Genomic DNA, 72,089 nt, shown 5'->3' with positions numbered 1-72,089 from the left:
TTTTCGGAATCTTGGTATAGCGTGTCTCCAGGTGGATTTTCTGCAGTTAGCAAGCCCATAGTAGAAGACGTTGAGATGAGAAGTGGGCGTGCTGCAGGAGGTGTAGGGTGGTGTGGTCCGTGTTGATGGTGGACCAAGCACTTTGCAGGTGTGGAGTGAAGTGCTGGAGCTTCAGGATGATGAAGAGTAGCTCCTTGCCAATTGTTCCGTAGTTCCTTGTAGCAGTAGTCGCTGACAGGTGTATTCTTCTCGCCTCGTTGCTGCATCACGACACCACCAACGTCGGTACCACTGGCGTCGACAGGGAGGATGAAGGGCTTATCTGACGAGGTGAGAGTGGAATTAGAATATGGCAAAGGAGCACTATTATTATCCTGAAAGTATTTGGGAAGATCATTAAGGATTTCGGATTTAGAAAGCGCTGACTCCTTGTCAGTGCTTTCGGGAGGAGAAGCTGGGAAGGTCTCACTGTGGATGTAGGGTTCTGTGAAGGTAGAACAGTTAATCAGGACAGTGGGAGGAGTACCATTATATTGCTTCAGGAGGTTGACGTGGCACAGCTGGGTCTTCCGCCGCCTATCTGGAGTCTCTATGACGTAGTTGTTGTTATTTCTGCACTCTTTGACGCGGTAGGGTCCTGAAAACCTGTTTTGTAAAGGTGAACCTGGGATAGGGAAGTATGCTAGAATGAAGTCTCCTGGCTTAAATTTTCTTACTTTGCTGGTCTGGTCGTAATGAGTCTTCATCCTCTCCTGGGCTTTCAATAGATTATCATGGGCAAAACGGTGGACTCTCCCTAGAATGTGTTGAAGGTTTTGAAGAAACTGGGGCACATTCTGATGCTCACTGAAGGTGGCATCTCGGAGAGAGTCTTTGAAAGCCTTAAGGGGAGTACGGCACTTACGGCCGTAGAGCATCTCATAAGAAGATACTCCTAGGGACTCATTGGGGAGACTTCTGTAAATACACATTATAAGGTCGATTTGCTTATCCCAATCCTTAGAGGTTTCACTACAAAACTTTTTCAAGAGTGCTTTGATAGTCTGATGACTACGTTCAAGAGAACCCTGTGAAGCAGGATGATAGGGGCTGGACAATACCTGTTTGATGTTGAACTCCTCCAGTGCCCTTTTGAAGAGATCACTGGTGAAGTTGGTACCACAGTCGCTCTGAATCTCCCTGGGAAATCCGTATTGAGTGAAGATCTTCAATAGATGTTTTACAACCGTAGCAGCCGTGATGTTCTTCACTGGAACTGCTATGGGAAATCTGGTGGTAGGACACAGGATGGTTATGATGTAGGCGTTACCTGAACTGGTCCGAGGTAAAGGACAAATACACAGTCTATTATGAGTCTGTGGAAAGGTTCCGCAGGCACCTGTATGGGAATCAGTGGCGCTCTGGGAATGGAGATGTTCGGTTTGCCTGCCATCTGACATGTATGACACTGTTTTACGTACTGTTTGACGCTATTTACCATACCTGGCCAATAGTAGTCTTGACGAATTCCATGGTAAGTCTTGTTGAAGCCGTAGTGGGAGAGTGCTCCGTGGGCCAGGTGTAGAATAGTGGGCCGCAGGCTGGTAGGAATCACAAGTTGTTCGATGTTGGCCCAATCGTCCTCCTCCTTCAGTTTACTGGGTCTATATCTGCGGTAGAGCAAGTCGTTCTCTAGGAAGAACCCAGGAATACTGTCGGGTTGAGTCTCAGCCTGGAAAAACAATGGTGTTAAAGTAAGATCTTCCCTCTGCAACTTACGGAACTCCAACTTGGTCAGATGCGGGGGTAGTTTCTGAGGGTCTTGAGGGACAGTGGTAGCAGTAGAGTCAGCTGGCTGTGGACGTGCGGCTTGTGCACGGGTGGTCACGAGAACCGGAGGAGAAACTTCATCACTCTCTTGAACCTCTGCTGGAACATACGCTAGAATAGGGTTTATTGGCACAGAGTTACACACCTGGGGTTTGTCCATGACGATCAGGTTGGTCGGTTGCAGGTCTTCTGCCAAGTCGTTGCCTAGGAGAAGTTGCACTCCAGGCATGGGAAAAGGCTTTTCCCTGACGGCGACTTGGACTTCTCCGTTCACGTAGGGACAATCCAGGTGGACTCTGGCGAGAGGGTATGGAGTGGTAGCAGTGAGGTCAGTGATGAAGACAGTTTCTCCGGTGCAGACGATGTTGGGCACAGCCGACTTCAAGATGATCGATTGAAGAGCCGCTGTGTCCCTCAAGATCTTCAATTTGAAACGTCCCTCCGGATTTGAACTGTTGGCAGAGACAGTTCCAGTATACAGGTGGTTACTGAAAAGAGAAAGATCATTAACATTAACACCAACATTCATCACAGGCTTACCGGACTTAGGAGGAGTTGGTTTGGGTTTCGGGTCAGTGGTTCCCTTGTATTGAGACTTACCACACTTGTCTATGGTATGTCCATAGAGTCTACAATACTTGCAGTACAATTGCGAGCCAGCTTGATCGGTGCTCACTTTCTCGTAACTGGACCACGACTTCTTACTGGAGGATGGTTCGGGTGTCAGCCGGTGGATGAGGCTGTAAGTGTCAGCCGACTTAGCACACTTCAGGTAGTCGGTTTCTTCTTTATCTGCTAAGTAGAGACGGACAGGAGGCGGCACACGCCTCAAGAATTCTTCAACTAACATCAGGTTGACGAGTTCTGTAAAAGTAGAGACATGTGCTGCTTCCAGCCATTTCATGAAATATCTCCGTTTTGTGTTAGCAAACTCGAGGAAGGTAGTGGTACTTGCCTTCAGGTGGTCACGGAATTTCCTTCTATAACTTTCAGTAGAGAGGAGGTAGGCGTCCAACACTGCTTGTTTCAGAGTCTGGTAGTCATTCTCAGACGCCAAAGTACTGAGTGTGACTGCAGCTCTACCTGTAAGATGGACTCTGAGAAGTGTGGCCCATTGGTCGACAGGCCAACTGAGTTGATTAGCAAGGGTTTCAAAGGTGGTAAAAAACACATCAACTTCTGCTTCTACAAAGGATGGCATTAACTTACTTGCATGTGATATATTAAAACTGACGGGAAGATTGGCAGTAGCTTGCTGGCGTTGAGCGAGGTGTGAAGTTTCCAACGTGTATTCTCGTTGACGACACTCTAGAGCCAGAGTTGCTTGTTGCTTGTCATGTTCGCGTTGCATCTCCAACTCGCGTTGTTTGGTTTCAAGCTGTACTCTTTCCCGCTCACGGAGCATTGCAAACTCACGTTCTTTGAGGGCGATTTCTTCCCTTCTTAAGGCAGCCTCACGTTCTTGTTCTTCCCTTCGTATGGCAGCTGCTTCCCTTTGCTGTTCGCGGGCTTCCCTTTGCTGCTCACGTTCAATCTTGGCCAGCTCCAATTTGAGTTTCATCGTTGCCAAATCAGTTTTATCTGCAATATAGTAAGTTTCATGAGTTTCAGAGTCTATCTTACCTTGCTCTAAATAGTAATCCAGCAACAGGTTGTGTATTTCACTCTTGTTGGCTTGGTAGGGAACTTCTAGTTGGTACTCATGTGCAAGAGTTTGTAATTCAGTCCTCTTGGCACGACTTAAAGTCCCTATTTCACCTGCTGGATTTGCACGGAGAGCTTGGAGATGAAACATGGTGAAATTGGCAAATAAATGTAACACGAATATTCAGTTATAGTGAATGTCAGAAACAGGACAACGTGGCAACTGGTACCTATCCTGTGGGATCTTTAACAATTAAAGTTAAGTACAAGGTGTTAAATGATTAATTTAAATCAAAGGCGCAGGAAATCTTGTACCCGGTACTCATGTAAGAGGATAAGGGCAAGAAAATCCTACTAACAAATGAAACAGAGTTTCGAAAACAAATGAAACAGTTAATTGCCTCAAAAGTAAAATTGGTAGTCCAAGGATGTAGGCATACCTTGCCAAGTCTCTATAGGACATAAAGCAAGTTTTTCCTACTGAATTTAATATGATACTTACAGAATTAGCGAACTTTTGTGCTCTGAAAAAGTAAGCTAATTCCCTACCGTTGTATGTATCATCATCTCTGACTGACGTGTAGGGGTGCGAGGTGTCAACTGGTGACGAGAACTGCTGCTGAGGTCCCAATTCAGCAACTAAAGTTCGAGCTAGAGGAACTATGGCCCTCTTTGTCCTCCTACAGTCAGATTGCAGAAGATTGGGTACTCTTGACCCGGGGCAGACCACAGTACCAGGGTACCAATATGATGATCTGTCAAAAATGAGAAATATCCAAGGGACAAAGATGGTAAACACGAGTAATAACACGGAGGGAGAGATGACCAATTAAGAGTATGACTGAGGCCTACAGTCACCACGTAATCCAAAGTTGTCTCACCTTCACCATATGTTACTCTCGTAATGCACAATACACCGCACCATATAAAAATGAAATTGAATATGAAAAATAGTAAAAGCTACGTTAACAAAGTTATATACGCTTACCATTAATTACCACTTGGCACCAGTACCTGAGTGAAGCTCCTAGGACAGGCCCCCATATAATATGTGACGGTAACGCGTTGGTGTTCGGCTGTTCAAAGCTAGGGGTATGGCCTCGTCACATAGAATAAAAAAAAATAGAAAATCTGGAACTTCGTCTGTGGTAAGGTAAGGAGAAGACACACAAAACACAAGTAAATTTTAACAATGGAATTTTAATTACGTTAGATAAACAAAACATGAATAAAATGGACATACAAATTCGTATAATAAAATCAATCAATCAAAATAATAAGAATAATTAAATGACAAAATGAAAAGTTACGTTAAGACAAGTGAGTAATAACAAGCTGTGCAATATACAATAAAATGAGAGGTGCAGGAATATTGGCTTTAAGCTATCACCTCTCTTAGTACACGTAAGCCAAAGCTTAGTCTACCAGGAAGACGTGTTAACCGTATGAAAGCACTGAATATTCTGAAGACTGAGGTCGTGGCGGCCCCAGACATCAAGTAGTATGGTGGGTGGAGTGTAGTTGCAGCTAGACCGGCGGCCAATCAGCGAGGAGCCGGCAATAAGACAGGTAGTTTGGCGGTTTGAGGTGAAGCAGGTGTTCCTGGCTGCATACGTTTTGCGCTCTGGCAAACCTTGGAGATGTTGTTGTCGTTGTTGGACATTTCTTCCATAGTAGTTTTATATATTTGTAACGACGTATTTTTGGAGGGAAGAGCAGGCTCAATCTCTTGAAGGAGATTATCGTCACAATATATATATATATATATATATATATATATATATATATATATATATATATATATATATATATATATATATATATATATTTTATTATATATGACCGAAAAAGTAAGATTAATAATTCTAACACAAATTTTCTCAATCTTTCGTACATTTCTTTTCACTGTTGGTGGTAATTCAAAAATCAATTCTCCAAAATTCATTTTTATTTCTAGTCTGACGCGACACTCGAGCGCGTTTCGTAAAACTTATTACATTTTCAAAGACTTTAGTTTACACATACACAACTGAATAGAACTTACTCATCTCCGATTTGTTTATATCTACATTTGAGTGAAGTGGATGGGGTGAGGTGGCATTAATACGGTATTAATTTCATCAACACAAGACAGAACACGAAACAATGGGTATTGAATGGAAGTGATTGTAGAAAGCCTATTGGTCCATATTTCTTGATGCTTCTATATTGGAGCGGAATCTTGAGGTGGGTAGAATATAGTTGTGCATTAATTGGCTGTTGATTGCTGGTGTTGACTTTTTAATGTGTAGTGCCTCGCAAACGTCAAGCCGCCTGCTATCGCTGTATCTATCGATGATTTCTGTGTTGTTTACTAGGATTTCTCTGGCGATGGTTTGGTTGTGGGAAGAGATTATATGTTCCTTAATGGAGCCCTGTTGCTTATGCATCGTTAAACGCCTAGAAAGAGATGTTGTTGTCTTGCCTATATACTGGGTTTTTTGGAGCTTACAGTCCCCAAGAGGGCATTTGAAGGCATAGATGACGTTGGTCTCTTTTAAAGCGTTCTGCTTTGTGTCTGGAGAGTTTCTCATGAGTAGGCTGGCCGTTTTTCTGGTTTTATAGTAAATCGTCAGTTGTATCCTCTGATTTTTGACTGTAGGGATAACGTTTCTATTAACAATATCTTTCAGGACCCTTTCCTCCGTTTTATGAGCTGTGGAAAAGAAGTTCCTGTAAAATAGTCTGATAGGGGGTATAGGTGTTGTGTTAGTTGTCTCTTCAGAGGTTGCATTGCATTTCACTTTCCTTCTTATGATGTCTTCGACAAAACAAATTGGAGAACCCGTTGTTGACTAGGACCTGCCTTACCCTACAGAGTTCTTCGTCGACTTGCTTCCATTCTGAGCTGTGGCTGAGAGCACGTGGCTGAGGCGTGCTACTACATCTACAAGTTGAAGCCCCATCAAACGAACTACAGCACTATAGAAAAGGAACTCCTCTCCATCGTCCTGATTCTGCAACATTTCGAACCTTACCTACAGGGAAATCGGTCTATCACCATCTACTTGGGCCACAATCCCCTAAGGTTCCTACAACAGGCCCAATTCAGCAATGAACGTCTTCTACGTTGGGCTCTGTACTTGCAGAATTTTAATCTGGCAATCTTCTACATCAAAGGTTCGGACAACATCATAACCGACGCCCTCTCCAGAGTCTACGAGGTAGAGACAAGTACTCCTACCTCTACACCAGCCACTGAAGAAACTTAACCCGTAAGAGGAGGCTTCAGGGGAGAGCTGTTACGATAATCTCCTTTAAGAGAGATTTAGCCTGTTCTTTCCTATCACGTTACTTCAGTACATCTACAACATCTCGATACTACAAGCAAGTGTAATAGGTATTGAGTCAGATACGTTTTGCCAGGCCATAACGTTTCATCGCACTTGCTCTCCACCTCCCCCTTCGTCGAACACCAAACCACCACTTCCAGCCAGCCCGCTTCTGATTGGTGAATCGACATCTGCACCTCTGCACTTCAGCGCCATCTACATAGCCGATGACAGAGCATGCACCAGCCATTGGATTCAGAATATCCTTGTGCTCTAAAGCTGACACAACTATTTGATAAATGCTCTGTTTATTGATGGATGTTTTCAGCCAGCACTTTATTCTCAGCACCTGTTAATTCATTTTTGTCTTTATCTATTTTAGAGTAACGTCACCAATATTTTATTTTATGTTAATTTTTGACAAATTTAATCTTGTTTGTTTGCACTGTACATAGCAAAGGAATTGTCTAATTCATATTTGTTTTGAATTTAATTAAGTTTTCATTGTTCATACTATTTGTTTTGTTTGTTTTGCCTTACTCTGCCACAGGACACAACAGCTATGCAGTCATCTTTTTTTTTTTTAAATGAGATAGGCATTGACACCAGCCATTGGGAGGACTGCCGAACACCTTCACTTCTTTTTTCCATCACAATATATTTATAGCCCCCCATATAAAATAGATATTAATTTACTTACATCTTAGGCTAGACTGGGATGGAGAGTGGAAGTTTTCAACACTAACTGTATAATACAACGAAGGAGGGGGTGTGTGGCATCCTTATATTTGATGATCAAGTGGGAGGCGGCGTTGCCACATGCAACACCTCACAGCCCCCCCTCCCTTCATGTGAAAGAGAAGGGTTAGGGTTGCTATGGGGAACTTTTTTCTCGTCTGGATGTCATCTCTAAGGGGAGTTCTACAAAAAAAAACCAGGTAGGCTGTCTATGGTCTTAGGAGGGTGGCGCTCCTTTTGAGAGTGAATACACAATACATGCAACATCTCACAGCTCTTGTATGAAAGAGAAGGATTAGAGTTGCTTTAGAGAACTTTTTTTTCTCTCGTCTGGAGGTCATCTCAAGGGGAGCCCCCAAAAAACCAGGTACGGCTGTCTTTGTCCTGAGGAGGGTGGCGCTCCTTGGGGAGTGAATACATGCTCACACACACACACACACACTCACTCACACACACACACACACACACACACACACACACACACACACACACACACACACACACACACACACACACACACACACACACACACACACACACACACTCACACTCACTCACTCACACACACTCACACTCTCACACACACACACACATATATATATATATATATATATATATATATATATATATATATATATATATATATATATATATATATATATATATATATATACATATATATATATATATACATATATATATATATATATATATATATATATATATATATATATATATATATATATATATATATATATATATATGACTGTCCATAGGTAATTGGACCATTTATGAGGAAAATATGGAGGAGTGTACTTCTGCCACAGTCGACTAACTTAATATTTTTCATCAACCAGCAAGAATATTTGTAGCTGGATTTAGCAATTATGGGAAAACTAGTCTGGTGGTAAATTTATGTGTTAAATACCACAGGAAATTCTCAAAAATTATAGTGTCAACTGCAAATAATACTGAACATCCTCTTTCAAACAACCCCATTTTGTGAAACAAGGTTACACTCTCCCAAGGACTGAGTAACCCTTTAGAGTATAAGAATCCTTTTTCAAATGAGTCAGTTTTGTATACAATTGATGACTTATACCTGGAAGCCATACAGAGTCCAATTATAGCCAATATCTTCACCCGAGGGAGACACGATAATATTTCAGTAATTCTAATTAGTCAAAATCTGTTTCCCTAGGGGAAATATGCTAGGACAATAACTCTGAATTGTACCCATTATATATTAATGAAGCAGAGAGACATAACCCAACTTGAAATTTTAAGCGGTTAGTTATATGGGCGAAAAACTATTAATAATTTTGTTGAAATATATCGTCGAGCAATATCCCAGAGCGAGTATGGCTATTTACTGGTCGATCTGACAGTTCCTGAGACATAACAACTACGAATGAGCATTGTCAATGAAGACCAGTGTGAAATTGTTTATCAAATGTGAACAAAAAAATGCCTTTAACGACGCAGAAACGGTCAATTCTTACCACCATCTATAATGACATTTCTAGCTTGGGAGGTTTCACAAGATGAATTAAAAAATTGTATAAGGCTGCCAGACTCAAAGGCACCAGCATCAGTATTGCAGATGTGAGGGAATTTCTTCGTGGGGAGCGATCTTATACCTTACATAGAAGAAATTTAGTTATGTTTCCTCGACAGAAAATATTTGCTCCTAAGCCCCGCACCATAATTGCCTGTGATTTGGGAGACTTTTGTAGTTTACAAAAATGCAATAGTGGCGTTAAATGTATTTTGATTTGTGTCGATGTTTATTCTCGCCTAATGCAGACTCAAACTTTAAAAACAAAAAATTCAACGGATGTGGTAGCTGCTCTAAGGAAGATTTTAGAGGAAACCTCTCAGTTTCACGGGGTAAGACGAATATTCACTGACCGAGGTGGAGAATTTTACAACAGGACAGTTCAAAATTATTTGAATAAGAAAAATATTAAATTATATAGTGTATTTTCGGAAATGAAATCTAGTATAGTGGAGCGAGCCATCAAAATTTTAAAACATAAACTGTATCATTATATGACCCAAGCTAATTCATTAAAATACATTCACATCCTCCCAAAAGTTGTGGACGTTTACAACCACACTTTACACAGAATACTAAAAAATTCCCCACATGCCATTCATAAGTTGCAAAATATTGAAGATGTACGAAGACAGTTTAAGGTCATGTATTTAAACAATGACTAACCCATAACCCACATCAGTCCACAACTGCAGGTTGGGCAGTATGTATGACTGGCAAAGCGGAGGAATATATTTCACAAGGGCTTTGGGCCTCCAAAATACAGAAGAAATATTTCAAATGTCACATATCGACAGAACACAACCAGTCCCATCCTATAAAATCAAAGATTTAACCAACGAGCCGATCAGTGGTATGTTTTATGAGCAAGAATTGATTCCAACATCCCTTCCAGACTATTTTCCCATAACGATATTACAGACTAGGAAGACATCGAAAGGACACAGAGAATATTTTGTCAAGTGGTGAGGGCACTTAAAGCTCAAGACATCGTCAAATTTTAAAAAAAATGACAGTTCATCAGGACTCTCTCGTAGAGAAACACCATCAACTTTTATTTTTATTAAACAATTTATCGCCCAAGAAGCGGAGTAAACTAATCAAGGCTTTAAAACGACAGGAAATTGAATCAATTTGTGAAATTTTTGCCAATTTTCTGAAACGAAACATCCCAGTTCAACCTTAGATAATTAATGGACTACAGAGGTATCAGAATGACATTCGCTCTGTAGCACGTAAGAAAACTCCATTGTACAAAAAGAAGAATATTCTATCTTCTAGGCGAGGAGGAGCTATATTGGCAGCTCTGTTACCTTTGGCTGTATCGTTAATTTCCTCTCTAATTAAGTAATTACGTAAGAAGAGAAAAAAAATGGTGAAAGAATATTGCCTAGTACCACGACTCGTTGCTGAAAAATATTTATTTAATAAAAACGAGAGTACTCCATCGCCACTTAATGAGGTGGCTCCACCCTCTTCCACCAGTGGTAGAGGAGGAAATAAGTCCTTCTCTTCAAAAAACGAAAGCAAATGGGACAATTCGGCTAATAATGTTGGTGGTAGCTGTAAGCATCATCACCACTGGCTGTGACTCTGCCAGTGGTGATGATGGAAAGGGGGGAGTGGACACTCCCCCTACACCCTCGGCAACAGCAACTACTTGTGGGCGGTGTTGCCACGGTAGCTCCTTTGAACGTTATAGCCCTACCAGACGGGGGGGACTGGTCAGACAACCTTTAAAAGACATTGGCCACCCCCTGCTGCGCCCGCCGTCGCCGTGCAGGTGCCCGCCGCCGCAGGGTTCTTTCAACAAAAAACGTAGCCCAGGTGCGACCATCGCCCTTTAAAAAAACAAATAAAAAAAAAGGATACATTCCATTCTACCGCCGGAGATGCGGCTAGCTGTTGCTGGGCCCACTCACCACAAAGCCACCACCACCACACCCCAAAACCCAAGTCTGGACAACTTAATAAACGTGAATTTTAAAATAGAGGAAATTCCACACGTCAAAACATTATTGAACATGTTTGAACAAAACAGCCAACAGGTGATATGGGATAGTCTCGGGAATTTATTAAAGCCTGTGCAAAATTTAAATATTTTAGATATAATTAAAACTTTAGCTTTTACTAAAGGACAATTTAGGACAGCTGAGAAGGCAGATGTAAGGATTTTACTTAAGGTGGCCGGCATAGACCCATCCTTTATACGTAATTCTCGCGCCAGATCACATTTAAAAGGGGGGAGGGGTATCCATAGGAGACCCCATTGGGAACCGTATTGAAAAACCTATATGAACCACATCTTAAACGTCATTATAATCAGTTGTGTATCCACCATGGAGCGAGCTTCTTCATCCCCTCCAGCGGTAGAGGAGGAAGAAAAATTTCCCCTATTGAAGCGTTTGGTTGCTACTCATCGTTACTACAAGTTTGTCGAACACAAAAGTAGATTGATATATGTCTTATGGGATTGTTATGACCGTCTTGTGTTTAGTGCTCCCCCAGAACGGTTTTTTAAGTCATTTCGTGAAACGGCGAAAAGTTATGAAGAGTATTCATCTCAGGAGATCCAGACAGAGATTTGGCGAATGGAAAAATTAACCTTCCATCATCGGGACATGATTACAGCCTTTGAGTCTGGCCGGAGTGTCTATGGGCTCATAAGGTGACCTCTACCCCACACCCCTTCATCCCTCTCCCCTCCCCAGGTGGGTCACAGGTGTATTTAAAGGTCCCCCACCGCCGCTCCTGGAACACTATACTACAGTTGTCGACACGCTCCTCACAGCCGCCCTCTCGCCATGTCGCTGGCGAGTATTAAGACCATTGGTGACGATATCACTGACTCCCAGACCTTTGGGGTAGGCGACGTCATCGTCTATGAGTTACTAGCTGCCGTTGTGCGTCCCTATGGGCTAGCCTCTGTCATCTGGAAAACCTACCCCTACGCCCGTGTGGAACGTGTTGGGCTGGGAAAAGTCAATAGGGCAATAATTTGTTGTCGGGCTACCACAGGGGACAATGATATGAAGATAGCCACACTCCCCTCTGAAGGACAAGATCTCATAGAGGAGCCCGTCCTTTACTTCAGGCCGACATTTGTGGCCCTGATTTCAGCATTCGGGGCAGGAGCCCCCTTCGAGTCAAATCCAATAGCCCAGGCACAAGTGCAGACTTCCGCCGACACTCACTACGTCTCTAACGTCACCCTGGATACATCCAAAAACCGGTGATATTTGATCAGGGTGGCCCTAACAAAGGTGGGCAATCTAATGGTGAGAACCCCAACCATGTCTCAGCTAGTGGTACCCCACGGCTTAGGGGCTTCCCACGATGGTATGGACAACTGGCACAAGGACATTGAACCCATGCTGCTCTCTTCATCAAGAACTGACCAAACTCAACAAAGAGTTAGTCATCCTCAAACGACCCGCTGCTGTTACCCCATCAGTGGTGCCCCTCCTGTTCGACAACCCCAGTGGTGATAGTTTTACTATCACCCTCGGCACCGTGGTGGGAGAGGGTGGTACCACCCTAAGAACCTCTTCTCGTTCTACACCTCCAGCACCACCACCCACACCCAGGAAGAAGAGACAGCTACAAGTATACACTTCCACCTCCACCACCACCACCGCCACCCCTCCACCACCTCCCACAGCATCAACTTTAGTCAAACGACGGATTGAACCCCTCCTCGACTTCAAAACGGAGGCGAATCGTCGTATCGACTCCATACTCGATGGTGAGTCACAGGAAATATTCCTGTTATTCTCCCCCCCCCCGAAAAAACAACGAAAGCTGTAACCACCACCCCAGGAAAGAAGTTGTGGTAGTGGCAACAGCAGCAGCAGCGACGGTAGCTCCGGCGGAAGCAGCAGTGGCGGTAGCAGCAGCGGCAGCAGTAGCCAGCACCAGTAGTAGTAGTAGTAGCAGGGGGTGTGGTTAATCACTATTCTTTAAAAACAAAAAAGGTGATTTGATGAGGGAATCTTCACATGTTATAGTTTTTTAAGTAGTTTAATAAAATAAAATATAAGTAATGTTGTTTATTTTCCCCTTCTTACAAAAACCCCTCCCCTGTATATTGCCCAATCAGTACATAACGGGATACATCTTACCAGTCTCACTCAAGGAGATATATACAACAACACGAGTTCAGCATTTACAAACACCATCCTCACACTATATTTAAACCCTTCCATAAAACATGAAGTGGCTTTAGTCAACATACTCCTACCCAGGCGAATTAATGTCATCATCAAAAATGAGGAGGAGTTTGGCATAGATATCTATGCCACTTTTAAACGTGGAACTCTTTCTAAGAGTCCAGAACACTTAATATATACCTTCCAGCCAAAAACCAACATTTTATCAAGAAACATCAAATTCATTACAGACGTGCTTAGTCGGCAAATAACCACCGACATGAAGCTTAGTTTTAGGGATGATTTCAAAATATACTTCTCAGATAAAGAACCAATCTTCACCTATGACCAATCTTTAGAGAGGGTATTACTAGCTTCAACTCTTAACAGTGGAAGTACTGGCTCGTTAAATTCTCTCAGCTTTCAATTTAAACACAGAATAGCTAATGTACTTGGTTTTGACCGCAGTCGCAAATACACCATTTATCGAGCAAAAACAGATGACATTACAACAGCCTCCAAGGTCGTGGTCTCATTCCCCCCATACAATGACGGAGGTTGTGACTATTTACTCATTTATAGTGACGTCATCGAGCCTGAACGATATGGGGGGCAGATTGTAAATATCTTAGATGCAATCAATTATCATGACTCATATTCTAGAGGGGCTCACCCTCTAGTGTACAAAACATTGAACACTAACACGTTGGAGAAAGTAAGTATTAAAATAACTGATCAGTTTGGGCGAATGGCTAGTTTTGAAGATGGAAGATCAGTTACGGCAGTCTTACATATCCGCCCTAAAGTATAGCAATATATAATATATATAAAGAAGTGTTTACCCACGACTTAGGTTATTATAGGAAGAGACCTCAGAATGCGTATACCATTCCATCCGCCTTCTCAAAAGGAATTCAGGGAGATATTCGCTCCTCCCCCTTGGAGACACAGGATGAGAGGGGAAGCGATGAATGACATACGCACATTCCAAGCACCTTATCTCAGATCTGGTGGTGGTTTCTCTGGGACCTTGGCTGGTATTGCTCGACGAGCCATACCATTTTTCATGAAAGCTGTAACACTGAGTGCTATCGATTTTGGGAAAAATGTGCTTGGTGATTTAACCAGTAGTAAACAGGATGTGAAGAGTGCTCTGAGAACTCACGGTATTGATGCTCTTAAGACTGTGGGGAAGAAATTGATAACAGGGGGGGGGGAATTAAAAGACTCTCTAGGCGAATAAATAAAAATATAAAATGTAAACGAGGTCTCGGGTATAAAAATGATGTGTTTTCGCTAACGTAAGCAGTCATACTTCAACTTTCGGGGGGAGGGGGGGGGGATCATGGCAGCAACTAGCGGGGCTTGGGTGTAAATACCACTAGAATATTATAGGTCTAGTATTATTTATTGACCAATTTCCAAGAAGTAACAGAATACGTAATGTGGAGAGTTCAATTGCCTCTACGCATCAAATAGACATTCTACCTGTCAACCTCCCCATTAATCAACGTTTGCGGGATAATTACTTAGAATTCCGCATCCCCGGAACCCAGGGCGCCTTCTTAGATCTAGCTAATATTGTTATAGATTTAAGGTATCTTTAACGAAAGATGACGATACCACAAAATTGGAAGAGGATGACTATGTGGAATTTGTGAATGGGTTGTCAAATACCATGTTTAAAGGTGTTCAGGTGTTTTTAGGAGAGCAGGTAGTTGAAACAAATACTAATTTTAATTATTGGTCGTTTATTAAATTAATTACCTCCATGCCTCCATCAAAAATGTCTTCCTTGGGGAGAATTGGAGGCTTTCGTAGGGACTGGAGAGATGACGATGGTATAATCACTAACGAACTTACTAATAATTATTTTACTGGAGCAACCACCAAGGATAAAAAATTTATGGTTGATTTAAAAAGTAAAGGTTTGTCGATGTGTTTCCCCCTCCTATTGGATATATCATCTTTAGACCAATACATATTAGATAATATAGATGTGCGACTATGATTGGAGCTCTCTCCTCACGCTTGGGTCCTAAATACAAGCGTGGACGATGGCTCTAAGTATCGCTTGCATATGGATTATGATAAGTTATGGGTAACGTGAGTGTTCCCCTACCCAAGTGCTTACCTAGCCTTAAACAGCTCACTGTTAGCATCCCCCCGACCCTATAAGCTATACATTCAATAGAACCATTTCTAAAACATATGTCCTAGCAGGGAATCAAACTAGTGTCTTAATTGATCAACCATGGGCGCAAGTAATTCCACACAAGATATACATGATAATCGTTCCAATGAATTATTTCGCTGGTCTTCACCAAGGTAATGGATTATATTTTGATAATGCAAAGCTGAAAAGTATTGCTATTTATTTGAACAATAATGTAATTTTCCGAATTGGCCGTGATTTCGATAACCTTTATTCCCGTCTTTATTATGAAACTTTGAAGACATTAGGGTAAGAGCGGGATTCACTACTGACCTATGACTCTTTTAATAAGGGAAGATCAATATTCGCCTTTGACTTAACCTCCATTCAAACGAAGGATTCCCTCCCTGTGGAGAAATCTGGCAACTTGCGTATGGAGCTTGAATTTGGTGGTGGTGTTACATATAACAGACTGGTTTTACTGTTTGGGGAAACGACTGGGGTACTATCCATCGACGGGCAGAGAACTGTTCTATGCGACGTACGAGCGTAAACAAAACATAATGAATTGTTATGATATAAATATTAATTTAAAAAATAATCTAGGGGATCGAGCACTCTACCTAGGTTGTTATAATGCTGATGAGATAGAACATTTAAATCTCTCTTCAAGAATACCTATTGTTTTCATAACTAATATTTTACCATCACACAGCAGAATCACTATGGGACATTGGGTAGGAATTTATGTTGATAAAGTTAATCATCGGAAGTTTTTTTTTTATAGTTATGCAATATCACCGGTTACTTACGGACGTCATTTTCAAGGATTTATTAAAACTAAAAAAAATAAGAAAGGTGTTTGGAATGCGCTACTGACTCCAGAGTGATTTTACTCTTGCCTGCGGTCTCTATTGCATCATATTTGTTCATAGACTAAGCCACCTGGGGTTGCCTTCAACAGTACATTACTTACATAATGTATTTTCAAGCATTACTTTAAAATTAAATGATAAACGAGCCCTTGCTTATGCGAGACGATATTTTCCTATGAAACATCACTGTGTTAGGACATTTTGTAGAGGTATAGGAGTTGGTTGTTATAGGTGGTGTAGAGAATATTTTTGTTAGCTAGGCAACCTACCTAACAAGGGGTGTAGCCTCCTATAAAAAACCCTCTCCCCCACCCATCCCCCTCAGAAGACTGTCTTCCTCCTACGAAATGGAAGGTGTCTCTTAAAAAACACCTTCTGGGAAGATTGAAGTCCTTGAAGGACTTGGTTAGTATTACCCTCACTTTCTGCTAATAGATTTATTTTATGTTTATTTCCCTCAATAAAAAAGTTTGTATATCCTCTATTTCACCTCTTATGTTTTTCTCCAGTGCAGTTCTTGGGACTCGTCCACATTTGTAGAGTAGTAATTCTACGTGGGGGGTCTGCCTCAAACAAGATGCTGTTACGTAGTCTAATTGACGATGCCTGCTGTAGAAGACACAAGGCCGCTCCTGCAGGGGGAAAGGTATGTACTAGTTGTTCTTAGAGAAAAATAAAAAAATTTTCAAATAAAATATATAATCCTATAAAAAACCTTTAATTACTATTAATTATTTCCCCCATCTCTTTCCAGAACACTCCCGATGAGAGAGAGAGGAGGAAACTCAGCCAAAAGGTGTCCATCCAACTCACCCCCCCCCTCAAAAAAAGAGGGGGGGGGGATGGGGCTCAAGACCTTCCCCCACTCTTCACTGACGAAGAGACGTCAGAATTCTACTCAGACGAGGATGGGGGGGGGGGGTGGAGGGGGACGCGGGATAGGGGGAGGGGGTAGAGCTGTAGTAAGTGAAATATGGCAGGAGCTCACTGTAAACTACAATTATTAACTAACATAATTACATATACATTTTGTGGTTTTTACCTAATAAAGCATTTAATAGATTATTTGATTTTTTTTAACCTTTGGGAGGGGGGATTTATAATTTAATACTCCTTAAATACTCCTATATAAGAGAGGGGCCATTCAGACTTGTTCGAATATATATATCCTTAATTAGTCCTATATACCCAGCAAACACAAATCATCTACACAACGTTCGCCTATCTCTTCCCATAGGTGTGGGAATGATTTGAATGAAGAATGGTGCAGGAGAGCCTTTGAGAAACTTTTACTCAAAAAATCCAAACACAAAGGTTTTATTTTAAATTGTTTTTCTACAATTATTTTGTTCCAAATGTAAAACAAATAGTTTTACATGTTTAAATATAAAATTTATGGTGTTTTTTTGTAAAATTCATAAATAAATTGTGAATGATATATATTGGCTGAGTGAAACCTTTAAAATCCATTTAGTTATAATATGAACAGAAAAAAGTAGTTTTCCAAATTTTCTAAAAATCGCTCTTTTTAACACAATTTGACTCCTTATGCATTCCACTAAACACTATATTATGCTTAAATATATAATTTATGTATTATTCCCTAAAATAATTTATATAAATTATAAAAGTTGCTGGAAAGTGGTGTGAAAGAATCTGAAAACTTTTTGTTGTCTTATATTGTCGGGTTCTTATTAACTATGTCTCAAGTTCACAGTTTATCAAACAAGAAGATTAACATTCTTCAACTCTTAAAATCTTATATGTTATCTTGCTGGTGCAAAATGGGTGAATCTTTAGGAACAGCTAGTATCTATATATGACAAATGGTGTTTTCCCTAACTCAAACAATGTAGGGTTTATTATTCTACACATATTTCTAATGACTCTTAGATGTTTACATTCTCTGAAGTATAATTGTGAAGGCTGTGTCCATCACTCTCAACACAGATTCTTAAACTCCTCTCTGCAGGTTCAACTATATAATTAGTTTCCATTTTGAATCTCCATGGACATTTGTATCCAAAATGAAACCAATGTGGTTTCCTTCAGCGCCTTCAGCCAGCACATTTGCTCATTCATTTCCACAGATTCCAACATGGTAGGGGATTTACAGAAATTTGTATATTCATATTGTTATATATTAAAAATATGAATGAAGTTCAATATGATAAGACAAATACATGAGTTTATGATAAATTCGTTTTCTGTGATATACCATTGATATGCTCTTTTTTTCTTTAAACGGCAGACTAAACTAAAGTGCTCACATCAACAGAGTTGATGTATAAATGGTCAACGCTCAACAGAGTTAGTATAAATCTTACTTGTCTCATTGTTAATTCACATTCAATGTCAACTTGTGGTTTTGATGTGGCACGTTTGGCCAAGTCATCCGTCACCTCGTTGAGCACTATTCCAACATGAGATGGAACAGTTCAATATGAGTTAGTTAGTTTAGTTCATTTATTATGCACCCCATACCCATCTTGTGGGCGGTAGTGGAAAGGGTTACAGAGGCACATAATGGGCTCAGGGACTGAACCCCACAATTCATTTAGCTAAGCAAGTTACAATCTTGATGAGCTAGTTACAAAATTCAATATAAGTCATCACATCAACAATGGGTTCGAGATCGACCTCAAGTACAGGTTCTAAATTAAGCAACTGACATATGTGGAGAGCTAGTATCAAAATTTATATGTTTGTCCTGCACACCGCCCCCCATCCAGTGGGCAGCGGTGGATAGGTTACAATCACTTAGTTGTTATCTACAGTTAGCAAACTGGGGATATTTGGCTAAAATTTCTGGTAGCAGATCATTTTGAATGAAATATTGACACATCGCTGGAACATTGGTTATAGAATTGTCTCTAAATTCATGTATCTTTTCGCACTCCATCACATAGTGACGGAGGGTGTGCGAATAATTTTGTTGACACAGTTTACATTTGATCAGGTCTACATCAGCAGATAATGAGAATTCCCAGAGATACTTGTAACCGAGTCTAAGCCGAGCAGTAGTAACATCTAGAAGTCTGCTGATTTTATTGGATGATCTATAGATGTGTGGCTCCTCTTGCATGATAGTATGATGATAGATGGAATTACTGGTGTCAATTTCACTTTGCCTCAGATCTACAAGATCTTGTTGAAGTTCTCGGTGTACTGCTGCTCTCAGATTGGTCATTGACAATCCAAGGTTACACTCAACGGCTCCTTTAAAGGCAGATTCTTTGACTAACTTATCAGCTCTATCATGCATTCGGAGCCCAACATGAGATGGAGACCACATGAAATGGACTCTGTTACCATCCTTAATAATTTTGTTGTATTTGTGTCTAGCTTCCGACACAAGCATGTTACAGTTATGTCTTAAAGAGTTGAGAGCATTTAAGGATGATTAGGAGTCACTTACAATTAATGTATCAAGTTTTGAGACTTGTACACATTTCAGTGCAAGGATCAAGGCAAATAGTTCAGTCTGAAGGGTAGAGGCCCAGTTGTTTATACGGACTCCCCACTCAAAGTATAGGCCATTGCCCATTGTCAGGACAACTGCACTTCCAGCTGCACCCGTGGTGCGGTGTAGGGAACCATCAGTGTATATAATTTGAGAGAGAGAATGCTCTGTGGACAGAGCATCAATATGGCTTAAGGCGTTGATCTTTGCCTCAAGACGAAGCTAGGGCTTATCTCTAATTTGCTTCTTGGGTGGAAAGGGAGGGATTAAAACTGGAAAGGGTGTAACCTCCTACGGTGCAGGAAAGTGCCGTTGTTGTTTCTCTTGGTACAAATCATGAACCCCATATATTCTGAGTTGAGTTCCAGTTTTTGTTATCCATTTGGAACAATGCTGATCTTCAATAAAGAAATTCTGGAGGGCTTCTGTGCAAGGATTAGGATGAGTTAGCCTAAGCATTTTTATACCAATTTGACAGTTAATTTCAGTAACACGATCAAAAACGCTCAGAATAGTAAGTTCCTTTCTCATATTAAGTATCTTTGTGGTACGAGGGCACCCAAGGATTATCCTCAAGGCTTCGTTCTGCAATTTTTCAAGCCCTCCAAGCTTTCTTTCAGGCATCAAAGCAGAGGTGCAGCATAATCCACTAAAGATCTGATGTATGCAAAGTACATCATTTTGACAATTCTGACAGTGGCACCATAGCCTGTAAGACAAATACATGAGTTTATGATAAATTCGTTTTCTGTGATATAACATTGATATGCTATATATATGAGGTATAAAAGAGCAACAAAGCGTAAGATAGAATAGCACCATATATAAAACAACGCTGAAACATATCAGTGAGCGTCAAACACACACTAAATGTTTTTACTGTTGTTATGTTTGTTATGTTATCTGTTATAGATAGGAGCTGGCTGGTATGGGCCAATAGGCCTTCTGCAGTTACCTTTGTTCTTATGTTTTTGCCCTGTAACGCCCAAAATTCAGTATAAGTCGTCACATTTTCAATGGGTTCGAGATCAACCACAATTTCCTGAATGGATATAACAAAGGGGATATTAATAGGGTATTAAAATTGTCAACACAAGATAGAACACGAAACAATGGGTATAAATTGGATAAGTTTAGATTTAGGAAAGACTTGGGTAAATACTGGGTCAGTAACAGGGTTGTTGATTTGTGGAATTTTTCTTAACTTATAAAATTATCTTTATTTATCTTAAACTGGTTGGGAGAGGTACAGTTTTTAACATAATTGGGAAGGTCATTCCACATTCGAGGTCCCTTGATTTGTAAAGCATTTCTAGTTTGACTAAGTCGTACTCTTGGAATATCAAATAGGTATTTGTTTCTGGTGTGGTGCTCATGCAACCTGTCCTCTTAAAAAGAACGTCAACATTTGCCGTTTGCCTCTACGGCTGTTTTTGGACGTTATTTTGTGTAAAACTACGTCTATTATCGCTTCCATGGACTATCTCTTGTTATACAATGAAATACCACACTCTTATTATTCTATAACTCACTGACTATGCTCTGATATTTGTTCTTCAAGTAAAAATATATATATTTTTGCCTTAATTAGGCCATAATCCAGAAAATTCCAGCCTATCGATCTTTATATTTAGGAAAACATCTAATAAATTTGGAAATTAATTTTTCGTTCGCCGACAGTTGCCTGTTACTATTTAACCCTCCATGCTTTAATGTCGCTGGTCACTGTGACTTTCCCTGGATTTATATAGGTTTTGTAGTAGCATTTAGTCAGACTACAGTAATTTAACTAATGGGAAACCTCTATAGTTGTCGTAAATTAATAATAATCATTTATCAAATAATAAATTAGCAAACATATGCAACATTTTATGTTACGACTTTTCGGGTAGGCCGTTCTGTTTGTTTACAACCCCAATGGTTCAAAATACACAATACTTTTAATATATAAGTGACTAAGTATGCTCTAATATATGGTCCTCAATGAAAATTATCGTTTTTTTTTTTTGTTAATTTGGCCATAATGAATAAGAATCCTTTCTGTTGATCTTTATATTAAGAAAAACATCTAAACAAATTGGTATTGTGTTTTCGTTCAGCTAAAGTTTCCAGATACTATTTCCTAGTTATCAATTAATGTAGGTGGTTATTTTAATTCGCGGCTACCAGGGGCTTTCTCCCATTATACAATATAAATGTACTCACTAACTATTCTCTGGTATCTGTTCTTCAAGTAAAATTACCTATTTTTTTGTTTAATTAGTCCATAATTCATAAAATTCCTTCAGGTCGATCTTTATATATAGAAAAACATCTAATCAATTTGGAATTTAATTTTTCGTTCACCTACAGTTACCAGCTACTATTTCATTGTTATATTTTATGTCGCTGGTCATTACAATTTTCCAAGAATTTAAACAGCTAAACAGCAAGTAGCATCTTGTTAGAGTACAGGAATTTACCTATGGAGAACCTCGATAGCTGCCAAAAATTATTAATGATTATATATGGAATTTAAAATAATGAATTATATACCATTTCTTATGTTACGTCTTTGGCGGGTAGGCGGTTCTGCGGGTTTACAACCGAATTGTTTAAAAATCACACTATTTTAAATGTATGAGTCACTAGTATGCTCTGATATATGTTCTGCAATGAAAATAAAGATTGTTTTGTTGTTAATTACTCCATAAATGTGTAATGTGTTAATTCAGTCTAAAATCTTTTTGCAACGTTTATATGCGATATACGTAGCTGGAAACTACCTAATATTTAAAAATAATAGTTACAACATTCTATTAATATATAATGTTGAAATAAATATCACACAAAGTCTGTGTATCTGTTTTTAGATGTCTTATAAATTTTCATTTAAAATAGTATTAATGATTTTTATGAATCTTGAGTAAAAATTATGTTAATTATTATTAATCTAATTGTTATTATTTTAAGTAAAAGAATTGCAAGTATTCGAATAACCACGGGGTCTCTGTTTGTGTATGAATGCACGGATTTGTTTTTGTTATGAGATGGACGCCTTAGAAAGCATGGTGTAGGCCACCTGTGGCTCGCATCCGATCCCACGATCGTCGTCGCCCCTAAATCAACACAACAGGTATTTAGTATTTACGATTATAATAAGTAATATTTATTTTATAATAATATTGCAGCAGGTGGTGTAGTGGTAGGACACTCGCCTGGCGTTCCGCGAGCGCTGTCATGGGTTCGTATCCTGGCCGGGGAGGATTTACTGGGCACAATTCCTTAACTGTAGCCTCTGTTTAACGCAACAGTAAAATGTGTACTTGGTTGTAACAACGATTCTTCGCGGCGGGGATCGTATTCCAGGGACCTGCCCGAAACGCTATGCGTACTAGTGGCTGTACAAGAATGTAACAACTCTTGTATATATCTCAGGTTAGGGGCTAGGCATTTACACTCTTAGGTCAGCAAACTAGCTAGAAGGTTAGACCATTAGACTCCACTGGTCAATCGGGGCCCTGCATGACTCAGCTTATCCTAACCTAGCCCAGCTTAAACTATCTTAGCATAATTCATTCTAGCTGTGCATAGTGCTTGCACAGCCTTGCTTATCCAAGTTTACCTCTTCCTAGCCTACCGTAGCCAAGCCTATCCCAGTATACCCTTACCTAGTCTTGCCTAGCCTAACCCTGCCTTGCTTTTAAACATGACCAGTCCTTCCTACCCTAGCCAAGCCCTGACCAGCTTAGCCAAGCCAATCCCTGCCTAGATTTAGCATAGCCTTGCCTTTTTATTAATATATAGAGGGTACCACCTCTGGTTGAGTTTGTAGGAACCCTCCACTTATAGGGTTGAGGGTTCCATATATATATATATATATATATATATATATATATATATATATATATATATATATATATATATATATATAATATATAATAATATATATTATATAATATAATATATATTATTATATAAATATTTTATTATATGTCTGGAGAGTTTCTCATGAGTAGGCTGGCCGTTTTTCTGGTTTTATAGTAAATCGTCAGTTGTATCCTCTGATTTTTGTCTGGGTTCTCCCTAGGTGTCCTGTTTGCAAACTTCTACATGGGTACCATCGAGCAAAAAGTCTTAGTCGACATGAACTTGAAACCGGCCATATACTGCAGGTATGTTGACGACATTTTTACACAGGTACCTGATGTCAGACATCTGCAGGAGCTGAAGGAGGCATTTGAGCAGAGTTCCGTGCTGCGTTTCACTTACGAGACGGAAAAGGATGGGAAGCTGCCTTTTCTAGATGTAACAGTCATGGAAAAGGGCGGAGGTTTCCACACTGCAGTCTACACTAAGAAAACAAACATAGGAATGTGCCTAAATGCCAACAGCGACTGCCCTGACAGGTACAAGAGGAGTGTTGTTAACGCATACGTCGACCGTGCTCTCAGCCACAGCTCAGAATGGAAGCAAGTCGACGAAGAACTCTGTAGGGTCCTAGTCAATAACGGCTTCTCCAATGGTTTCATCGAAGACATCATAAGAAGGAAAGTGAAAAGCCATGCAACCTCTGAAGAGACAACTAACACAACACCTATACCCCCTATTAGACTATTTTACAGGAACTTCTTTTCCACAGCTCATAAAACGGAGGAAAGTGTCCTGAAAGATATTGTTAATAGAAACGTTATCCCTACAGACAAAAATCAGAGGATACAACTGACGATTTACTATAAAACCAGAAAAACGGCCAGCCTACTCATGAGAAACTCTCCAGACACAAAACAGAACGCTTTAAAAGAGACTAACGTCGTCTATGCCTTCAAATGCCCACTTGGGGACTGTAAGCTCCAAAAAACCCAGTTTATAGGCAAGACAACATCTCTTTCTAGGCGTTTAACGATGCATAAGCAACAGGGCTCCATTAAGGAACATATAATCTCTTCCTATAACCAAACCATCGCCAAAGAAATCCTAGTAAACAACACAGAAATCATCGATAGCAGGCGGCTTGACGTTTGCGAGGCACTACACATCAAGAAGTCAACACCAGCAATCAACAGCCAATTATTGCACAACTATATTCTACCCACCTCAAGACTCTGCTCCAATATAGAAGCATCAAGAAATATGGACCAATAGGCTTTCTACAAACACTTCTATTCAATACCCATTGTTTCTGTTCTGTCTTGTGTTGATACTTTTAATACCCTATTAATATCCCCTCTTGTTCTGTCTTGTGTTAATGCCACATCACCCCTCCCACCTCACTCAAATGTAGATATAAAATCAGAGATACGTAAGTTCTAATCAGTTGTGTATTTGTGAAGTCTTTGAAAATGTAATAAGTTTTACGAAACGCGCCCGTGTCGCGTCAGACTAGAAATAAAAATGAATTTTGGAGAAGTGATTTTTGATTTACCTCCAACAGTGAAGCGTAATGTACGAAAGATTGAGAAAATTCGTGTTAGAATTATTAATCTTACTTTTTCGGTCATATTTAATAATATATGTCTACAGGAAAGACTGCTACCAAAATATACTAATATATATATATATATATATATATATATATATATATATATATATATATATATATATATATATATATATATATATATATATATATGTATGTTTCATTGAATATGACCACATATTCTGTATTTATTATTTTCTGGTTTAGGGCTTCTATCCCTCTAACTATTTTCTTAGCATCAGGGCTTAATTGAAATAGGAGTTCTCCAAAACTCATTTTCGTACTTTGAAGGTGAAGAAAAGAAGTGATTTACTATAGAGTGTATTACACTTATTTGTATAATTTGCACGACGTTTCGAACCTCCATGGTTCATTCTCAAGTGAACAGATCTTACAATACTAGTTGATTTTATACCCGCATTAGGTCAGGTGATAATACAATGAAGGTGAAAACATGGGGGGATACATAAGGGATAAACATAGGGGCTGCAGAAGGCTTATTGGCCCATACGAGGCATCTCCTATCTAAACACAAAGATCAATCCAGTGTAATTGGCCTGTTATGTTGGACATTGTCTTCTGTGTTGGCATCGATATGTTCTTGTCTTGTCCTTACTCTCATGGTGGGTAGAGTACTCTACCCACTATATATATATATATATATATATATATATATATATATATATATATATATATATATATATATATATATATATATGCGAACAAGCCTGAATGGTCCCCAGGACATATGCAACTGAAAACTCACACCCCAGAAGTGACTCGAACCCATACTCCCAGAAGCAACGCAACTGGTATGTACAAGACGCCTTAATCCACTTGACCATCACGACCGGACATAATGAGGTGATAGCCGAGGCTATATGAACCACCCCACCGCCGGCACTCGGATAGTTATCTTGGGCATAGCATTTTACCAAATCACCTCATTCTTTGGGGCACACGTGAGGAACACAAATGCGAACAAGCCTGAATGGTCCCCAGGACATATGCAACTGAAAACTCACACCCCAGAAGTGACTCGAACCCATACTCCCAGAAGCAACGCAACTGGTATGTACAAGACGCCTTAATCCACTTGACCATCACGACCGGACATAATGAGGTGATAGCCGAGGCTATATGAACCACCCCACCGCCGGCACTCGGATAGTTATCTTGGGCATAGCATTTTACCAAATCACCTCATTCTTTGGGGCACACGTGAGGAACACAAATGCGAACAAGCCTGAATGGTCCCCAGGACATATGCAACTGAAAACTCACACCCCAGAAGTGACTCGAACCCATACTCCCAGAAGCAACGCAACTGGTATGTACAAGACGCCTTAATCCACTTGACCATCACGACCGGACATAATGAGGTGATAGCCGAGGCTATATGAACCACCCCACCGCCGGCACTCGGATAGTTATCTTGGGCATAGCATTTTACCAAATCACCTCATTCTTTGGGGCACACGTGAGGAACACAAATGCGAACAAGCCTGAATGGTCCCCAGGACATATGAGGTGATTTGGTAAAATGCTATGCCCAAGATAACTATCCGAGTGCCGGCGGTGGGGTGGTTCATATAGCCTCGGCTATCACCTCATTATGTCCGGTCGTGATGGTCAAGTGGATTAAGGCGTCTTGTACATACCAGTTGCGTTGCTTCTGGGAGTATGGGTTCGAGTCACTTCTGGGGTGTGAGTTTTCAGTTGCATATGTCCTGGGGACCATTCAGGCTTGTTCGCATTTGTGTTCCTCACGTGTGCCCCAAAGAATGAGGTGATTTGGTAAAATGCTATGCCCAAGATAACTATCCGAGTGCCGGCGGTGGGGTGGTTCATATAGCCTCGGCTATCACCTCATTATGTCCGGTCGTGATGGTCAAGTGGATTAAGGCGTCTTGTACATACCAGTTGCGTTGCTTCTGGGAGTATGGGTTCGAGTCACTTCTGGGGTGTGAGTTTTCAGTTGCATATGTCCTGGGGACCATTCAGGCTTGTTCGCATTTGTGTTCCTCACGTGTGCCCCAAAGAATGAGGTGATTTGGTAAAATGCCATGCCCAAGATAACTATCCGAGTGCCGGCGGTGGGGTGGTTCATATAGCCTCGGCTATCACCTCATTATGTCCGGTCGTGATGGTCAAGTGGATTAAGGCGTCTTGTACATACCAGTTGCGTTGCTTCTGGGAGTATGGGTTCGAGTCACTTCTGGGGTGTGAGTTTTCAGTTATATATATATATATATATATATATATATATATATATATATATATATATATATATTATATATCCTGCCTGAAATGCTGCGTGTACTAGTGGCTTTACAAGATAGTTCTTATAAAGATAGCATTTTGTGGTTATTCTCTATATCTGGTTCACCTAACAGTAAATAAGTACCTGGGAGTTAGACAGCTGCTATGGGCTGCTTCCTAGGGATGTGTGTGTGTGTTTGTATTCATGTTGAATTTTACAAAGTAGGAAGAGATGTTTGTAAAAAAAAAATCAAATATTTTTGAAAGTATAAGTAGATTTGATATTTTTCTTTAATTGTTTATGTCTGCTGTCTCGCCTCCTTTATAAAATTGCATCATTCTTGCTTTTTTAAGGATATCAGGAAAAGTAAGGCACTCCAGAGATTTGTTAACTCCTTCCTAGTGTTGCCTAGCCGATAAGTTTAGATTTAGGAAAGACTTGGGTAAATACTGGTTTGGCAACAGGGTTGTTGATTTGTGGAACCAATTACCGCGTAACGTGGTGGAGGTGGGGTCCCTCGATTGTTTCAAGCGTGGGTTGGACATGTATATGAGTGGGTTTGGGTGGTTATAGATAGGACCTGCCTCGTATGGGCCAATAGGCCTTCTGCAGTTACCTTTATTCTTATGCTCTTAATTCACTATGCTTGCCAGTTTAACTCCTTTTCAGAAAATCGCTGGACCATGGAATAGTTCCCCTAGTAATAGTTGAAGGTGATGTAGTGATCGAGTAATCCTTATACTCCATTATCTCATCATCATAATGGCATAACTAATTACACAAGCATTAATCCTATCCCTATTTACAGGTAACGGTTTTCCACCCTTCTATATCTTACTGTGAGGTGTCGTCACCGTACATAAGCAAGCGACTTGAGAATAGCACATTACGGGCTATTCATACCCGTGCCACCTCTTGGGTGGCTTAATCTTTATAAATAAATCAGAATAGCACACACCATTTGGTCCGGGAGCCATCTCCCGTCACGCAGCGCAGGGTGCAGTTGCACCTCCACAGATCTCCAGTATCATCTTTTGATACTGGTAATGGCTCAAAAGGGCCACCACTTACGGGGTATTCATGCCCGTGTCACCTCTTGGGTGGCTTAATCTTCATCAATCAATCGAATAGCACACAGTACAATCTCCAGTCAAGAATGTAGCACTCGGCGTGTACAGTTCTAATCGACCCAAGACGCTACAGCCTCGACACAGAGCAGACAGCAGACTACGACCGTTGTTCAGGTCCATGTAAACTACATCTACCCGAAGTCCTTCGTCTGAATAGCCAGTTACCAGTTACAGGAGATACTTTTTCACCCACAGAGTTATTAACTCATGGAACCGTCTACCCACCGAAGCGGTACGTGGCAAAACGATGCTGATTTTCAAAATATACCTGGAAAAGATCATTCCTCCCTACACCTGGGGGGTACCTTTGTTAAAGTAAAAAGGTATACAAAAATAACAAAGAAAATAGATATGAATACTATTACCTTCGATGTTAGTAGTAGTTGTGCTAGTGAGGAGAAAGAAAAAATATTACGGAGTTGGAAGGAAGTTTTTAAGGTACTCTCGTATCTCATGGAATGTGACGGACAGGGCAAAGGTAGTTTTATTATTAATCATGGATGAAAGTAGATTGATAATATTATCTTGGAACGTTAATGGATTAAAAACTAGAGCGGTGGATGTACACTATTATACTCTTAGAGAGAATATTAACATAGTAGCACTCCAGGAAACTGGGGATAGGGATGGTAACATTCTGAACATGAAGATGAACATGTTGAACATGAAGATGTTCAACTGCTGGGCGAGCCCTCTCCTACTCATCTGAGGGGAGGGAGATTAGATTATGCTTGTTTGATAAATGCTGAGGGCATAGAGGAGAATTGTCTTACTGTGGATGAAATGCTAAGAGATTTTGCATTACAAATACAGCTTAAACTAGATAAAAAGCATGCCTGCCTTCAGAGGAAAAGCTTAAAGTTTAATAAGGGAGAATTAAGGGGTCTTGTTGGTCATATTAAGTCTTGGTATGATACTTATAAGCCAGTTTCGGCAGAAGCATTTTATTAAGATTTAATTAAGGAGGTAGATGTATTTAATGCAACATTGAACCGGAAAACATCTGGTATAGAAAAGCATCCCCCCATAAAAGTGTGCGGAGAAGAGAAAGGAAATTTGGAGCAAGTATTGGCAGGAGTTTGCAGAGAAAGTTAGGAGTAACAAACTTGAAGGAAATCTGCCAAGACATAAATGAAATAAGGGGTAAAAAGCATAATTTTGTTGCATATCCTGACCCGTAAGGAATTGCAAAAGGTCTCGTAAGTAAATGGGCGGAAGCTGCCACACTTAGTTCATTTTGAGTTGTTACATTCTTGTACAGCCACTAGTACGCGTAGCGTTTCTGGCAAGTCCTTAATCCTATGGTCCCTGGAATACGATCCCCTGCCGCGAAAAATCGTTTTTTCATCCAAGTACACATTTTACTGTTGCGTTAAACAGAGGCTACAGTTAAGGAATTGCGCCCAGTAAATCCTCCCCGGCCAGGATACGAACCCATGACATAGCGCTCGCGGAACGCCAGGCGAGTGTCTTACCACTACACCACGGAGACTGCTAAATTTAATTACCCGCTGTAACGTTTGATTCTTGGAAAGATTGATTGATAAAGATTAAGCCACCCAAAAGGTGGCACGGGCATGAATAGCCCGTAAGTGGTGGCCCTTTTGAGCCATTACCAGTATCAATAGATGATACTGGAGATCTGTGGAGGTGCGACTGCACCCTGCGTGACGGGAGATGTCTCCCGGACCAAATGGTGGCCATGATAATTGATTGATTGATGAAGATTAAGCCACCCAAGAGGTGGCACGGGCATGAATAGCCCGTAAGTGGTGGCCTTTTCGAGCCATTACCAGTATCAAAAGATGATACTGGAGATCTGTGGAGGCGCAACTGCACCCTGCGTGACGGGAGATGTCTCCCGGACCAAGTGGTGACCAAATGGTGTCTTGGAAAGAACTAAGAAAGGATTTTATACTTACAGCAGGTAACAGTGGTGATGTCACTTGCACAGGTATTACCAGAGAAGAACTAATAACGGCGATTAAAGTTGGGAAATCTACCGCCCCCTGGGGAGGATGGAGTAACTTATGAAATACTTAATGAACTTGCCATTATGACGAAAAGCCCGCTGTTAGACCTCTTTAATATTAGTTATAATGAGGGCAGAATTCCCAGTAAATGAAAAAGAACTATGATCATCCTTATCCCTAAAGCCAATGGAGAGTACAGACCTGTGTCTTTAATCTCGTGTTTTTGTAAAATGATGGAGAGGATCATTTTAAATAAACTTTTGTATATAATAAGTGATCAGCTGTCTAATAATTTTTCGGGTTCCTCAGAGGAAAAAGTACCTCTGACTGTATTATTAAATGTCTAGCTAATGATAATGATTATTATAGAATTTTTATTGATTTATAAGGAGCTTTTGATAAAGCCAACAAAGAGGTTATTTTATATGAATTAGCTGGTCTTGGTGTTGAAGGGAGATTATTGCGCTGGATAGGGGATTATCTTCAGGAAAGGAAGGCTCAGGTGTGCTATCAAGGTTGTATGGTTCAAGGTTCAAGGTATCAAGGTCAAGAACTCTGCAGACCTCAGGGAGGAGTGTTGAGTCTCACCCTGTTTAATGTACTAATGAATAAGATAGCATCTGAGAAATAGTCAAATTGGGTAACTCCAATCATATATGCCGATGATATTTTGTTTCAGGGCAAAGATATTTCAAAGGTTCAAACAGTGTTGGACAATTTCGGAAACCAGTGTCACCACATGGGACTAGTGGTTAATGAAGACAAAACTAAAGTTTGAATGTAGAAGTCGGAGGCCCATTATATTGGAAATAAACGGTAAAAATATAGAGAGAGTTAATATATATAAATATTTAGGCATATATGTTGGATATACCCATGAGAGTTTGGAAACTGAGATGAACAGACTGTTGAGTCAATGTCGGAAGAGATTACAACCTCTGAAGGCCTTTGCATGCTTTGGAAAGGAGTGGGAGTCCAAGTGCTACGAATGATGTACTTGAGTACTGTAAGATTTCTTATTGATTATGCTGCACCTGTCATTTCTTGTTTTGGTAAAGGTAGGATGGGCAAGTTGGAGAAGATACAAAATGAAGCCGTTGGGGGTCGTTGTGAGCCGCTGCTACCTGAATTTTTGCCCACACTTGTCTTGCAGACGTTTCTCTTCCAATAGAGCTAGTGAACTCTAGTTATTGTCTTTCCCTTTGTAACTCATTTGCAATGTATGTACCTTTACCTGAATAAAAAATCTAATCTAAATCTATATCTAATCTATATGCTTAGATATATGCAAATGAGAGAGTAATAGAGCGAAACCTTTAAAATACTGAACAATTTGGAGGATATTGATTCATACAATTTTTTCAAAAGGTCAGATGTAACACGAACAAGGAGCAAAGGTTTCAAGCTCAACAAGCCACAGTGTAGGAGTGACAACAAATGCTTTTTAACCCATACGATTATGATCATGGCAATAAGGTTTCTAAAACAGTAGGCATTCTTCCAAAGTCAGAAAATGTACTATGTTCCTCGCCCTAACCTAGTCACTCAGTATTATTCACTCATTTATCTATGTCTTGTCTATTTATGTCTTAAAGGTTACAAGACGTACATTAGTCAATACAATTTGTGCTTAAAATGTTAAGGATCTCCTGTGAAACACGGGTATTAATAAAAAAATTGATTATGTAAAATAAATAAAAAAGGCCCAAGGGCCATGAAGTAACAAGAATGCAAGGCTGGCACAAGCTGGCGTAAGTAGAGAAGATGGAAGATTCTTCATATTAAAAGACCCTGCTTCTCCAAGATGGCAGTCACACCCTGCTTGCCCTGGACAATAATCATATGGAGAAGGACTGTTTACTGTGAAGGGAAGTCCACAAATGCAATGCCAGCATGAGTCAGTCTTGAAGGGTAAACGATGATGGCACCCTCACAGTAACACAAAAGCCGAGCAAGCCCAGTGAGGAAGACCTGTTGATGGGAAAGGAGGAGAATCATTAGTCACAACAAAATCCACATAGAAACAAAGGAGAGAAAAAAAATAAAGTGGATGTCTTCTTTTTGTATAAACATAATAAATATTGCCATTTGGCTATGTATTTATATGATATATAATAGAATACAGCATAAAACAAAATATGAGGGGTGGTAGGAGAAGAAAAGATTAGTGTTCAGTGAGAATCCACAAGGTCTTCTCTGAATACTCTTTATTTTCTTCAAGGCTGTGGGTCCCTACAATTGCACCAGAGGTGGTACACACCCCTATTATTATTTAAACAGGTGAGTAAAAATAGGCGAGTACACACACGGTGTTAGCAAACTTAGCCTCCAAACACACACACACACATGGTATCAGCAAGCTTAGCCACCAAATACACACATGGTATCAGCAAGCTTAGCCTCTAAGCACACACACACACATGGTATCAGCAAGCTTAGCCTCCAAATACACACACACACATGGTATCAGCAAGCTTAGCCTCCAAATACACACATGGTATCAGCAAGCTTAGCCTCTAAACACACACACACAAACGGTATCAGCAAGCTTAGCCTCCAAACACACACACACATGGTATCAGCAAGCTTAGCCTCCAAATACACACATGGTATCAGCAAGCTTAGCCTCCAAACACACACACACAAATGGTATCAGCAGGCTTAGCCTCCAAATAGACACATGGTATCAGCAAACGTAGCCTCCAAACACACACACATGGTATCAGCAAGCTTAGCCTCCAAACACACACACACACATGGTATCAGCAAGCTTAGCCTCCAAATACACACATGGTATCAGCAAGCTTAGCCTCTAAACACACACACACACACACAAACGGTATCAGCAAGCTTAGCCTCCAAACACACACACATGGTATCAGCAAGCTTAGCCTCCAAACACACACACACAGAAAATGGGGACATTGAAACAGTTGATAAACTTGATTTCAAGAGAGAGAGGTCACTATGGGGAACTTCAAAATTTTTTTAATAAGTAATTAGGCAGACTTGTTGCTAGACAGGGAAGTAAATTAAATGTATGCCAAATTTTGCAAAATATACAATGAAGGCACACAGACATTCATACCAAAACAGAGATGCAGGGCCAGAAAACAGGATTGGTTCAACAGAAATTGAGAGAGGGCCACAGACCAAAAGACACAAAAATGGAATGAAAGACATTGAAAAACTACAAGCAGATGTCAACAAAGTTTTCGATTGGGCAGCAGAAAATAACATGATGTTTAACAGTGATAAATTTCAGGTATAGCAAAAATGAAGATCTGAAACATAATACAGGGTACAAAACACAATCGAATCTTCCCATAGTAGAAAAACAGCATGTCAAGGATTTGGGAATAATGATGTCCGACGATCTAATGTTTAGGGAGCATAACCAAGCAAATATTGCGTCAGCCAGAAAAATGATCGGATGGATTATGAGAACTTTCAAATCCAGGGATCCCATCACAATGGTTGTACTCTTCAAGTCACTTATGTTGTCCCGTCTCGAGTACTGCTCAGTATTCACTTCCCCCTTCAGAGCAGGAGAGATTGCTGAAATAGAGGGAATACAGAGAACATATACGGCACGCATAGACGAGATAAAACACCAAAATTATTGGGATCGTCTCAAAGCTCTCCAAATGTACTCTCTAGAAAGGAGACGAGAGAGATACCAAATAATATACACATGGAAGATACTGGAGGGCCAGGTCCCAAATCTACACAGTAAAATAACAACGTACTGGAGTGAACGATATGGAAAAAAATGCAAGATTGAACCAGTGAAGAGCAGAGGTGCCACAGGCACAATCAGAGAGCACTGTATAAACATCAGAGGTCCGCGGTTGTTCAACGTCCTCCCAGCGACTATAAGAAATATTGCCGGAACAACCGTGGACATCTTCAGGAGAAAACTGGACTGTTTTCTAAGAGAAGTTCCGGATCAGCCGGGCTGTGGTGGGTATGTGGCCCTGCGGGCCGCTCCAAGCAACAGCCTGGTGGACCAAACTCTCACAAGTCGAGCCTGGCCTCGGGCCGGGCTTGGGGAGTAGAAGAGCAGAACCCCATCAAGCAGGTATCAACATAGAAGCCGAACCCCCAATCATACCAGCGATACAAAGCTGCGAGAAACAACTATACAGCAGTAAGGGGAGAGGCAGAAAGAAATTTTTAAAAAGGGATAATGGATAAATGTAAAACAGAACTGGGCCTATTCTACAAATTCATAAACAACAAATTGCAGGTAAAGGATAATATCCAGAGGTTGAAAATAGGAAACAGATTCACAGAAAATGATAATGCAATGTATGAAACATTAAACCAAAAGTTCCAAAGTGTGTTTATACAAAATGAAATCTTAAGAGAACCAGACACAATAAGAATTTCTGAGAACATCATAGAGCGTATAGAGGTGTCTAGAGATGAAGTGGAAAATATGCTACAGGAGCTAAGTAAGAACAAAGCAGTTGGTCCAGATGGAGTTTCACCATGGGTTCTGAGAGAATGTGCATCTGAGCTCAGCCTTCCACTTCACCTGATCTTTCAGGCATCCCTGTGTACAGGAGTCATAGCAAACATGTGGAAAAAGGCTAACATAGTTTCAATCTACAAAAGTGGCAACAGGGAAGACCCCACCCCTCTCAGTTATAGACCTGAATCATTGACAAGTGTAACAGTGAAAAGATTGAAAAAAATAATAAAAACTAAATGGGTAGAACACCTGGAGAGAAATTATATAATATCACACAGACAGTATTGTTTTCGATCTGGAAGATCCTGTGTATCGAATTTACTCAGTTTCTATGATTGAGCCACAGAGATTTTAAAGGAAAAAGGTAGTTGGGTCGACTGCATCTATCTAGACATAAAAAAAGCTTTCGACAGAGTTCCACATAAGAGGTTGTTCTGGAAACTAGAAAATTTTGGATGGGTGACAGGTAAGCTTCTAACATGGATGAAAAATTTTCTGACTGATAGAAAAATGAGGGCAGTAATCAGAGGCAATCGGACTGGAGAAGTGTCACAAGTGGAGTACCACAGTACATGCACCAGAAATGTTCATTGTCTACATAAATGATCTACCAGTAGGAAGACAGAATTATATAAACATGTTTGCTGATGATGCTAAGATAATGGGATGGATAAAAAATTTAGATGATTGTCATGCCCTTCAAGAAAACCTGGACAAAATAAATATATGGAGCACCACTTGGCAAATGAAATTTAATGTGAATAAATGCCATGTTATGGAATGTGGAATAGAACATTGATCCCACACAACCTACAAATTATGTGAGAAATCTTTATATAATTCTGATAAAAGAAAGAGGTCTAGGGTTGATTCTAGATACAAAACTATCACTTGAGGCCCACATAAAGAACGTTGTGTGAGGAGCCTATGCCACGCTTTCTAACTTCAGAATTTCGTTTAAATACATGGATGGCGAAATACTAAAGAAATTGTTCACGAGTTTTGTTCGGCCAAGCCTAGAATATGCAGCGGTTGTGTGGTGCCCATATCTTAAGAAGCACATCAACAAACTGGAAAAGGTGCAAAGACATGCTACTAAGTGGCTCCCAGAACTAAAGGGCAAGAGCTATGTGGAGAGGTCAGAGGCATTATATATGCCAAAACTAGAAGACAACAAAAAGAGGTGATAAAATCACTATGTACAAAATAGTAACAGGAATTGATAAAATCGATAGGGAAGATTTCCCGAGACCTGGAACTTCAAGAACAAAAGGTCATAGATTTAAACTAACTAAACAAAGATGCCAAAGAAATATACAAAAATTTCCTTTCGCATACAGAGTGGTACACGGTTGGAACAAGTTAAGTGAGAAGGTGGTGGCGGCCAAGACCGTCAGTAGTTTCAAAGCATTATGTGACAAAGAGTGCTGGGTAGACGGGACACCACGAGCGTAGCTCTAATCCTGTAACTACACTTAGGTAATTACATATGGTGTCAGCAAGCTTACCGTCGAAACACACACAAACAGCCTGCCTATTATTCAAGGCCTTCTCTGAGTACTCTTTATTTTCTTCTATGGGTCCCTAATCTTGCACCAGAAGTGGTACAACTTTTAAGTTTTTAACTACTGCACTGAGCACCTGATTTTGGCAAAGACTTCTTAGTGCAATTGTCAAAGACATAGTTCTGGTATTTTTTTGTTTATAAATATTCAGGTATAGTTAATGTCAAAATGTTTCAAAACTCAACAATTTATATTTCAAAACAAAAAAAGTAATGAAAACATTACAAAACATTAAAATATAGCCTAATTAATTAATTAAGAAAATAGCACAACTCTCAGAATGTCTAAAGGTGCTTTGAGCAATGAAGTAGTTAATTTTATATATATAATATTATATATATAATATATATTTACCTGTGACTACTGCTTAGCAAAAATTTGATCTCTGTGAAAATTGGTCTCGTCATTGCTAGGAGATATTTTAAGACCATGATTTGCTGTGGATGGCACTGTAGTCTTCAAGTCATCAATCTAAAAATAGAGGTAATCTTTTAAAATGTAAATTTTGTATAAAAAAATGCAAAAATAAATTGCAAGAATAATATGAAATTATTATACAATTTTTTTTAATTATTTAAATATTTGTGAGACATTATTAAGAAATGTATGAAGTACAGATTCTCTAAGACCTGATATGTATCTGCTTATGTTCCACCACATTACATTCATGGCTGAAGAGAAAACACAGCCAGTAAGGTAATGATCACTTAAGATGGACTGGGATGCTACATGTAGGTTGGGGCTAAGCTGCGTGAGGCTAGGATGCCCAGCCTGCCTTGTCTAGGCTGGGCTCGGCTGGGCAACACTAGGAAGGAGTTAACAAATCTCTGGAGTGCCTTACTTTTCCTGATATCCTTAAAAAAGCAAGAATGATGCCATTTTATAAAGGAGGCGAGACAGCAGACATAAACAATTAAAGAAAAATATCAAATCTACTTATACTTTCAAAAATATTTGATTTTTTTTTTTTTACAAACATCTCTTCCTACTTTGTAAAATTCAACATGAATACAAACACACACACACATCCCTAGGAAGCAGCCCATAGCAGCTGTCTAACTCCCAGGTACTTATTTACTGTTAGGTGAACCAGATATAGAGAATAACCACAAAATGCTATCTTTATAAGAACTATCTTGTAAAGCCACTAGTACACGCAGCATTTCAGGCAGGATATATAATATATATATATATATATATATATATATATATATATATATATATATATATATATATATATATATATAAATATATATATATATATATATATATATGTGTGTATATCACGAAAATAAACACGTGATTAAGAATGTGACAATGTCAGACCACGGAGGAAAAATGAAACAGGAAATTTCCTTAAGTACTTTCGTATATTAAATACATCTTCTGAAGATGTATTTAATATACGAAAGTACTTAAGGAAATTTCCTGTTTCATTTTTCCTCCGTGGTCTGACATTGTCATATATATATATATATATATATATATATATATATATATATATATATATATATATGTCGTACCTAGTAGCCAGAACTCACTTCTCAACCTACTATGCAAGGCCCGATTTGCCTAATAAGCCAAGTTTTCCTGAATTAATATATTTTCTATAATATTTTTCTTATGAAATGATAAAGCTACCCTTTTCACTATGTATGAGGTCAATTTTTTGTTATTGGAATTAAAATTAACGTAGATATATGACCGAACCTAACCAACCCTACCTAACCTAACCTAACCTATCTCAATAGGTTAGGTTCGGTTAGGTAGCCGAAAAAGTTAGGTTAGGTTAGGTTAGGTAGGTTAGGTAGTCGAAAAACAAATATTTCATGAAAACTTGGCTTATTAGGCAAATCGGGCCTTGCATAGTAGGCTGAGAAGTGTGTTCTGGCTACTAGGTACGACATATATATATATATATATATATATATATATATATATATAAATATATATATATATATATATATATATATATATATATATATATATATATATATATATATACATATATATGAATACATACATACGGGACAAAGAGCCAGAGCTCAACCACCGCAAGCACAACTAGGTGAGTACACACACACACACACATTATATATATATATATATATATATATATATATATATGTCGTACCTAGTAGCCAGAACACACTTCTCAGCCTAATATGCAAGGCCCAATTTGCCTAATAAGCCAGGTTTTCATGAATTAATTGTTTTTCGACTACCTAACCTACCTAACCTAACCTAACCTAACTTTTTTGGCTACCTAACCTAACCTAGCCTATAGAGATAGGGTAGGTTAGGTTAGGTAGGGTTGGTTAGGTTCGGTCATATATCTACGTTAATTTTAACTCCAATAAAAAGAAAGTGACCTCATACATAATGAAATGGGTAACTTTATCATTTCATAAGAAAAAAAATAGAGAAAATATATTAATTCAAGAAAACTTTGCTTATTAGGCAAATCGGGCCTTGCATAGTAGGCTGAGAAGTGCATTCTGGCTACTAGGTACGACATATATATATATATATATATATATATATATGAGTGTCAGACCATGGAGGAATGATTTTTTTAATTTAATTTATATAAAAAATTATTCCTTCTGAAGATGTATTAATATATGAAAGTACCTAAGGAAATTCTTGTTTCAATTCTTCCTCCGTGGTCTGACACTGTCACATTTTTCATCAAGTGTTAATTTTTGAGATTTACACACACGTGGCATGTTTACACACACATTATTTATATTATATATATATATATATATATATATATATATATATATATATATATATATATATATATATATATATATATATATATATATATATATATATATATATGTCGTACCTAATAGCCAGAACGCACTTCTCAGCCTACTATTCAAGGCCCGATTTGCCTAATAAGCCAAGTTTTCATGAATTAATGTTTTTTCGTCTACCTAATCTACCTAACCTAACCGAACCTAGCTTTTTTTGGCTACCTAACCTAACCTTACCTATAAATATAGGTTAGGTTAGGTTAGGTAGGGTTGGTTAGGTTCGGTCATATATCTACGTTAATTTTAACTCCAATAAAAAAAAATTGACCTCATACATAGAGAAAAGGGTTGCTTTATCATTTCATAAGAAAAAAATTATAGTAAATATATTAATTCAGGAAAACTTGGCTTATTAGGCAAATCGGGCCTTGAATAGTAGGCTGAGAAGTGAGTTCTGGCTACTAGGTACGACATATATATATATATATATATATATATATATATATATATATATATATATATATATATATATATATATATATATATATTATAATTATATATATAATAAAATATTTATATAATAATATATATTATATATTATATATATATATATATATATATATATATATATATATATATATATATATATATATATATATATGTATATATATATATATATATATATATATATATATATATATATATATATATATATATATGCAGAATAACCACATATGAAAAATAGAAAATGCTTAACGCGTTTTCGGCTAATTCGCCTTCATCAGAGCAAAGTAGAAATCTATTTGATTTTATTTGAAAATTTGATTTCTACTTTGCTCTGATGAAGGCGAATTAGCCGAAAACGCGTTAAGCATTTTCTATTTTTCATATGTGGTTATTCTGCATACTTGGATCAGTGTTTTTGTGATCATTGTTGCATATATATATATATATATATATATATATATGACAATGTCAGACCACGAAGGAAAAATGAAACAGGAAATTTCCTTAAGTACTTTCGTATATTAAATACATCTTCAGAAGGTGAAGGACCTTCTGAAGATGTATTTAATATATGAAAGTACTTAAGGAAATTTCCTGTTTCATTTTTCCTTCGTGGTCTGACATTGTCACATTCTTAATCACGTGTTTATTTTCGTGATATACATATATATATATATATATATATATATATATATATATATATATATATATATATATATATATATATATATATATATATATATATATATATATATATATATATATATGGAACCCTCAACCCTATAAGTGGAGGGTTCCTACAAACTCAACCAGAGGTGGTACCCTCTATATATTAATAAAAAGGCAAGGCTATGCTAAATCTAGGCAGGGATTGGCTTGGCTAAGCTGGTCAGGGCTTGGCTAGGGTAGGAAGGACTGGTCATGTTTAAAAGCAAGGAAGGGTTAGGCTAGGCAAGACTAGGTAAGGGTATACTGGGATAGGCTTGGCTACGGTAGGCTAGGAAGAGGTAAACTAGGATAAGCAAGGCTGTGCAAGCACTATGCACAGCTAGAATGAATTATGCTAAGATAGTTTAAGCTGGGCTAGGTTAGGATAAGCTGAGTCATGCAGGGCCCCGATTGACCAGTGGAGTCTAATGGTCTAACCTTCTAGCTAGTTTGCTGACCTAAGAGTGTAAATGCCTAGCCCCTAACCTGAGATATATACAAGAGTTGTTACATTCTTGTACAGCCACTAGTACGCATAGCGTTTCGGGCAGGTCCCTGGAATACGATCCCCGCCGCGAAGAATCGTTGTTACAACCAAGTACACATTTTACTGTTGCGTTAAACAGAGGCTACAGTTAAGGAATTGTGCCCAGTAAATCCTCCCCGGCCAGGATACGAACCCATGACAGCGCTCGCGGAACGCCAGGCGAGTGTCCTACCACTACACCACCTGCTGCAATATTATTATAAAATAAATATTACTTATTATAATCATAAATACTAAATACCTGTTGTGTTGATTTAGGGGCGACGACGATCGTGGGATCGGATGCGAGCCACAGGTGGCCTACACCATGCTTTCTAAGGCGTCCATCTCATAACAAAAACAAATCCGTGCATTCATACACAAACAGAGACCCCGTGGTTATTCGAATACTTGCAATTCTTTTACTTAAAATAATAACAATTAGATTAATAATAATTAACATAATTTTTACTCAAGATTCATAAAAATCATTAATACTATTTTAAATGAAAATTTATAAGACATCTAAAAACAGATACACAGACTTTGTGTGATATTTATTTCAACATTATATATTAATAGAATGTTGTAACTATTATTTTTAAATATTAGGTAGTTTCCAGCTACGTATATCGCATATAAACGTTGCAAAAAGATTTTAGACTGAATTAACACATTACTCATTTATGGAGTAATTAACAACAAAACAATCTTTATTTTCATTGCAGAACATATATCAGAGCATACTAGTGACTCATACATTTAAAATAGTGTGATTTTTAAACAATTCGGTTGTAAACCCGCAGAACCGCCTACCCGCCAAAGACGTAACATAAGAAATGGTATATAATTCATTATTTTAAATTCCATATATAATCATTAATAATTTTCGGCAGCTATCGAGGTTCTCCATAGGTAAATTCCTGTACTCTAACAAGGTGCTACTTGCTGTTTAGCTGTTTAAATTCTTGGAAAATTGTAATGACCAGCGACATAAAATATAACAATGAAATAGTAGCTGGTAACTGTAGGTGAACGAAAAATTAAATTCCAAATTGATTAGATGTTTTTCTATATATAAAGATCGACCTGAAGGAATTTTATGAATTATGGACTAATTAAACAAAAAAATAGGTAATTTTACTTGAAGAACAGATACCAGAGAATAGTTAGTGAGTACATTTATATTGTATAATGGGAGAAAGCCCCTGGTAGCCGCGAATTAAAATAACCACCTACATTAATTGATAACTAGGAAATAGTATCTGGAAACTTTAGCTGAACGAAAACACAATACCAATTTGTTTAGATGTTTTTCTTAATATAAAGATCAACAGAAAGGATTCTTATTCATTATGGCCAAATTAACAAAAAAAAAAACGATAATTTTCATTGAGGACCATATATTAGAGCATACTTAGTCACTTATATATTAAAAGTATTGTGTATTTTGAACCATTGGGGTTGTAAACAAACAGAACGGCCTACCCGAAAAGTCGTAACATAAAATGTTGCATATGTTTGCTAATTTATTATTTGATAAATGATTATTATTAATTTACGACAACTATAGAGGTTTCCCATTAGTTAAATTACTGTAGTCTGACTAAATGCTACTACAAAACCTATATAAATCCAGGGAAAGTCACAGTGACCAGCGACATTAAAGCATGGAGGGTTAAATAGTAACAGGCAACTGTCGGCGAACGAAAAATTAATTTCCAAATTTATTAGATGTTTTCCTAAATATAAAGATCGATAGGCTGGAATTTTCTGGATTATGGCCTAATTAAGGCAAAAATATATATATTTTTACTTGAAGAACAAATATCAGAGCATAGTCAGTGAGTTATAGAATAATAAGAGTGTGGTATTTCATTGTATAACAGGAGATAGTCCATGGAAGCGATAATAGACGTAGTTTTACACAAAATAACGTCCAAAAACAGCCATAGAGTCAAACGGCAAATGTTGACGTTCTTTTTAAGAGGACAGGTTGGGAGGCGAGAACCTCGAGCTGTGAGGAGCAGTGAAGAGGAGTGTCACGTGCTTCTGTAGAGGTGGTGAAGCACCATAGTTGCTCGAGGAAACTTCATGGTGTAGCAGCCAAGAGAGCTGTGGAGGACCCTAACAGAAGGGTGAAGCACCGTAGTTGCTCAAAGAAACTTCATGATAGCAGCCTGGAGGAGCTGCAGAGGATCCTGGTAGTGAAGCCCGGAAGAACCTGAAGATATCAGGGTAGTGAACTTCCAGAGGTGGAAGGGAAGTTCTGGTGGATTACTTGTAGGGAGTTGATAGTGTTTGCTTGTCATTAGCGTGCAAGACGCAGTGAGAGGTGGGTGATTGCTTGCATTCTTATGTCAAAGAGTGTTTTATACTGAAGTTTAAAGTTACAGTCGTAGGCTGGATTACCTACAGATGTATGTGTTCTAGGACTGATAGGGTGATCGATTGATCATTGCAGTGTATCAAGGAACATTTATGCTGATATATGTTATTGCATTCACATGCTGATTTTCATTGTACACATTTATATATATATATATATATATATATATATATATATATATATATATATATATATATATATATATATATATATATATATATATACATATATATATATATATATATATATATATATATATATATATATATATATATATATATATATATATATATATATATATATATATATATATATATGCGAACAAGCCTGAATGGTCCCCAGGACAATATGCAACTGAATTCTGGGGTGTGAGTTTTCAGTTATATATATATATATATATATATATATATATATATATATATATATATATATATATATATATATATATATATATATATATATATATATATATATATAAATATATATATATATACACATATATATATATATATATATATATATATATATATATATATATATATATATATATATATATATATATATATATATATATATATATATATATATGTCGTACCTAGTAGCCAGAACTCACTTCTATGCCTACTATGCAAGGCCCGATTTGCCTAATAAGCCAAGTTTTCATGAATTAATTGTTTTTCGTCTACCTAACCTACCTAACCTAACCTAACCTAACTTTTTCGGCTACCTAACCTAACCTAACCCATAAAGATAGGTTAGGTTAGGTTAGGTTTGGTTGGTTAGGTTCGGTCATATATCTACGTTAATTTTAACCCCAATAAAAAAAAATTGACCTCATTCGTAATGTAATGGGTAGCTTTATCATTTCATAAGGAAAAAGTTAGAGAAAATATATTAATTCAGGAAAACTTGGATTATTAGGCAAATCGGGCCTTGCATAGTAGGCCGAGAAGTGCGTTCTGGCTATTAGGTACGACATATATATATATATATATATATATATATATATATATATATATATATATATATGTCGTACCTAACAGCCAGAACGCAATTCTCAGCCTACTATTCAAGGCCCGATTTGCCTAATAAGCCAAGTTTTCATGAATTAATGTTTTTTCGTCTACCTAACCTACCTAACCTAACCTAACCTAGCTTTTTTTGGCTACCTAACCTAACCTTACCTATAAATAGTGGTTAGGTTAGGTTAGGTAGGGTTGGTTAGGTTCGGTCATATATCTACGTTAATTTTAACTCCAATAAAAAAAAATTGACCTCATACATAGAGAAAAGGGTTGCTTTATCATTTCATAAGACAAAAATTATAGTAAATATATTAATTCAGGAAAACTCGGCTTATTAGGCAAATCGGGCCTTGAATAGTAGGCTGAGAAGTGAGTTCTGGCTACTAGGTACGACATATATATATATATATATATATATATATATATATATATATATATATATATATATGTCGTACCTAATAGCCAGAACGCACTTCTCAGCCAACTATGCATGGCCCAATTTGCCTAATAAGCCAAGTTTTCATGAATTAATGTTTTTTCGACTACCTAACCTACCTAACCTAACCTAACCTAACTTTTTCTGCTACCTAACCTAACCTAACCGATAGAGATAGGTTAGGTTAGGTTAGGTAGGGTTGGTTAGGTTCGGTCATATATCTACGTTAATTTTAACTCCAATAAAAAAAAATTGACCTCATACATAATGAAATGGGTAGCTTTATCATTTCATAAGAAAAAAATTAGAAAAAATATATAAATTCAGAAAAACTTGGCTTATTAGGCAAATCGGGCCTTGCATAGTAGGCTGAGAAGTGCGTTCTGGCTATTAGGTACGACATATATATATATATATATATATATATTTCTCTTGTTGATAGTGCAACAGTGTATGTAGACTTGATCTACTTGAGGAGGTTGATAGTACCAGGTGGTGAATCAGAAGATAGGATACCACTTGATAAGCTGATGATGGAGTTCTGATGGTGTTGGAGAGCAACCTGATTGTAATAGTATAGAGTATAGGATTCATTATTATTATATGTGTATATGTATTGTGTAGGGGCCTCGTAGCCTGGTGGATAGCGCGCAGGACTCGTAATTCTGTGTCGCGGGTTCGATTCCCGCACGAGGCAGAAACAAATGGGCAAAGTTTCTTTCACCCTGAATGCCCCTGTTACCTAGCAGTAAATAGGTACCTGGGTACGTTAGTCAGCTGTCACGGGCTGCTTCCTGGGGGTGGAGGCCTGGTCGAGGACCGGGCCGCGGGGACACTAAAAAGCCCCGAAATCATCTCAAGATAACCTCAAGATAACCAAGATGTGCTCTGTCCAGTTAATGTATTCAAATTTGCTGGTATTTGACCTTGTCCTAGTGAGGCTTCCCAGGAAATAGTAAAGGAAAAGAGAGAGAGAGAGAAAGAACTAAGAACCACTGCTGTGGACAGGGTAGGATGAAAACTAGTAAGTTAAAGGGGATTAAGGAGATCATATCACATAAGGAGAGAGTGGGGAGTCACAGCGGCTCGAGTGGGTGTGTGCACGTGACAACGAGGCTAAGTGTTGAGCCGCATCCCCTAAACGTGTGATGTTGAGCCCCTCTCCAAGAACCAGAAGCGCCTAGTGTGATCTCCTAGCGAGGTATAAGCACTCTACCGAGTTGTGGGTTGGGTTGTCTGCAAAGGAGGAACAAAACGACAACACCACCAACACACAATCTATAATAGCAGCCTCTGCTGCATGTAGAAATAGATCCCACCTGCTCATCATGGGCGACTTCAATCACGGAAGGATTGACTGGGAGAACAAGGAACCGCATGGAGGCGAGGATACGTGGAGAGCCAAACTATTGGAGGTGGCGACTAGAACTTTTTTATCCCAGCATGTCAGAGAACCCACAAGGGTGAGAGGCAGTGACAAACCAGGGAGACTCGACTTAGTCTTCACTCTGAACGACTCCGACATAAGAGAAATCGGTTTTGAGGACCCAGTAGGAATGAGCGACCACAGTGTACTGGTATTTGAGTACCTGATGAAAGAAGGGTTATTGAACTCGAGGAGGGATACCGAAACCAAAAGGTTAACATACCGAAAGGGAAACTATGAGGCGATAAGAAAATTCCTAACAGATATAGCATGGGAAACAGAGGTCAGGGGAAAGACGGCCCAAGATATGATGGGTTACATCACGCAGAAGTGCAAGGACGCAGCAAGCAAGTTTGTCCCAGTCCAAAAGGAAAACAGAGAATTGAAGTTGTAGGCTAGCTAAGCAGCAAAGTAAAAGGGCATTGAGAAACTATAGGAATAACATTACACTGGAGAGCAGAGAAGATATCAGAACGTCAGGATGAGAAGAGAGGCAGAAAGACAATACGAAAATGACATCGCAAGCAAGGCAAAGACTCAGCCTAAATTGATGCATAGCCACATCAGGAGAAAAACAACAGTAAATGAACAGGTAAAGAAATTAAGGATAGGAGCAGAAGGATTCACTACAAATGACAAGGAAGTGTGTGAGGAATTGAATAAGAAATTCCAGGAGGTCTTCACCTTAGAGTAAGGAGAAATTCCAGAGATAAGAAAGGGAACAGCTAACCAGGAATCACTGGAAGAGTTTGAGATTACCAGCGAGGAAGTAAGGAAGTGTTTACTAGAGTTGGATGTGACAAAGGCTATAGGCCTGGATGGAATCTCCCCTTGGATACTAAAGGAAGGAACAAGAGAACTCTGCCTAACACTCTCCATAGTATATAACAAATCACTGGCAACAGGGGAACTGCCAGATATTTGGAAAACAGCTAACATAGTCCCGATATACAAGAGAGGAGATAGACAGGAGGCACTGAACTACAGGCCAGTGTCCCTAACCTACATACCATGCCAGCTGATGGAGAAGATTGTGCGAAAAAAGCTAGTGTAGCATCTGGAGCGAAGGAACTTTGTAACACAGCATCAACATGGGTTCAGGGATGACAGGTCCTGCCTCACAGGATTACTTGAATTCTACGACCAGGCAACAAAAATATGGCAAGAATGAGAAGGGGGGGGGGGCAGACTGCACATTTTTGGATTGTCAGAAAGTCTTTGATACAGTGCCACAAAAGAGGTTAGTGAGAAAGCTGTAGATGCAGGCTGGAGTGAAAGGGAAGGTACTCCATTGGATAAAGGAGCACCTAAGCAACAGGAGACAACGAGTCTGTGTGAGGGGTGAGGTCTCAGATTGGCGAGACGTTACAAGTGGAGTCCCGCAGGGATCAGTCCTAAGACTTATACTGTTTCTGGTATATGTAAATGATCTCTCAGAGGGTATAGATTCGTTCCTCTCAATGTTTGCCGATGATGCAAAAATTATGAGGAGGATTGAAACAGAGGATGATAGTAGGAGGCTACAAGATGACCTAGATAAACTGAGTGAATGGTCCAACAAATGGATGTTGAAGTTCAACCAGAGTATATGCAAAGTAATGAAACTAGGAAGTGGAAACAGGAGGCCAGACACAGGATACAAAATAGGAGATGAAGTACTTAATGAAATAGACAGAAAGAAAGATCTAGGAGTTGATATCACACCAAACCTGTCTCCTGAAGCCCACAAAAAAATAATAACGTCTGCGGCATATGTGAGGCTGGCTAACATCAGAACAGCATTCAGGAACCTGTGTAAGGAATCATTCAGAATCTTGTACACCACATATGTAAGACCAATCCTGGAGTATGCGGCCCCAGCATGGAGCCCGCACCTTGTCAAGCACAAGACGAAGCTGGAAAAAGTCCAAAGGTATGCTACTAGACTTGTCCCAGAACTAAGAGGCATGAGTTATGAGGAAAGGCTGTGGGAAATGCACCTTTCGACACTGGAAGACAGAAGATTAAGAGGGGACATGATCACAACCTACAAAATCCTCAGGGGAATCGACCGGGTAAACAAGGATAAACTATTCGACACTGGCGGGACGCGAACAAAGGGACACAGGTGGAAACTGAGTACCCACATGAACCACAGGGACGTAAGAGGGAACTTTTTCAGTGTCACAGTAGTTAACAGATGGAATGCATTAGGCAGTGATGTGGTGGAGGCTGACTCTGTACACAGTTTTAAATGTAGATATGATAGAGCCCAGTAGGCTCAGGAACATGTACACCAGTTGATTGACAGTTGAGAGGAGGGACCAAAGAGCCAAAGCTCAATCCCCACAAGCACAAATAGGTGAGTACACACACACACACACACACACACACACATAAACCCAGACATAATAGCACTCATAGAAACAAAGCTAACGAAAACCCTAACAAACGTAGTGTTTCCACAGGGCTACTATGTAGTGAGGAAAGAGAGAGAAGGGAGAGGAGGAGGTGGTGTAGCTTTGCTATAAGAGAAGGTTGGAGTTTTGAAGAGATGGTATTTCAGGACTGTGAAGGTTTCAGTGACTACATAGCAGGCACCATAGCAACTGGAGGACAGAAAATTATAATAGTAGTCATATATAACCCCCCACCGAACGACAGAAGACCCAGACAGGAATATGATAGAAACAACTTGGCCACTATCAATATAATAGAGAGAACAGCTTCTGTGGCTAGCAGAAACGGATCCAGACTACTAATCATGAGAAACTTCAACCATGGTAAGATAGATTGTGGGAACAGAGCCAAACATGGAGGACCAGACACATGGAGAGCTAAGCTGCTGGGGAGAAAACTTTCAAGAAACAAGAAAACAAGAAACTTTCTAAATCAACACGTCAAGGGACTGACAAGAATGAGAGGAGGGGATGAACCAGCCTTGCTTGATCTGATATTTACCCTAATGAGTCGGATATAAGGGAAGTTAAGTTGGAAGCCCCCTTGGGAATGAGTGATCATAGTGTATTGAGCTTTGAGTACCTGGTTGAGCTAGGAATTATCACCCCCAAAAAAGAACTGGGAAACAAAGGGCTTGCGTACCGAAAGGGAAACTATGAGGAGATGAATAAATTCCTAAGGGATTTACATTGGGACACAGAACTCAGAACCAAGTCCGTACAAGACATGATGGACTATGTCACCCAAAATTGTCAGGAGGCTGTCAGCAGGTTTCTCCCAGCCCGACAGGAAAAAACAGAGCAGCAAAAGAATAATCCGTGGTTTAATAGTGAATGTATGAAACAGAAAGAGCTGAACAAAAGGACATGGAGTAACTTCCGTAATAACAGAACACCAGAAAGTAGAGAGAGATACTAGAGAACCAAGAACGAGTATGTTAGTGTGAGAGGAGCAGCTGAGAAAAGGTATGAAAATGATATAGCTAAAAAATCCAAGACCGAACCAAAGCTACTACGCAGTCACATCAGGAGGAAGACAACAATGAAGGAACAGGTGATGAAACTTAAGGTGGGCGAGGTCAGGTACACAGAGAATGTCAAAGAAGTGTGTGAAGAACTAAACAAAAGGTTTCAGGAGGTCTTTACAATAGAACAGGGAGAAGTCACGGCGCTAGGAGAGGTGGCAGCAAACCAGGTGACCTTGGAAAGTTTCTAAATTACAAGAGATGAGGTCAAGAAGCACCTATTGGAGCTGGATGTGAGAAAAGTTGTTGGGCCTGACAAAATCTCACCATGGGTATTGAAAGAGTGTGCAGGAGCACTTTGCTTGCCGCTCTCCATAGTGTATAGTAGGTCACTGGAAACGGGAGACCTACCAGAAATATGGAAGACTGCTAATGTAATACCAATATACAAAAAGGGTGACAGACAAGAGACACTGAACTACAGGCCAGTGTCCTTAACTTGAATACCATGCAAGGTGATGGAGAAGATTGTGAGAAAAAACCTAGTAACACATCTGGAGAGAAGAGACTTCGTGACAACTCGTCAACATGGGTTCAGGAAGGGTAAATCTTGCCTTACAGGCTAGATAGAATTCTACGATCAGGTAACAAAGATTAAGCAAGAAAGAGAAGGGTGGACGGACTGCATTTTTTTGGACTGTTGGAAAGCCTTTGACACAGTATTACGGCCCTATTGGGACGCAACTGGGGTTCTTCTCTGATGTTATTAGAGTTTGGGTATCCGGCCCCAAGTTAGTAGTGGCTTTCAAGGGGTGTGTTCCGTAACGCAAGTAAATTAAAGGGGAAGGGATACAAATACACTAATTTAAATATATATATTAACCACCACCATAAATAAATATCTCACAGTCACTCGCTGGGGCTATAACTACACTTATATACAATAAGCTGTCTTCCTCCGAAGACACAGGATGCTCTACGGTGCTCAAGATGAGTAGCCCTGGTTCTCTTCTCGTGGCCTCACGATGAATCCTTTGATTCTCTAGGCGAATCTACCCTGGCCACAGGCCAGCCAAATCACAGTCCCACTGGGTGCACCGTCGTGGAGGCCTTCAACCACAAATCCAGCCTGTAGCTGGCACGTTCCAATCAGCTCCGCTGCGTAGGCCACTCCACGACCGTTACTAGGGTGGCGAGCCCTAGGCTGGGGCCTCGTGTGATTCCGCAGATCACTCTCCTCTCTCTGCACCACAGTGGCCAGTCTCTCCCACCAGCCAACCCCCAGATAAGACGATTCCTGGTACTGCCACTTCACAAGCAGGCTAACACACTCAACAGTGTCCGTTCGGGGGTGACTCACAGCTTCTGCAGAAAATACGTGGAGAGACTTAGGCTGCCTTGGGTAGACTGCCACACCGTCCAATACAGCAGTCCCAGGTCGACTCTCTAATCAGACACGTCATTAGTACTGATGACACTCTAGGGCACCTCACTCACAGGCTTAGACACAAACGTCCACCTATCCACTCCATAGATGGCGTTGCTGTCTAAGCGCCACCTCACCAGAGGTCAGCAGCGGCTATGTCATGAGCTGATCAAGACGGGAAACCAGCCCCTGTGGCCGGTATATCTCATCCTCACTAGATGGCGCAGTCCATTTGGAGGGTGTTTCGGGAGCTGACCCACAGATGGCGTTGTCGTAACCGCTCCGTGCTACGACGCTGGGCTCGGGTCCGTAACACACAGTACCCCATAGAAGGTTGATGCATAAGCTGGAGAAACAGGCAGTAGTAACTGGTAGGGCGCTCCAGTGGATAAGGGAGTACCTAAGCAATAGGAAGCAGAGAGTTACAGTGAGGGGGGAGACCTCAGATTGGCGTGAAGTCACCAGTGGAGTCCCACAGAGCTCTGTACTCGGACCAATCCTGTTTCTTATATACGTAAATGATCTCCCAGAGGGTATAGACTCATTCCTCTCAATGTTTGCTGACGACGCCAAAATTATGAGAAGGATTAAGACCGAAGAGAACAACTTGAGGCTTCAAGAAGCCCTGGACTAGCTGCAGGAATGATCGAACAAATGTGCTGTTAGAGTTAAACCCAAGCAAATGTAATGTAATGAAGATAGGGGTAGGAAGCAGGAGACCAGATACAAGGTATCATTTGGGAGATGAAATACTTCAAGAGTCAGAGAGAGAGAGAGAAAGACCTGGGGGTTGATATCAAGCCAGATCTGTTCCCTGAAGCTCATATCAAGAGGATAACATCACCAGCATATGCCAGGTTGGCTAACATAAGAACGGCCTTTAGAAACTTGTGTAAGGAATCTTTCAGAACATTATATATCACATTTGTCAGACCAATCCTGGAGTATGCAGCTCCAGCATGGAGTCCATATCTAGTCAAACATAAGACTAAACTGGAAAAGGTTCAAAGGTTTGCCACCAGACTAGTACCCGAGCTGAGAGGTATGAGCTACGAGGAGAGACTACGGGAATTAAACCTCACTTCGCTGGAAGACAGAAGAGTTAGGGGGGACATGATCACCACATTCAAGATTCTGAAGGGAATTGATAGGGTAGATAAAGACAGTCTATTTAACACAAGGGGAACACGCACAAGGGGACACAGGTGGAAACTGAGTGCCCAAATGAGCCACAGAGATATTAGAAGGAACTTTTTTAGGTGTCAGAGTGGTTGACAAATGGAATGCATTAGGAAGTGATGTGGTGGAGGCTGACTCCATAAACAGTTTCAAGTGTAGATATGATAGAGCCCGATAGGCTCAGGAATCTGTACACCTGTTGATTGACGGTTGAGAGGCGGTACCAAAGAGCCAGAGCTCAACCCCCGCAAGCACAACTAGGCGGTACCAAAGAGCCAGAGCTCAACCCCCGCAAGCACAACTAGGTGAGTACAACTAGGTGAGTGCACACACACACACACACACACACACACACACACACACACACACACACACACACACACACAGGAGGCCAGGCACAGGATACAGAATAGGAGATGAAGTACTTAATGAAACAGAGAGAAAGATCTAGGAGTTGATATCACACCAAACCTGTCTCCTGAAGCCCACATAAAGAGAATAACGTCTGCGGCATATGCGAGGCTGGCTAACATCAGAACGGCGTTCAGGAACCTGTGTAAGGAATCATTCAGAATCTTGTACACCACATATGTAAGACCAATCCTGGAGTATGCGGCCCCAGCATGGAGCCCGTACCTTGTCAAGCACAAGACGAAGCTGGAAAAAGTCCAAAGGTATGCTACTAGACTAGTCCCAGAACTAAGAGGCATGAGTTATGAAGAAAGGCTGCGGGAAATGCACCTCACGACACTGGAAGACAGAAGAGTAAGGGGGACATGATCACAACCTACAAAATCCTCAGGGGAATCGACCGGGTAAACAAGGATGAACTATTCAACACTGGTGGGACGCGAACAAGGGGACACAGGTGGAAGCTGAGTACCCAAATGAGCCACAGAGACGTTAGAAAGAACTTTTTCAGTGTCAGAGTAGTTAGTAAATGGAATGCATTAGGAAGTGATGTGGTGGAGGCTGACTCCATACACAGTTTCAAATGTAGATATGATAGAGCCCAATAGGCTCAGGAATCTGTACACCAGTTGATTGACGGTTGAGAGGCGGGACCAAAGAGCCAGAGCTCAACCCCCGCAAGCACAATTAGGTGAGTACACACACACACACAGACACACACACACACACACAAGGAAACGAGGAGCTTAAAATTGTGACCAAAGGACAAGAGGTCCGGGAAAGGAGACTTTATTACAGAAAAGGGGACTACAAAAGGATAAGGGACTACCTGGGAGAAGTGCAGTTGGAGGAAGAACTTAGAGGAAAAACAGTGCAAGGTATGATGAACCAAGTCATATTGAAATGGAAGGAGGCTGAAGAGAGATTTATTCCAACAATAAAGGAGAAAAGCAGGAGGGAATATAATAACCCATGGTTTAATAGACAGTGTCAGGAAGCAAAGGTGAGAAGCAGGAGGGAGTGGCGGAAGTACAGAAGACAAAGGACAGAGGAAAACAGGATTAGATGTAACAGAGCTAGGAATGATTACATTAACATAAGACGAGTGTCGGAAAGAAATTATGAGAATGATATTGCAGTCAAAGCGAAAAAGCAACCTAAATTACTACATAGCCATATAAGAAGGAAGATGTCGGTAAATGACCAAGTGACAAGACTGAGAAAAACAGAAGGGGCATATACAGAAAGCGACAAGGAAATCTGCGAGGTACTGAATGCAAATTTCCATGGAGTGTTCACAACCGAGCCTGAGCAGCTCCCATTGTTAGAAGCGATTACCCTAGATGAAAGATTATCAGATATAGAGGTGACAGAAGAGAAGGTAATGAAACAGTTGACAATCTGGATGCAAATAAAGCTGTTGGACCAGACAAAGTATCACCGTGGATACTTAAAGAGGCAGCGCAGGCTCTCAGCGTGCCTCTGGCAATGATCTTTAATGAGTCACTTATGTAGGGAGAATTGCCCAGTTGCTGGAAGGAGGCAAATGTCGTACCGATTTTAAAGAAAGGTGATAAGGAGGAGGCACTTAACTACAGACCCGTATCACTGACAAGCATCCCCTGCAAAATACTTGAAAGAATAATTAGGCTAAGACGTGTTGAGCACCTGGAGAGCATTGGGTTTGTAAACAAGCACCAACATGGGTTCTGGACAGGGAAATCTTGCCTAACAAACCTTTTAGAATTCTATGATAAAGTAACAAGGATAAGGCAGGACAGAGAAGGCTGGGCAGACTGCATATTTCTTGACTGCCAAAAGGCCTTTGATACAGTACCGCACATGAGACTGCTATACAAACTTGAGAGGCAGGCAGGAGTAAGCAGAAAGGCCCTAGTATGGGTGAAGAACTACCTAACAGGAAGGAGCCAGAGGGTAATGGTAAGGGGCGAGAAGTCGGACTGGCGAACAGTAACAAGTGGAGTACCTCAAGGATCGGTGCTGGGACCAATCCTCTTTCTAATTTATGTAAATGATATGTTTACAGGAGTGGAATCATACATGTCAATGTTTGCGGATGACTCAAAATTAATGAGAAGAGTTGTGACAGACGAGGATTGTAGGATCCTCCAAGAGGACTTAAACAGGTTGCAGAGATAGTCAGGGAAATGGCTACTGGAGTTTAACACCAGTAAATGTAAAGTTATGGAAATGGGATCAGGCGATAGGAGACCAAACGGACAGTACACAATGAAGGGGAACAGCCTACCTGTAACGATTCGAGAAAGAGACCTGGGAGTGGATGTGACACCTAATCTAACTCCTGAGGCACATATAAATAGGATAACGACAGTAGTGTACTCTACACTGGCGAAAATTAGAACTTCATTCAGAAACCAAAATGAGGAGGCTTTTAGGGCGCTTTACACTGCCTACGTGAGACCCATCTTAGATTATGCCGTGCCATCATGGAGCCCCCACCTGAAAAAACACATAAAGAAACTGGAGAAGGTTCAGAGGTTTGCGACGAGGCTTGTCCCAGAGTTACGAGGGATGGGATTTTGAGAGCGTCTGCAGGAACTGAACCTTATGACACTAGAGAAAAGAAGGGAGAGAGGAGATATGATAGGGACATATAAAATACTCAGGGGAATTGACAAAGTGGAAATAGATGAAATGTTCACACGAAATAATAACAGAACGAGGGGACATGGGTGGAAACTGGAAATTCAGATGAGTCACAGAGATGTTAGGAAGTTTTCTTTTAGTGTGAGAGTAGTGGAAAAATAGAATGCACTTGGGGAACAAGTTGTGGAAGCAAATACTATTCATACTTTTAAAACTAGATATGATAGGGAAATGGGACAGGAGTCATTGCTGTAAACAACCGATAGCTGGAAAGGCGGGATCCAAGAGTCAATGCTCGATCCTGCAAGCACAAATAGGTGAGTACAAATAGGTGAGTACACATACACACAACGAGAGCGGATAACGATAGTTCACGACTGTTGATAGTCGGCGACTTCAACTTGAAGTCCATAGACTGGGAAGCATATGAAGCTAAAACAGAAGATTTCTGGACGTGTAAATTTGTAGACCTCATCCTGGAAACATTCTTGTATCAACATGTTAAACAAGCTACGAGGATGAGGGAAGGGGTCGTTCCCCCCATGCTTGATTTGATATTTACCAGGAAGGAGGAAGAAATATTTGCCATTCAGTACCTTCCTCCCTTGGGTAAAAGTGATCATGTCTTTTTGGGAATAAATTATGCAATGCGTTATAATCTGGAATAAAATGTGAAGGTTAATGCAATTGGAAAACCTGACTTTAGGAGAGGACATTATGGGAATCTTAGAAAAAATTTTAGTGAGTATAATTGGACAGACGTATTGCTAGGCAAGGAAGTGAATGAGATGTATGTCACGTTTTGTGAAATATATGATAAAGGCACAAAAAAATTTATACCAAAACAGAGAAGCAGAACTAGGAAACAGGATTGGTTCAACAGAAAGTGCGAGAGAGCCAGAGACCAAAAGAAACAAAAATGGAATCAATACAGGAAGAGGCCAAACCCACAAACATACCAGCGATACAAAGATGCGAGAAACAACTACACGGCACTGAGGAGAGAGGCAGAAAGAAATTTTGAAAAGGGGATTGCAGACAAATGTAAAACAGAACCAGGTAAATTTTTATAAATTCATAAACAACAAATTGCAGGTAAAGGATAATATTCAGAGGTTGAAAATGGGAAATAGATTCACGAAAAATGAAAAGGAAATGCGTGAATTATTAAACGAAAAGTTCCAAAGTGTGTTTATACAAAATGAAATCTTCAGGGAACCAGATACAATAAGAATTCCAGAGAACAACATAGAGCACATAGAGGTGTCTAGAGATGAAGTGGAAAAAATGCTCAAGGAGCTAAATAAGAACAAAGCAGTTGGTCCAGATGGAGTTTCACCATGGGTTCTGAGAGAATGTGCACCTGAGCTCAGCATTCCTCTTCAACTGATTTTTCAGGCATCCCTGTTTACAGGAGTTGTAGCTGATGTGTGGAAAAAGGCTAACATAGTTCGAATCTACAAAAGTGGAAGCAGGGAAGACCCCCATAATTATAGACCGGTATCATTTACAAGTGTAATAGTCAAAATATTGGAAAAAATAATTAAAACTAAATGTGTAGAACACTTGGAGTGAAATGATATAATATCAGACAGACAGTATGGTTTTCGATCTGGAAGATCCTGTGTATCGAATTTCCTCAGTTTCTACGATCGAGCAACAGAGATTTTACAGGAAAGAGATGGTTGGGTTGACTGCATCTATCTGGACCTACAAAAGGCTTTCGATAGAGTTCCACTTAAGAGGTTGTTCTGGAAACTGGAAAATATTGGAGGGGTGACAGGTAAGCTTCTAACATGGATGAAAAATTTTCCGACTGATAGAAAAATGAGGGCAGTGATCAGAGGCAATGTATCGGACTGGAGAAATGTCACAAGTGGAGTACCACAGGGTTCAGTTCTTGCACCAGTGATGTTTATTGTCTACATAAATGATCTACCAGTTGGTATATAGAACTATATGAACATGTTTGCTGATGATGCTAAGATAATAGGAAGGATAAGAAACTTAGATGATTGTCATGCCTTCAAGATGACCTGGACAAAATAAGTATATGGAGCACCACTTGGCAAATGGAATTTAATGTTAATAAATGCCATGTTATGGAATGTGGAATAGGAGAACATAGACCTCACACAACCTATATATTATGTGAGAAAACTTTAAAGAATTCTGATAAAGAAAGAGATCTGGGGGTGGTTTTAGATTGAAAACTATCACCTGAGGACCATATAAAGAATATTGTGCGAGGAGCCTATGCCGCACTTTCTAACTTTAGAATTGCTTTTAAATATATGGATGGCGATATACTAACGAAATTGTTCACGACTTTTGTTAGGCCAAAGCTAGAATATGCAGCGGTTGTGTGGTGCCCATATCTTAAGAAGCACATCAACAAACTGGAAAAGGTGCAAAGACATGCTACTAAGTGGCTCCCAGAACTGAAGTGCAAGAGCTACGAGGAGAGGTTAGAGGCATTAAATATGCCAAAACTAGAAAACAGAAGAAAAAGGGGTGATATGATCACTCCATACAAAATAGTAACAGGAATTGATAAAATAGACAAGGAAGATTGTTACGGCCCTCTCGGGTCGCAACCGGGTTCTTACTCTGATGTTGTTAGAGGTAGGGTATCCGGCCCCAAGCTAGTAGTGGCTTTCAAGGGATGAGATCCGTAATGCAAGTAAATTAAAGGGGAAGGGAAATAAAGGCAAAAACTTAATATAATATAATTAATACCATCACCATAAATACTATAAAGATTAACACAAGGGGGAGGAATAAACGCTAGAATGCACAACGTAGTCTTCTTCTGAAGACTCTTAACGTTCACGGTGCTCAATGGTGCCAAGCTCTTGGTCCTCTCGTGGCCTTACGACGAATCCTTCGAGAATCTTGAGTCTACCCCAGCCACAGGACAGCCAGGGCACAATTCCACTGGGGGCACCGTCGTGGAGGCCGTCAACCACAAGTCCAGCAGATAGCTGGCAGGTTCCAAATCAGCCACGCTGGTTAGGCCACTCCACGAGCGATACTAGGGTCGCGCCCTAGTCAGGAGCCTCGTGTGATACCACAGATCACTCTCCTTTCCACAACACCCCAGTGGTTAAGCGTCTCCATTAGTCAGTCCCAGGTATGACAATCCTTCAACTGCCGCTTCACAGGCAGGGTAACACCACAGTGTTCATCCGGGGGGCGACTCACAGCTGCTGCAGCAAACACTTGGTGACGAGACGGCTGCCTTGGGTAGACTGACTCAACTTCCATTACAGCAGTCCCAGGTCGACTCTGTAATCAGACACGTCATCAGTAAAAGGGACACACTAAAGCACCTTACTTACAGGCTTAGACACAAACGCCCGACGTATCAACTCCTTAGATGGCGTTGTTGTCTGAGCACCACCTCACCAGAGGTCAGCAGCGGCTGTGTTGTGAGCTGAATAGGACTGGAAACTGGCCCTCATAGCCAGTACACCTCGTCCTCACCAGGTGTCGTCGTCCATTTGGAGGGGGTTTCGGGAGCTGACCCACAGATGGTGCGGTCGTCACTGCTCCGTGCTCGGACGCTGGATTCGGGTCCGTAACACCTCCCCACCAAAAGAATTTGGTTTGGGGTTCTATAAAAGAAAAGACAAACCAAATTAGTACGTCAACACAACTCCACACAGATTCACGTACACTATTAACTGGAATGATGAGGCTGTCTTGTCCACAGAACTGTACTACTGGGGAACTCTGGTACAAAGGAAACTTTAAGATGGAAGACGATAATCTGCCTGATGTAATCTTCCACCTCTCCACTGCGATGTCAAGCAGGGGCATCATCTCACATCTCTCGAGTAAGGATCGGTGTAGACACGATGTGGGGCGACTCGACACTTCCCTGTGTCGGGGCGCCGATGATGGCTGGTCGCAGACGGCATTTCTGGTACCGTTCCAGCAGTCCTTCAGGGAGACGGGAACCTGGAATACAGGGGTCTGATCATATAGAGTGACAACGACAGTGGGCAAGTCAGTACTCACTACACACTCGCCTACTAGGCCCACACCTAGTCCCAACAGAGCTGCTTGTACACCGTAGATGATGTCTGCTCTGCCACCGTCAGGTCGACCAACGTTCCGCATAACACTGAATCTAGGCTCAGCAATCACGCGGGGGGTGTCAACCTGTCGGAAACAGTCACTCATATTATCATCTCTCGTACCTCCTGTATCAACCATCACTTTCCAGGTCCCTCCTTTGCCTGCAACACTTGCAGTGCAAATCTCCAATCCCTGGGATCTCTTCACGATGTTCATGGGAGCCATCACCCGTCGGGTCGTCCACTGGTCCTTACTGAGAGCACACACGTGAATCAAACAAAATACCGGTAGGAAACTTTTGGTAAACTGAGGGATAAGCTTCCTGAGCTTGTAATGTCCATAGCCGGCTACATCCACTAGCCTGGTTTGGACCAAAGAGGGCACTAGACCTTTCGAACATACCTCACATACCTCTGACGTCTGGGAAATCTCTGGCCGGTTCAATGAACGCTGCACCTTGCCATACCGCAAGCACACATCCGCCTTTGCTCCAGACTCTTCGGTATCCGTGGGTGCTTGCACATGAGGCCTCTCTTCTCGCTCAGTCGCTTCTGCCATCATAACCTCATGCTTCTTGTCGGGAAACGATTCAGGAGACTCTGCTATAATGCTGTCGATCTGCGGGTGAGAGGACAAATTAAACATGTTATTTTCCGGGTCTGTCCGTACCTGGACATTACCACTGCCTGCCGTTACCTCAGACCTTGTTGTTCCGGCTGACTCGTCCACGATCTTGGGAAGATTGTTGCTCCAATCTGTCACCAAGTCGTTGGCTAGTGCCACGTCAATCCCAGCTATAGGCAAGGCATCGACTACTGCCAACGCACATGTGCCGCTGAAGTAAGGCGAGACGAGATGTACCGGCACTAAGGGGGCGATGTACTGCGTCCTTGGAAACCCAACCAGGATAACCTTTTGTCTCCCGTCTACTCTCACTCCCTCGGGTAAAGAGTCTCTCACGATCAGGGACTGGGCTGCTCCACTATCTCTGAGCACTACTACTGATCTACCAGTATGATCACTCGATACATACCCGTCTGAAGTGTGAGGGGCGAACAAACTTGGTTCTTCCTGAGTAGTCGTAGACTGGCTTCCTGCTGGAGATGTTACACAGCTCATTAACATCACCTCCCTACGTGGGCTGCTACCTCTTCTGCCTCGGCACATAGCAGCTACATGCCCTTTCTGCCCACAAGTCCAGCACACCATATTCCTCCTCGGACTCCGGTGTTGTTTTGGACTGTTAGGACTTGTCCCTCGAGGGCTACTTGGGGGCGTCTTCTCAGCGCTTCGTGGGACGGGTCTCTCTTCTTCCTGATGAGGTTTGTCAAACCGGCGGGGGTAATTCCTCGGGACGTACTTAGCAGAAGGCCTATGCGTCAGGATGTATTCCTCAGCCATGGTGGCTGCCGCACTCAAGGTCTCTACCTGCTGTTCCTCTAGATACGTCTTTAGATCTCCAGACAGACAGTCCTTGAAGTCCTCTAACAGTATGAGCTGCTCGAGGTCTTCTTTGGTCTCCACCTTCCGAGAGGCACACCACTCCTGGAAAAGTCGCTCCTTGATAGTGGCGAATTCGGTGAAAGTGTGCTCTGAGGTCTTTTTCAGGTTCCTGAACTTCTGCCTGTAAGCCTCAGGTACCAATTGGTACGCCATGAGCACGACCTTCTTCACCTTGTCATAGTCGCCAGAGTCATCAAGGGACAACATGGAGTAGGCGACTTGGGCCTTCCCAGTCAAGACTGACTGTATCATGATGGCCCAATTCTCCCTTGGCCACTCCAAAGAGGCAGCGACTTTCTCGAAGGCTGCGAAGAACTTCGAAACTTCCTTTTCGTTGAACTTCGGGACCATCTTGATGTTCCTTACCGGATCGATCGAAACTACTGGTTTCCGTCGTTGGCCTCCGACCACCTAACCGCAATACTTCTAGTTCATGTTGTCTCTGTCGTTCCTCTCTGTCTTGTCGTTCTTGCCTGTCTCGTTCTTCTCTCTCTCGTTTCTCTTCTCTTTCTCGTTCTTCTCTTTCTCTTTCTCGTTCTTCTCTCTCTCGTTTCTCTTCTCTTTCTCGTTCTTCTCTTTCTCTTTCTCGTTCTTCTCTCTCTCGTTTCTCTTCTTTTTCTCGTTCTTCTCTTTCTCTTTCTCGTTTCTCTTCTCTTTCTCTTTCTGCCTTCCTTTCTTCTAATTCTAAACGCCTCTTCTCTAATTCTTTATCTTGTCTCTCTCTTTCCATTTCTAATTTCTTCCATTCTATCTCACGATTTATCTCTAAGGCACGCATTTTGACTGTAAGAAAACTAATATTCAGCTCACCTGCATCACTGTCAATGTCACTGCCTTTATCTTCCTTTTCAGTGGAAGCTACTTCCTCACTTTCTTTTGTACTTGGTACCTCACCTTCCTGTTTTTCTTCGGCCTTCAAATGCCGGTGAACCTTTGACAAGATCTCCACACGGGAATCACTGGCACGGATCTTGATCTCCAGGTAGGCACTCACCAGTACGAGTTCCTGTTTGCTCAGATATTTTAATCTGGCAAGACAGTCCTCTCTGTTCAGAAAAGCCTGAACATCGTCCAGATCATCGATGGTAGCTTTTCCTGCCATTGTCACAGATGGAACACTTAGCACTTAACACCCCGCTTTCACGTTAGCACTTAATGCACCGAACACTGTTCTACGTCAATATTGCACTTTATCGCACCAAACACTGCACTTGCCAATATTGCAGGTAATTACTTCGGGCACCGTACTACACAATATTGCACTTAATCACAGCGAACACCTCGCTCTACAATATTGCACTGAATCACACCGAGCACCGCACATAACAATATTGTACTTAATCACAGCGAGCACCGCACTGCACAATATTGCACTTAGTCACTCCGAGCACCGCACAGGACGTATAACGTCCTAATAGTCACACACAGGGGGAATTATTTACAGGGATTACGCCACTTCACCACCTTTGTCAAACATACTTGACAAGAGGTCGGATCCCGCTGGGGATGCCAATTATGTTACGGCCCTCTCGGGTCGCAACCGGGTTCTTACTCTGATGTTGTTAGAGGTAGGGTATCCGGCCCCAAGCTAGTAGTGGCTTTCAAGGGATGAGATCCGTAACGCAAGTAAATTAAAGGGGAAGGGAAATAAAGGCAAAAACTTAATATAATATAATTAATACCATCACCATAAATACTATAAAGATTAACACAAGGGGGAGGAATAAACGCTAGAATGCACAACGTAGTCTTCTTCTGAAGACTCTTAACATTCACGGTGCTCAATGGTGCCAAGCTCTTGGTCCTCTCGTGGCCTTACGACGAATCCTTCGAGAATCTTGGGTCTACCCCGGCCACAGGACAGCCAAGGCACAGTTCCACTGGGGGCACCGTCGTGGAGGCCGTCAACCACAAGTCCAGAAGATAGCTGGCAGGTTCCAAATCAGCCACGCTGGTTAGGCCACTCCACGAGCGATACTAGGGTCGCGCCCTAGTCAGGAGCCTCGTGTGATACCACAGATCACTCTCCTTTCCACAACACCCCAGTGGTTAAGCGTCTCCATTAGTCAGTCCCGGGTATGACAATCCTTCAACTGCCGCTTCACAGGCAGGGTAACACCACAGTGTTCATCCGGGGGGCGACTCACAGCTGCTGCAGCAAACACTTGGTGACGAGACGGCTGCCTTGGGTAGACTGACTCAACTTCCATTACAGCAGTCCCAGGTCGACTCTGTAATCAGACACGTCATCAGTAAAAGGGACACACTAAAGCACCTTACTTACAGGCTTAGACACAAACGCCCGACGTATCAACTCCTTAGATGGCGTTGTTGTCTGAGCGCCACCTCACCAGAGGTCAGCAGCGGCTGTGTTGTGAGCTGAATAGGACTGGAAACTGGCCCTCATAGCCAGTACACCTCGTCCTCACCAGGTGTCGTCGTCCATTTGGAGGGGGTTTCGGGAGCTGACCCACAGATGGTGCGGTCGTCACTGCTCCGTGCTCGGACGCTGGATTCGGGTCCGTAACACCTCCCCACCAAAAGAATTTGGTTTGGGGTTCTATAAAAGAAAAGACAAACCAAATTAGTACGTCAACACAACTCCACACAGATTCACGTACACTATTAACTGGAATGATGAGGCTGTCTTGTCCACAGAACTGTACTACTGGGGAACTCTGGCACAAAGGAAACTTTAAGATGGAAGACGATAATCTGCCTGATGTAATCTTCCACCTCTCCACTGCGATGTCAAGCAGGGGCATCATCTCACATCTCTCGAGTAAGGATCGGTGTAGACACGATGTGGGGCGACTCGACACTTCCCTGTGTCGGGGCGCCGATGATGGCTGGTCGCAGACGGCATTTCTGGTACCGTTCCAGCAGTCCTTCAGGGAGACGGGAACCTGGAATACAGGGGTCTGATCATATAGAGTGACAACGACAGTGGGCAAGTCAGTACTCACTACACACTCGCCTACTAGGCCCACACCTAGTCCCAACAGAGCTGCTTGTACACCGTAGATGATGTCTGCTCTGCCACCGTCAGGTCGACCAACGTTCCGCATAACACTGAATCTAGGCTCAGCAATCACGCGGGGGGTGTCAACCTGTCGGAAACAGTCACTCATATTATCATCTCTCGTACCTCCTGTATCAACCATCACTTTCCAGGTCCCTCCTTTGCCTGCAACACTTGCAGTGCAAATCTCCAATCCCTGGGATCTCTTCACGATGTTCATGGGAGCCATCACCCGTCGGGTCGTCCACTGGTCCTTACTGAGAGCACACACGTGAATCAAACAAAATACCGGTAGGAAACTTTTGGTAAACTGAGGGATAAGCTTCCTGAGCTTGTAATGTCCATAGCCGGCTACATCCACTAGCCTGGTTTGGACCAAAGAGGGCACTAGACCTTTCGAACATACCTCACATACCTCTGACGTCTGGGAAATCTCTGGCCGGTTCAATGAACGCTGCACCTTGCCATACCGCAAGCACACATCCGCCTTTGCTCCAGACTCTTCGGTATCCGTGGGTGCTTGCACATGAGGCCTCTCTTCTCGCTCAGTCGCTTCTGCCATCATAACCTCATGCTTCTTGTCGGGAAACGATTCAGGAGACTCTGCTATAATGCTGTCGATCTGCGGGTGAGAGGACAAATTAAACATGTTATTTTCCGGGTCTGTCCGTACCTGGACATTACCACTGCCTGCCGTTACCTCAGACCTTGTTGTTCCGGCTGACTCGTCCACGATCTTGGGAAGATTGTTGCTCCAATCTGTCACCAAGTCGTTGGCTAGTGCCACGTCAATCCCAGCTATAGGCAAGGCATCGACTACTGCCAACGCACATGTGCCGCTGAAGTAAGGCGAGACGAGATGTACCGGCACTAAGGGGGCGATGTACTGCGTCCTTGGAAACCCAACCAGGATAACCTTTTGTCTCCCGTCTACTCTCACTCCCTCGGGTAAAGAGTCTCTCACGATCAGGGACTGGGCTGCTCCACTATCTCTGAGCACTACTACTGATCTACCAGTATGATCACTCGATACATACCCGTCTGAAGTGTGAGGGGCGAACAAACTTGGTTCTTCCTGAGTAGTCGTAGACTGGCTTCCTGCTGGAGATGTTACACAGCTCATTAACATCACCTCCCTACGTGGGCCGCTACCTCTTCTGCCTCGGCACATAGCAGCTACATGCCCTTTCTGCCCACAAGTCCAGCACACCATATTCCTCCTCGGACTCTGGTGTTGTTTTGGACTGTTAGGACTTGTCCCTCGAGGGCTACTTGGGGGCGTCTTCTCAGCGCTTCGTGGGACGGGTCTCTCTTCTTCCTGATGAGGTTTGTCAAACCGGCGGGGGTAATTCCTCGGGACGTACTTAGCAGAAGGCCTATGCGTCAGGATGTATTCCTCAGCCATGGTGGCTGCCGCACTCAAGGTCTCTACCTGCTGTTCCTCTAGATACGTCTTTAGATCTCCAGACAGACAGTCCTTGAAGTCCTCTAACAGTATGAGCTGCTCGAGGTCTTCTTTGGTCTCCACCTTCCGAGAGGCACACCACTCCTGGAAAAGTCGCTCCTTGATAGTGGCGAATTCGGTGAAAGTGTGCTCTGAGGTCTTTTTCAGGTTCCTGAACTTGTGCCTGTAAGCCTCAGGTACCAATTGGTACGCCATGAGCACGACCTTCTTCACCTTGTCATAGTCGCCAGAGTCATCAAGGGACAACATGGAGTAGGCGACTTGGGCCTTCCCAGTCAAGACTGACTGTATCATGATGGCCCAATTCTCCCTTGGCCACTCCAAAGAGGCAGCGACTTTCTCGAAGGCTGCGAAGAACTTCGAAACTTCCTTTTCGTTGAACTTCGGGACCATCTTGATGTTCCTTACCGGATCGATCGAAACTACTGGTTTCCGTCGTTGGCCTCCGACCACCTAACCGCAATACTTCTAGTTCATGTTGTCTCTGTCGTTCCTCTCTGTCTTGTCGTTCTTGCCTGTCTCGTTCTTCTCTCTCTCGTTTCTCTTCTCTTTCTCGTTCTTCTCTTTCTCTTTCTCGTTCTTCTCTCTCTCGTTTCTCTTCTCTTTCTCGTTCTTCTCTTTCTCTTTCTCGTTCTTCTCTCTCTCGTTTCTCTTCTTTTTCTCGTTCTTCTCTTTCTCTTTCTCGTTTCTCTTCTCTTTCTCTTTCTGCCTTCCTTTCTTCTAATTCTAAACGCCTCTTCTCTAATTCTTTATCTTGTCTCTCTCTTTCCATTTCTAATTTCTTCCATTCTATCTCACGATTTATCTCTAAGGCACGCATTTTGACTGTAAGAAAACTAATATTCAGCTCACCTGCATCACTGTCAATGTCACTGCCTTTATCTTCCTTTTCAGTGGAAGCTACTTCCTCACTTTCTTTTGTACTTGGTACCTCACCTTCCTGTTTTTCTTCGGCCTTCAAATGCCGGTGAACCTTTGACAAGATCTCCACACGGGAATCACTGGCACGGATCTTGATCTCCAGGTAGGCACTCACCAGTACGAGTTCCTGTTTGCTCAGATATTTTAATCTGGCAAGACAGTCCTCTCTGTTCAGAAAAGCCTGAACATCGTCCAGATCATCGATGGTAGCTTTTTCTGCCATTGTCACAGATGGAACACTTAGCACTTAACACCCCGCTTTCACGTTAGCACTTAATGCACCGAACACTGTTCTACGTCAATATTGCACTTTATCGCACCAAACACTGCACTTGCCAATATTGCAGGTAATTACTTCGGGCACCGTACTACACAATATTGCACTTAATCACAGCGAACACCTCGCTCTACAATATTGCACTGAATCACACCGAGCACCGCACATAACAATATTGTACTTAATCACAGCGAGCACCGCACTGCACAATATTGCACTTAGTCACTCCGAGCACCGCACAGGACGTATAACGTCCTAATAGTCACACACAGGGGGAATTATTTACAGGGATTACGCCACTTCACCACCTTTGTCAAACATACTTGACAAGAGGTCGGATCCCGCTGGGGATGCCAATTATGTTACGGCCCTCTCGGGTCGCAACCGGGTTCTTACTCTGATGTTGTTAGAGGTAGGGTATCCGGCCCCAAGCTAGTAGTGGCTTTCAAGGGATGAGATCCGTAACGCAAGTAAATTAAAGGGGAAGGGAAATAAAGGCAAAAACTTAATATAATATAATTAATACCATCACCATAAATACTATAAAGATTAACACAAGGGGGAGGAATAAACGCTAGAATGCACAACGTAGTCTTCTTCTGAAGACTCTTAACATTCACGGTGCTCAATGGTGCCAAGCTCTTGGTCCTCTCGTGGCCTTACGACGAATCCTTCGAGAATCTTGGGTCTACCCCGGCCACAGGACAGCCAAGGCACAGTTCCACTGGGGGCACCGTCGTGGAGGCCGTCAACCACAAGTCCAGAAGATAGCTGGCAGGTTCCAAATCAGCCACGCTGGTTAGGCCACTCCACGAGCGATACTAGGGTCGCGCCCTAGTCAGGAGCCTCGTGTGATACCACAGATCACTCTCCTTTCCACAACACCCCAGTGGTTAAGCGTCTCCACCAGTCAGTCCCGGGTATGACAATCCTTCAACTGCCGCTTCACAGGCAGGGTAACACCACAGTGTTCATCCGGGGGGCGACTCACAGCTGCTGCAGCAAACACTTGGTGACCAGACGGCTGCCTTGGGTAGACTGACTCAACTTCCATTACAGCAGTCCCAGGTCGACTCTGTAATCAGACACGTCATCAGTAAAAGGGACACACTAAAGCACCTCACTTACAGGCTTAGACACAAACGCCCGACGTATCCACTCCATAGATGGCGTTGTTGTCTGAGCACCACCTCACCAGAGGTCAGCAGCGGCTGTGTTGTGAGCTGAACAGGACTGGAAACTGGCCCTCGTGGCCAGTACACCTCGTCCTCACCAGTTGTCGTCGTCCATTTGGAGGGGGTTTCGGGAGCTGACCCACAGATGGCGCGGTCGTCACTGCTCCGTGCTCGGACGCTGGATTTGGGTCCGTAACAAAGATTTCCGGAGACCTGGAACTTTAAGAACAAAAGGCCATAGATTTAAACTAGCTAAACACAGATGCCGAAGAAATATAAAAAAAATCACTTTCGCAAACAGAGTGGTAGACGGTTGGAACAAGTTAGGTAAGAAGGTGGTGGAGGCCAAGACAGTCAGTAGTTTCAAAGCGTTATATGACAAAGAGTGCTGGAAAGACGGGACACCACGAGCGTAGCTCTCATCCTGTAACTACACTTAGGTAACTACACACAAAATGTTGGTGAACGACCAAGTGACAAGACTAAGGAAAACAGAGGGGGCATATACTGAAAGTGACAAGGAAATCTGCGAGGTACTGAATGCCAGCTTCCATGGAGTGTTCACAATCGAGCCTGAGCAGCTCCCATTGTTAGAAGAGATTACCCTAGATGAAAGACTATCAGATATAGAGGTGACAGCAGAGGAGGTTATGAAACAGTTGACAACACTGGATGCAACTAAAGCAGTTGGACCAGACAAAGTATCTTCGTGGATACTAAAAGAAGCAGCGCAGGCTCTCAGTGTGCCTCTGGCAATGATCTTTAATGAGTCACTTATGTCGGGCGAATTGCCCATTTTCTGGAAGAAGGCAAATGTCATACCGATTTAAAAGAAAGGTGATAGGGAGGAGGCACTTAACTATAGACCTGTATCACTGACAAGCATCCCCTGTAAAATACTTGAAAGAATAATCAGGCTTCGACTGGTTGCACACCTGGAGAACGTTAGGTTTGTGAACAAACATCAACATGGGTTCTGGAAAGGGAAAACGTGACTAACCTTATGGAATTCTATGGTAAAATAACGAGGATAAGACAGAACAGAGATGGTTGGGCAGACTGCATATTTCTGGACTGCCAAAAAGCCTTTGATACAGGACCGCACATTAGACTGCTGGTCAAGCTCAAGAGGCAGGCGGGGGTGGGAGGAAAGGCTCTAGCATGGATAAGGAACTCCCTAACAGGAAGGAGCCAAAGAGTTATGGTAAGGGGTGAGAAGTCGGACTGGCGAACAGTATCGAGTGGAGTACCTCAAGGAACTGTGCTGGGACCAATTCTATTTCTAATATATGTTACCGACATGTTTACAGGAGTAGAGTCCTACATGTCGATGTTCGCAGATGACGCAAAGTTGATGAGAAGAGTTGTGACAGATGAGGATTGCAGGATCCTCCAAGAGGACCTGAACAGGTTGTAGATATGGTCAGAGAAATGGCTATTGGAGTTCAACACGAGCATATGTAAAGTTATGGAAATGGGACTATAGGTAATAGGAGACCAAAGGGACAGTACACAATGAAGGGGAACTGCCTACCTGTGACAACGCGAGAAAGAGATTTGGGAGTGGACGTAACACCTAACCTATCCCCTGAAGCACATATAAATAGGATAACGACAGCAGCGTTCTCTACACTGGCAAAAGTTAGAACATCATTCAGAAACCTAAGTAAGGAGGCATTTAGGGCACTTTACTCTGCCAATGTGAGGCCAGTTCTAGAGTATGCCACCTCATCATGGAGGCCCCATCTGAAGAAGCATATATGGAAACTGGAAAAGGTTCAGAGGTTTGCAACGAGACTTGTCCCAGAGTTACAAGAGATGGGGTATGAGGAGCGGCTGAAGGAACTGTGCCTTACGACACTAGAAACGAGAAGGGTGAGGGGGGACATGATAGCAACGTATAAAATACTCAGGGGGATTGACAGAGTGGACAGAGACGAAATGTTCACACGGAATAGTAACAGAACGAGGGGACATGGGTGGAAGCTGGAAACTTAGATGAGTCACAGGGATGATAGGAAGTTTTCCTTTAGCATGAGAGTTGTATGAAAATGCAATGCACTTGGGGAACAGGTTGTGGAAGCAAATACTATTCATAATTTTAAAACTAGGTATGATAGGTAAATAGGACGGGAGTCATTGCTTTAAACAACCGATGCTCGAAAGGCGGGATCCAAGAGTCAATGCTCGATCCTGCAGACACAAATAGGTGAGTACACACTCATCTTTGTGGAACATCTGGATATTCTGGATTTATGATATAGGAATATCTGGAGTGGAAGAACTTTGTATCACAACATCAGCATGGGTTCAGGGATGGCAGATCATGCCTCACAGGATTGATTGAATTCAATGACCAGGCAACAAAAATCAGGCAAGGAAGAGAGAGCTAGGCAGACTGCATATTTTGGGAATGCCAGAAAACCTTTGACACAGTAGGGGAAGGTACTCCACTGGATAAGGGAGTACCTAAGTAACAGAAGACAGAGAGTCACTGTGAGAGGTGAGGCTTCGGAGTGGTGAGGTGTCACCAGTGGAGTCCCACAGGGAGCAGTTCTTGGGTCTATAATGTTCCTAATATACGTAAATGATCTCCCAATGGGAATAGACTCGTTCCTCTCAATGTTTGCAGATGATGCAAAAATTATGAGGAGGATTAAGACAGAGGAGGATAGTATGAGGCTACAAGATGACCTAAACAAACTAAAGGAAAGGTCAAACAAATGGCTACTAAAATTTAACCCAAGTAAATGAAGGGTAATGAAACTGCGGGATGGAAATAGGAGGCCAGACACTGGATTCCGAATGGGAGATGAAGTCCTTCACGAAACGGACAGAGAGAAAGCTTTAGGAGTTGATACCACATCAAGACTCAGTTCACATTAACAACAACAATTTATTCACAAAAGAAACTGTCTACAACAACAACGCCTTAACGTTATTTTACTGTCTCTCAGTGGCACGTTACAGAAAGCTGAACAACTGCCTATTGTAGCAATGAATCCTGTCAAATGCTGCTCCAAATATAACCAAAGCTTCGGCCTGAAATAATGAACTGAACACAGGTGTGTCCTCTTAAGACACAAATTGCAATCTTGTTATTTGCAGCCCTCTACAATATAAATCAATAGCAACAATTTGCAAAGCCACCCCTACAGCGTCCCTGCAGTAAGATTGCAATGTCTAGGAGGGCTAATGATAACACTGATAACCCACTTTCAATTCCACTTTAACACTTCGTCCCATGGACGACCAAATCCTAATGATTAAATCTTTATTCTAATGCTAGAGAGCAAATACGTTAATTGACTGTCAGTACCAGTCATCAACAATTTAGTTTACGTTAATTCACACACTTGCCTCCTACAAACAAGTCAACTGTCACACAATCACTTGCTCACCCTTAATTACATCACACATTATGCGTCAAGCATTCAGTGAGTAATTAAGAACATAAGAACATAAGAACAAAGGTAACTGCAGAAGGCCTATTGGCCCATACGAGGCAGCTCCTATTCTATAACCACCCAATCCCACTCATATACTTGTCCAACCCGTGCTTGAAACAATCGAGGGACCCCACCTCCACAATGTTACGCGGCAATTGGTTCCACAAATCAACAACCCTGTTACTGAACCAGTATTTACCCAAGTCTTTCCTAAATCTAAACTTATCCAATTTATACCCATTGTTTCGTGTTCTGTCCTGTGTTGATACTTTTAATACCCTATTAATATCCCCCCGGTTATGTCCATTCATCCACTTGTAAACCTCTATCATGTCACCCCTAACTCTTCGCCTTTCCAGTGAATGCAACTTAAGCTTTGTTAATCTTTCTTCATATGAAAGATTTCTAATTTGGGGAATTAACTTAGTCATCCTACGCTGGACATGTTCAAGTGAATTTATATCCATTCTATAATATGGCGACCAAAACTGAACTGCATAATCTAAATGGGGCCTAACTAGAGCAAGATATAGCTTGAGAACCACACCAGGTGTCTTGTTACTAACGCTGCGATTAATAAATCCAAGTGTCCGATTTGCCTTATTACGAACATTTATGCATTGATCCTTTTGTTTTAAATTCTTACTAATCATAACTCCCAGATCCCTTTCGCAATCCGACTTCGCAATCACAACACCATCTAGCTCGTATCTTGTAACTCTATCATCATTACCTAACCTCAGAACTTTACATTTATCAGCATTAAACTGCATCTGCCAATCCTTTGACCATTTCAAA

The 72,089-nt window shown here is 41.3% G+C and overlaps 1 long non-coding RNA gene across 1 annotated transcript; it reads right to left on the bottom strand.

Moving 5' to 3' along the window:
- Positions 1-32,298: 32,298 nt before the first annotated feature.
- Positions 32,299-41,471, bottom strand: LOC138356503 (uncharacterized). Its single transcript, XR_011224485.1, has 3 exons — positions 41,336-41,471; positions 36,922-37,038; positions 32,299-32,496 (listed from the first exon to the last, which is right to left on the bottom strand). It is a non-coding gene; the product is annotated as an uncharacterized lncRNA (long non-coding RNA).
- Between the last annotated feature and the right edge of the window lie 30,618 nt (positions 41,472-72,089).

The sequence above is a fragment of the Procambarus clarkii genome, chromosome 72 (genome assembly GCF_040958095.1).
Source record: "Procambarus clarkii isolate CNS0578487 chromosome 72, FALCON_Pclarkii_2.0, whole genome shotgun sequence".
Lineage (NCBI taxonomy): Eukaryota > Metazoa > Arthropoda > Malacostraca > Decapoda > Cambaridae > Procambarus > Procambarus clarkii.
Note: the sequence above shows the minus strand (reverse complement) of the source record. Positions and strands in the feature narration are given on the sequence as shown.